At 37.2% G+C, this 71,809-nt stretch overlaps 5 protein-coding genes and 3 non-coding genes across 8 annotated transcripts; 1 reads left to right on the top strand and 7 right to left on the bottom strand.

Moving 5' to 3' along the window:
• Positions 1-25,102: 25,102 nt before the first annotated feature.
• LOC145580240 (uncharacterized) lies at positions 25,103-30,135 on the top strand. Its single transcript, XM_081637664.1, has 4 exons — positions 25,103-25,506; positions 25,864-26,615; positions 26,705-26,806; positions 29,638-30,135. Exons 1-3 carry the CDS (start codon positions 25,422-25,424, stop codon positions 26,798-26,800), a joined length of 933 nt encoding a protein of 310 aa, XP_081493790.1. The 5' UTR covers positions 25,103-25,421; the 3' UTR covers positions 26,801-26,806; positions 29,638-30,135.
• Positions 30,136-30,870: 735 nt separating this feature from the next.
• Positions 30,871-31,963, bottom strand: LOC145579238 (membrane protein PM19L-like). The gene is made up of 3 exons (XM_081636485.1): positions 31,692-31,963; positions 31,247-31,466; positions 30,871-31,139 (listed from the first exon to the last, which is right to left on the bottom strand). Exons 1-3 carry the CDS (start codon positions 31,816-31,818, stop codon positions 31,013-31,015), a joined length of 474 nt encoding a protein of 157 aa, XP_081492611.1. The 5' UTR covers positions 31,819-31,963; the 3' UTR covers positions 30,871-31,012.
• Positions 31,964-34,151: 2,188 nt separating this feature from the next.
• LOC145579237 (membrane protein PM19L-like) lies at positions 34,152-36,584 on the bottom strand. The gene is made up of 5 exons (XM_081636484.1): positions 36,441-36,584; positions 36,118-36,256; positions 35,670-35,847; positions 34,587-34,632; positions 34,152-34,461 (listed from the first exon to the last, which is right to left on the bottom strand). The coding sequence occupies exons 2-5, from the start codon at positions 36,236-36,238 to the stop codon at positions 34,372-34,374; spliced, it is 435 nt and encodes a 144-aa protein (XP_081492610.1). The 5' UTR covers positions 36,239-36,256; positions 36,441-36,584; the 3' UTR covers positions 34,152-34,371.
• A 3,026-nt stretch (positions 36,585-39,610) lies between these two features.
• Positions 39,611-39,758, bottom strand: LOC145580527 (small nucleolar RNA F1/F2/snoR5a). The gene has a single exon (XR_014099549.1). It is a non-coding gene; the product is annotated as a small nucleolar RNA F1/F2/snoR5a (small nucleolar RNA).
• A 218-nt stretch (positions 39,759-39,976) lies between these two features.
• Positions 39,977-40,062, bottom strand: LOC145580518 (small nucleolar RNA Z196/R39/R59 family). The gene has a single exon (XR_014099540.1). It is a non-coding gene; the product is annotated as a small nucleolar RNA Z196/R39/R59 family (small nucleolar RNA).
• A 68-nt stretch (positions 40,063-40,130) lies between these two features.
• Positions 40,131-40,208, bottom strand: LOC145580517 (small nucleolar RNA Z195/SNORD33/SNORD32 family). Its single transcript, XR_014099539.1, has one exon. It is a non-coding gene; the product is annotated as a small nucleolar RNA Z195/SNORD33/SNORD32 family (small nucleolar RNA).
• Positions 40,209-58,923: 18,715 nt separating this feature from the next.
• Positions 58,924-59,391, bottom strand: LOC145578047 (uncharacterized). The gene has a single exon (XM_081635450.1). It carries the CDS (start codon positions 59,389-59,391, stop codon positions 58,924-58,926), a length of 468 nt encoding a protein of 155 aa, XP_081491576.1.
• A 4,335-nt stretch (positions 59,392-63,726) lies between these two features.
• On the bottom strand, positions 63,727-65,031 carry LOC145578046 (uncharacterized). Its single transcript, XM_081635448.1, has one exon. It carries the CDS (start codon positions 65,029-65,031, stop codon positions 63,727-63,729), a length of 1,305 nt encoding a protein of 434 aa, XP_081491574.1.
• Between the last annotated feature and the right edge of the window lie 6,778 nt (positions 65,032-71,809).

The following is a 71,809-nucleotide window of genomic DNA, read 5'->3' as shown; positions in this document are numbered from 1 at the left end:
AAAATTTCCATCATTTTTTGTGGAGGGTACCGACTTTCTCCCGAAAAAGAAAGACGCGAAAAAGAAAGAAGCGAAGTTTTTAATGGTGCATGTTGAATGAGCTTAATCCGTTAACGTTGTCTCTCACAGTACAAGGATTGTAACATCTTAGACTATCCTAGTTGACTTAAAGATGAAATTATTTAGGTAACTTAGGCACGGAGGCTAAGTACTTTATACTTTGTGATGCAATTATGAGTGATGAGTGATTTTGTTATGACAAGGCGTGCTTCAACGTTGTGTTAAGATTTCATGACAAAGGGTTCCTAAGGGAAGTATACTTGGTCATGTATCTGTGTAGTGTGTGAAAGTGACACTAAAGTTAGGCCGCAAGAGCTAAGTGTGTGGAAAAATATATTGAAAAGAGTCATATGATGGTGACTCTTAGGCTAGGTAGGCTAATAATGTAGGGATCAAGCCCCCAATTCTAGCTCTAAATGGAAAAGGATGAGCATTGGAGATCCCTTGATATGATCAATTATGAACGTAAATATGAATGCATTTTATTACGGCCGCACCTCGAGGTGAGGTTGCCTATGTATCCGTTAGGAATCAGGCCGAACGTAGCTCTAGCCGAACCTCGCACAAGTGTGTATACCTCAAAAAGGTCTTTTAAGGGTTGTAACGTGGTTAGGCTAAAGGTTGAAGAAGAAAGGGATAAAGGCTCAAGACCCTAGATAAGCCCCCAAGGTGTGCAACCTTGCTTTTGAATATTTGTATTATTATGCTTGAGGTTTCCTCACCTTTGAACTCTTTCTTTTTATATTTTTGCTCTCTCTTTTTTTTTCGCTTTGTCATTTTTTATTTGGATAAGTGTGGGCAATCCCGATCATGCGGTCTATCACTCACTTGGCATTCATGTTTCTCAGGCACGGTACCGAGCACTCGATAAGAAACGCAATCTGAGACGTGTTCATATCAAAGACATGTTCATGTCAAAGACATTGGAACACTTGCCCTTTTGTACACTTTTATCATTTTTGCTTTTTGAATTTTTGAGTTTTATGTAAAATCACTCAAGCTTTCGTTCTTTGAAAATTGCATAAATTACACACCATCCCATCCCAAGGTTAGGTAGATATGAGTTGAAAAATGAAAGGTCTATCGTTAGACGAGGCTCAAAGTGGTTTATCAAAAAAGGATTGCATATTTGGAGGGTGAAAGGTGATATGATGTGGCTACAAGGGGTGCCTCAAATCATTGGTATACCTTATGCGTAGTTTGACATGGATTTTTTTTTTTAATGAATGCAATGCAATGATCATATGCAAGAAAATAAATGCTTATTTTATTAAAGGGAGAAAAAATAATGATCCTACAAAATAAATCTAAGGAGAATAAAACGGTGCCTATGCTAGACTTATTGGGGAAAGGAAAAAATGAAAAAGAAATAGAAAAAGAGGTCATGAAATCTTGTCGTTGATGTTCGCCTTTTGTCTTGTGCCTTATCATCGCTCGGACTTCTTGTCGACTGGAGGTATAGGAAGCTTGTTATTGTTGATCAAATATTGGATTGCTTCCTTTAGCTTCCAACAGCTCTCGGTAGTATGACCCCTACCTTGATGGTACTTGCAGCGTACATTTGGGTTCCAACTAGGCAATCTCTTCTCAAGTGGGGGATCTTGAATGGGTCCAATAGGAATAATGAGTTTCTCTGCATGGAGTCGATCGAAAGCATCATCGTAGCTAATTCCAATAGGGGTGAAGTCCTTTCTTAGTTGCTTTCTAAATCCTCGATTATCCATGGCTAAGATTTCATTAAGGTCGGAAGTATCAACACTGTTGCTAGCGTAGGGGCTTTCGGAAGAAGAAGGATAGTCATTCTTCTTTCCTTTGCAGCCACTGTTGTTATTGTTACTAATCCGGGCCTTCTTGTTGTGTGGAGGAACATGAAGGAGACTTGAATCAATGAGGCCTTGAACGCGATCTTTGAGGATGAGGCATACTTCGGTGGTGTGATCATGGCCTCTATGGTGTTGATAATGAGAACGTTGTTCGATAACCATTATCCGATCTCTTAGTCCTTCTATTGCACCCATAAGCGTGACAACGGTATTTCGTAATTCCTGATTATCCTCTTCCAGGCTTGACGAGCTTTTACTAATATTACTTAAGAAAATTTCTTTTTCGCCGGCCATTACTACAACCCTTTTGTTTTATAAAAAAAGTGATGCTTTATCAAAAGTGTTGTTTGGTTAAGTGCTCTTCTCTCCTTGACCAAGTGCTGAGGAAGAGGAAATTAAGGGATATTTGTTGTTAATTATTTGAATCAACTCTATTCAACATGCAATAGATGGAAGAAGGTAGGAAGAATGAAGGTTGTGATATGGAGAAAGCATGTAGAGAATGGAAAGATGATGTAGATGGAGAGATATGAAAAAAATTAGAAATAGAATGTACCCCCAACTCAAATGACGGAAAAAACCGACTCATGCATGAACCTAAGACATGGTCATGGTGACTATATAAAGTGTGTGCTACGACTAGTGAGTGTAGGTGACATGTTAAGACTCGTGTCATGACCATGTGGCTAGACTATGTGACTAGACTCAAGCAAAGACTAAGTTAAGACCTCACATATATGCATTAAACTGGACAGGCTGTGGTATTTTAGTCATAACTTTTTATCTGTGACTCTGAATTGGACGAAACCAATTCCAAATGAAAGATAAAACTCGGGGCTACAGATCCATAGGTTTTACGACTCATAACTCTTCCTATAACTCTAGCTATGACCAAAACAAGTTGACATTTATGCAGTATACGGGAATAAAAAATCCGGGTTGACTCAAAGGAACTATGACTCGATTTTAGACATATTTATTTGCTCAAATTAATTAATCAATTAATTAAGCAAAGTCTTTTAGTCATTGGTTAGTTTATTTAAGCATATTCATAATTACAAGTCAAACCAAACGGTTAGTTTAATCACATGTAAGTATGCACAAGCAAATAATGCACAAGTAGTCAAGTAGTCACAACATGATGCAATGAGTTTGCAACCTAACCATGGCTCTAGTTCTCTAAAGTTCAAGATATGGGTTAGTCAAAGAGGGTCCATGGTTATGAGTCCAGATGCACCGCGCGGAAGCCTTACCTTTGGAAGGGTTGGCGCGAGTGGATGGGACCCCGCAAGTTAAAAACTTGCTTCCACGGTTTGGTGGATTCACAAACTCGGATGTACCCGTCGTTGCCAGGAGCGTTCGATTGGGTAGATGGAGCGTGAACCACTAGAGGGTTATGTCCATATGTAGAACACATATGGGTTTCAGAAAAGTGAGAAAAACTCAATCAGGAAGTAGAATCGAGCCAACAGTGCTAGAAATGGTCAAAACAAGAAGGCAGAGTTCTGGCTCGGAATTGGAAGAACTTGGCGCCAGACTACAGGGACTGTCACCGCAAAAGTACCCCTGTCGCCAAGCGACAGAACTTTCGCCAAGCGACAGAAGCACTTTACAGGCGATAAGCCCTGTTTTCTAGACGCTAGTTCCTACATGCCTCAGTAGGTATCTACGTTCTTAGAATTTTCCAGATTTCGCAGTATTATTTCAATTCTAGTTGTGAAAGATATTTCTCAAATTTCCTACGTGTAAAAATCCTATGTTTTTTACTTATTTCGGATGGTCTATCCAATGAGGACCTTTTTTATGCATATGACAATAATGCTAATCAAAATTACGCACATGAAATACTTAGAACTTTTCGAGTCTCATCCACTCATTCTAAATCATTGCCAAAATAAATTTTAGGAATTAAAATAGAAATCCTCCCCAGCGGAGTCGCCAAAAACTGTAGGGAATATTTCAAGCCATTAACCCCAAGCTTGAACCCCACTGTGATCATACACTTAAGTATGGTGGCGTCCAAAGGGAAGGAAGCTAGAGCAAAAGAGTCGCCAACAAGTTTTAGGAAGTTGTAAACCGTTCACAAGGTGAAGATTACACCCCTTAACGATCCATGAGATCGTCAACTCCAAAAGGTCTTGAACCAAATAGGATTCGGGGATGAAGGTACAAATCCAACCTAAAAGAGATTGAACCTGCCCTAATAACGGGCCTCTACTTCATTCTTCTCGTATTCATGTGCGCTTTCTGACTAACATGCAATCAATAGGTTAACCCTAAACCTGTTTATCTATGTTGGTTGAACTTTAATGCACAGATAAACTATTATTGGCGATCACTTGAATTATAATCATATTAGCCTAAACAAGATTATTAATTATCTTATTAAGCGTGATTACAAGAAAAAATTCCCTTTAAACATGCATAAAAGGCGTGATCAAGCAATAACAATAAATAATCAATATCAAGCAACATAATAACAATCATCATAATAATAACCATAATAATAATCATAATCATGTTAATAATAAAGCTTAAATATAATAGCAAGATCCTAGGCATGACACTAACAAGATTAATAACAAATCCTAGCATGTCACTAAGCATTAAAGATCATAGCTTTAAACCTAACATGGTACTAACATGATATTAGAAAAGAGTAAAAGGCACCCTAAACATAATATTAGAAAGCAATAATAACATCCTAACATGACACTAGGAATTAAACAAATTTAAACATGCTTTCTGCAAGAATAGAGCAACAAGATTACATACTTTGATGCCTCGTACCTCTTTCTAATAACAAAATACACACGTTAGTAACTTCAAGGAAAATATTAAATCAAAGAATTGAATTAAATAATTGAAATAGAGATTAGGGACCAAACCCTCAAAAATTATAACCTTTCACGTCTAGGGCGAAGGAAACTTCGAACTCGGCTAGGTGTTTCTAGATCTCGTGTATGCGGAATTTTGTAAGAGGGGAGGTTTAGAATAGAGAGAGAAAGCTTCTAACTTTAGAGAGAGAAAGAGAGAGATGATTGTTGATTGAGAATTGATGATTGTTGATTGTTGATGAATAAAAACGGAGGTTTAGGACCCTATTTATAAGAAAACAGTCCGAAAATAGGTAGAATTTGATAAGGAATAAAACTCCACACTGTCGCTGCAAAACCGAACTTGTCGCTTGGTGACAAGTCTTGTCGCGTAGCGACAATCCTGTCATTTGGCGACAAGCTCTGTCGCGTGGTGACAAGGCTTGTCGTATAGCGACAGGCTGGATTCCTACACGCTTTCAAACACGAAGTCCACTTATGAATCAAAATTGATTCGTAAAGTCCGTATGGAAATCGAAATCGTATTTTTCATAAAATAATATTTTATTCCAAATAAAACTTATCAAAATATAATTATTAATTCTAATTCTATTAGGACTAAAGAGAACCCTCTAGAGAATTATAGAAGACTACCATTAATTCTAATAACATTAGGAATAATAATTAACATTGGGCCCTCCCCTAGATCATTGGGTCGTATGTAAAGATTAAACCGGGCCTAGTTTAGTATTTTGGCCATCACTTCCTCATTATTCATCGAAATTGGGCTTATAATATATCGTTGGAAAGGTCTTTGCAAGCCCCATCCAACTACACTATTATTGGACCCTTGTCGTGGACCAAACTAAACTGGATTGGCTGTTTTAATAAAATAGAGTTGTTTTCGAAAACAGAAAGAAAGAATTTTAATAAAAACCAACCGCAACACTTGACCTTTCACACTTTCACCTCATTCGATAATCATTCGACGCAAAAGGTATTCATCACTGGGTTTGGTTTTGGGGAGACACATTTGGGTGTTTACACCTGCCATACGTTGTTGGTAGATTTGGACATGATGCAAAGTTGCCAACCGTTTTTTGTCAAGTAAGACTAGTTCATCATATCTCGCTCTAACCCAATCGACTTCATCTAGTTGACTTTCCAACGCGATTCGAGAAGAAGGTATTTCGAGCTCTATTGGTTGTACAGCTTCAACTCCATAGACCAAAGAGAATGGGGTAGCCCCTATTGATGTACGAATAGAAGTTCGATAACCCCAAAGAGCGAAATGTAGCTTGTTTGGCCAATCTTTGTAATTTTCCGTCATCTTTTCGATGATAGTTTTTACATTCTTATTGGCCGATTCAACCACACCATTTGTTTGTGGTCTATAGGGTGACGATCTGTGATGTTTGATATGATATTTTTGTAACAATTCTGCGCACTCGGCTTGGAAATGCATCCCATTATCACTGATCATTTCGTGCGGTACACCATAGCGGCATATGATATTTTTTCTCAATGAATTGAGTTACATGATTTGACGTGAGTTTAGCATATGAAGCAGCCTCGACCCATTTGGTGAAGTAGTCGATTGCTACAAGGATAAACTCGTGTCCCCCTTGTCCTGGTGGTGTTATCTTCCCAATGATGTCGATTCCCCAAGTAGAGAAAGGCCTTGGAGAAGTGTATGTGTAGAGAAGCAAAGGTGGAACGTGTTGCAAATTTGCGTAGACTTGACACTTCATACATTTCTTTACATATTCGTGACAGTCTCTCTCCATGGTAGTCCAATAATAACCTTGTCGTTGAATCTTTTGGACTAACATTTTAGCATTCATATGCGTTTCACATATTCTGGCGTGAAGGTTTTCCATGGTTCTGTATGCTTCTTTCTTAGCTATGCATAAGAGATTTCTCCCTTGAGCGGTTCTTTTGTGGAGTTCTCCCCTGATGAGTACGTACTGTGAGGCCAGGAGCCTCAAAGCACGGCGTGCTCTTTTATAAGTGTTAGGAGGGTATTCTCCCTTCGTTACATAGTTAAGGATATCTGTATACCATGGCTCTTCATCTTCTTCTTGTGATTCTTGTTCATCATCAAGCGCATAAACATAAGCCGGTTCATATCTTCGTTCTATAGTCAATGGCATTCGAACCGTATCTCTTAGAATTCGCACCATTGATGCCAACTTAGCTAGTGCGTCGGCAAACTGATTCTCTTCTTTAGGCAAATATGTGTATTCCACTTCATCTAGTTGCTCCGTGAGAGTTTCCAGATGAGCTTGATACGTAGCGAGACTTTCACTTCTCACTTTCCATCTCTTGGAGATCTGGTTGATGATTAGTGATGAATCACCGTAATTCTGAGCTTCTTAATTCCAAGGGCTATAGCTGTTTCTAATCCTAAGATGCATGCTTCATATTCTGCAGCATTGTTGCTGAAATCAAAGTCGAGCTTCATGGAAATTGGGATGTGTTCTTCATTGGGAGATACGAGCAAGACTCCTACACCACAACCTCTTAGGTTCGAAGCTCCATTGAAATAGAGCGTCTAGCTATCATCCTTAGTCATTAGTAGATCCTCATCAAGGAAATCATACTCTTCTTCTTCTTTCTCAGCTTCTTCCAATGGGAAATCTGCTAAGAAGTCAGAAACTGCAGAACCTTTGATGGCTTTCTGTGGTATGAATTTTAAGTCAAATTGAGCAAGGTTGACTATCCATCTTGATAATCTTCCATTGAGTGTTGCCTTTTCGAACAGGTACTTGAGAGGATCCATCTTTGACACAACATGAACTGTATGAGTGAGCATGTAATGCCTTAATTTTTGTGCGGCCCACACGAGTGCGAGACACAACTTTTCACGTGGTGTGTACCTGGTCTCATAACCTTGAAGCTTTTTACTCAAATAATAGATTGTGTTCTCTTTGCTCTCGATTTCTTGTGCTAACATTGCCCCCATCGTTTCTCTTGTGACCGTAAGGTAGAGTCGAAGAGGAAAGTCAGGTATTCCTAGTGCTAACACTGGTGGATTTACTAGGTATTTTTTGATCTTGTCGAAAGCTTTTTGGCAATCGTCATCCCATGTAACTGGAACGTTCTTCTTTAGCTTCATGAATATAGGTTCACTTATCACAGTGAGTTTGGATATAAACCTACTTATATATTGCAACCTTCCGATAAAACTTCTAATCTCCTTCTCAGTCTTGGGTGGTGGCATGGCCATGATTGCCTTCACTTTTGTGGGATCTATTTCAATCCCTCGAGAACTGATCACATAGCCAAGTAGTTTGCCTCATGTAACTCCAAATGCACATTTTTCTGGATTCAATCTCATGTTATACTTGCGGAGTGTTTCAAAGAATTTGCGAAGTGCAATGATGTGGCCTGGACGATCTTTTGACTTGACGATCATATCATCAACATAGACCTCCACCTCTTTATGCATCATATCATGTAATAATGTTGTGGCTGCTCTTTGATAGGTGGCACTCGTGTTTTTCAACCCGAATGGCATTACTGTATAGCAATATGTACCCCATTGTGTGATGAATGTGGTTTTCTCCATGTCTTCCTCGGCCATCAGTATTTGATTATATCCAGCGTAGCCGTCCATGAATTATAGGAGTGCATGGTTTGCTGTGTTGTCGACCAGAATGTCAATGTGAGGTAGAGGGAACCCATCCTTTGGGCTTGCCTTGTTGAGATCCCTATAATCAACACACATTCTGACCCTTCCATCTTTCTTGGGAACCGGAACCACATTAGCTATCCACTCTGGATACTTGGACACTCTGATGAAACCTGCAGCCAGTTGTATTCTGATTTCTTCCTTGATTTTGAGCGCCACATCCGGTTTCATACGACGTAGCTTTTGTTTGACAGGCTTCATACCTGGAATGAGTGGTATTGTATGCTGAGCTATATCCCTGTAAATCCCTGGCATATCTTGGTATGACCAAGCAAATACATCAACAAATTCACTAAGAAAGTTAATTAGCTCTTTGCGTTCGTCTTGACTTAGTGTTAATCCAATTTTAACTTCTTTGATAGTCGTATCATTGGAAATATTAATTGTTTCTGTATCTTCAATAATCGTCGTTTTATTTTCATGTTCTTCCATTGCTTTTATTATTTCCTTGTCATTTTTATCATTAGCAAAGAAATATTGATCAGGGTTAGGGGAATGACACGCATCATAAGCAAGGTACTCATTTTATTGAATTCATTGGTCATTACATCAAAGAGAGCAAGGTCAGCTGCGACCTCGCCGGAACTATTTGGGATAAACGGAGGAGACTCGATAAGAGGCTCGACACTAGGAGGAACTACAGAAGAAGACTCAATAGCAAAAAGGGGGTCGGCCTTAAATCCTTAAGACTTATCAACAGACTCAGACTCGGACTCGAACCCAGACGATTCAGATTCATCAAACATAGGACCTTCGCCAGTGGTCACTTCCAGCTTTCCTCCACTCGGCGTAGTGATCTTCACCGTCTTACGCCATCCCTTTAGAACACCGTCAGCCGGGACAAGTAACTCAGAAGGGTCAAAATCTTTGCTCGATATAGCAGCTTGAATGAGCTCAGAATTGTCATTCTTAACAGGCTTGGGTTCATTCTTTTCCAGTCCAAAAAGAAGATTAATATTCATATCATCAGAGCTCGGACTAACTGGTTTCTCAGCTGTTGAGAACTCGCCTTCGTCGATGAAATCACAATCCAGGAACATCTCAAAACCTGGCTTATGCTTCCCGTTGTGGACGAAGGGCTTGGGGAACTCGTAGCATGGGAAGTTTTCCCCCCTCTTTAATGTACTAGCCATTGAGAGTGAAGGGATAAGGATCCATGGCCAATTCCGTCTTCATGGTTCGAGCATTATTGCGAGCTTTCATCTTCGAGAGAGCTTGTTTCACATCTTCCTTTGTTGGTTTTAACCCTAAACCAAAGGTGTCTTTTTTAGGTGCACCAGGGTGACCCCAGAGTTCAGCCATCTTTTTCTTAAGTCCAAGGGTCATTCCAAGGAAATTCCCTTACTTCTTCATGATTACATTGGTGTTGGTATTTTAATATGGATCAATGTCGAGGTGACACTTTTCCTCTTCTTCAATCATAAGAACATCGTCTAGCGAAAACCCCCAGAGATCCTCGTCTTCTTCATCATGTTCGACATGGACGATGGGAGTGTCAATAACTTGAATACGCATAGGAGAGGCATCAATGGTGATTGGAACCCCTCCAACTATGGCTTTTACTTTTTGGTGCAGCGATGACGGGATCGCCTTTAGCTCATGAAGCCAAGGACGACCTAATAACAGATTAAAAGAAGCCTTAATGTCCACCACCTGAAACTTGGTGCGACGTTCAATGGCTCCAGTAGTTATGTTTAACATAATAGTACCCACGGCTTGGTGGCGTGTATTATCATAAGCACGAATCCCTTGAGTGGAAGGGATTAATTCTTCATTTTTATGCCCAACTTCTTTGCAGTACGCAATGGGCATACATTGATTGCTGAGCCATTATCAAATAGGCTCATGGGAACATTCATCTGACTACACACCACAGTGAGGTGTAAGGCCTTGTTATGTTGATCCCCTTCCAGGGGCAGATCCTTATCAGAAAAGGAAATCAAATTATTGGTACTTGGCAATTCAGTAGTGAGAAAGCTGACTAGTCCTTGAGGAGTCATGTCACTATCAACTCCTATCTTCACCAGAGCATTCATCACAACCTTTCGATGCTCGTGGGAAGTAGCCAAAAGCTTACATACATTCATTTCCACCTTAGTCTATTGTAGTTGCTTGATCACATCGTTGCTTACAGGATCGATAGGATCCACTATTGGTTGTGCTTGCGGTGGAGGTGGAGGTGGACTAGGTTGTTGCAACCTTCCATTCCTGGTGAGAACTTTAACCTCAAGGTCCCCCCAAACATCTTCGCTAGTGCCAAGAGATGAACAGGATATATCTTTGAGATAAACGTCTTCATCGTCATTATCCCAAATTCCATTCACTTCTTCGTAGCTTGAAACAAAAACAACTTCTGGTAGAGGTTCATTCATAGATTGAATGAGTAGCGACGGATCAAAGGAGACTTCATCTCCCGTGATAGCCAAAGTATCAGAAAGAGGACCTTTTTAATATTAGGCTTCTTACCCCCTGGAGGGATAAGAAGCTGATTAGCATCAATCAGGTCTTGGATCGCATCTTTCAGCCTCCAACATTTCTCAATAGTATGACCTTTGCCTTGATGAAACTTGCAATGAGCATTGGGGTCATAGCTAGCAGTTCTGTTCTCTAGTCAAGGTTCTGGAAAGGGCCCAATAGGCATGATCAATCCTTGAATATGCAAGCGATCAAAAGTAGCATCATAGCTCTTTCTCAAAGGCGTGTAAACCCTCTTTTGCCTTTGGATTCTCTGAGTAGAAGCATTAAGAGCTAACACATCATTGAGGTTAACGTTGTTGGTAGCATTGTTAGGCTTGGAAGACGAAAAAGAAGGATTGTCGTTCTTCTTGTTTTTCCAAGTGTTGTTGTTGTTGTTATTGTTGCTACCAGCAGTCTTCATCAACTCATCCTCAATATTGATCCCAATATCATACACAGCTTCAAAGGTATTCAAAGGTAGAAACTTCAAATGTTGCTTGTACTTGTGAGTCAGATTTGAAATAAAGAGGCGAACCATCTCCTTCTCTTTAGGAGGATCCACCAAGAATGCAGTTGTTTCTCTCCACCTGCTTAGATAAGTAGTGAAGCCTTCATTCTCCTTCTGTTTGAGAATGGAGAGTTCACGTTTAGAGGTCTTAGCCTGGATGTTACATTTGTAACGGCTCATGAAACTTTTAGTAACATCCTCCCAAGTCGCAGTATGCTTGGAATCCAAAGAGTAAAACCACTGTTGACAAGCGTGCTCCAAGGAGAGTGAGAACACAATAGGGAAGAGTGCTACATCTACTCCCTTGAGAGCCATAGTTGCAGAAAAAGCCTTTAAATGAAACATAGGGTTATCAGTAGGCTTAAATTTTGGGATGTCAGCAGTGGAAAATTTCTCAGGAAGCTTGTCCTTGACAACCAAAGAAGTGGCAGGTTGCTCCACATAGATGAAGTCCTCAGAAATTTTGCTCACTTGTTCCTTGATCTTTTCCATCGCAGCTGTAGTGACAATATTTTGCTCCATGGTGTGGACCTCAGTGGTGAGTGTTTGCACCATAGCAACAAGTGTCTCAATGGTCTTGTTGAGACTCTCAACTTTTTCCTTAGTGGCCATTGGAACGAATTCAAAATGAACTGGGGATGAAGGCGGATTTTGTGGAGATGGTTGCGATTATTTTCTTATACCCCTCTTAGGTTTAAGAGGTTGTTGAGGTAATGACTCGAACCGTAACAATCTACCCCTGCTTCTTGACCAAGTGCTGTGACATTAAAACAAACGCACCTTTAATGACCAGATTTTAACCTTGACCCATTCGGAAAAGAAAAGGCAAGAAATATTTTCGAAATTTTTTTTTAGAAGAATAAAAGTATGTATGGGAAGATACCATCCGACTTACTCCTAAAAAAAACAAAAAAACGACACAAGATCACCCTAAAGTACGGTTATAAACAAAATAGTGCACGACTTAAGGAAAAGTGTGTGAACTCGACATGACTTGTGAGTGATTAACTAAGGTTATGGACGCGTGTTATGACCGTACAGCTAGACATAACATCAAACTGGACATATGAACCACATAAGTACGCACAAAAACCAAAAATAAACTGACAGGGTACTTTTCCTGGGCACCGTGTCGCGGTGCTGAATGTCATGACACGGTGCAATGCACCGTCAGACGGTACAAAGTGTCATGTCACGACACTGCACACCGTGGCGCGGCAGAGCCGCCGTGACACGGTGCACAGTTCCAGGTCCGGTTTTGTGAATTTTTCAGGTTTTATTCAATTTTAAATCCGTACTAATTACTATGTGGAAATAAAAACCCTCGGTCATAGGTTAGAACAAAATGAGCAAACACATGTGGGGTTAGCACCAAATAAACCACGTAGCACTTAGTCACGATGATACAAAAAAAGTTCGCAACCTAAGGTAAAGATCTATGTTCAACTATGGTCAAGCTTTTTGGTGTCAAAGGGTACCATGGTTAAGAGTTTGGACGCGTTAGCAAGGCAGCCTCCCTTGAGGGTGTATGCCAACGGGCGGCTCCGCGAGTTTGTAATGAAATCGAACTCGACTCCATGGTTTGGGTGGATTTAATAGCTCGGATGAACCCTTATTGCCATGAGCGTTTTTGGGTTGATAGAGCTTAAATCCCCCGAAGCTAAGACGTATGTAGAACACACACGTTTTTTCAGAAAAACCGAAGGAAGCTGACTGTGAGAAGAGAAATAAAGCCACTGGAAAGATTTCAGGACTGCCATGACACGGCAGAATGTACCGTGTCATGGTGCTGAGCACCGCATAAGGCAGTCAGAAAATCTGACTGGTGCCTTTTTTCCTTCGTTCGCAATCAAGTTATTCAATTTTTCCTACGGGACATACCTGAAAGCGACGTTAAAACGTCTATGCATATGCAAAAATGCCAATTTAATCACAAGAATATTTTCAAGAATCTTTCAAGTCTCATCCACTCATCTTAATTAAATACCGATCACTCAAATCGATAAATAACCAAGAATCCTCCCTAGTGGAGTCACCAAATCGTAGGCATTGTTTGAAGTGAGCCTACGTTAAAGCATGTTGTGAATATGCTTGGCACTCATAGGAAGTGGGAATTGACATATACGATAAGGGACAAGGAAAGTAGGGAGTCGCCAACAAGTTTTTAAGGAACTTGTAAACTGTTCACGGATCATAAAAGGCAACCACGATTAAGGGACAACCAAAGGCAACAACGATTTACCCGCGAAGGTTACACCCCATTCATAATCCATGAGATTACTAACTCCATATGGTTTTGAACCACGAAAGGAGGATCGGGGATGATGGTACGAAGTGAGTCATGGAGTCACATTCGCCCGTATTGGCCTCTACTCGATTCTTATAGTGAAAAGTGCTTCCTGCGATCTCAAAGTCATGCAAACAAAATATTCAATTTGCTCCAAACTATTATTAGGCTAAATTGGTTGAATATTAATGCAATATATAATTCTAAAATATCGTGATCACTTGATTAAACAACAAGATTAAAAAGGAACCTAAACCGGTTGTCCAAATTATCTTATTAGGCGTGATTTTCAATTACATATTCCCTTTAAACATGCAATATGGTGATCAATCAAAAATATAAGAGAATTAACATTAATATTGGAAGCAATTTAACAATAATCTAATGATATAAAATCGTTAGAAAAATAATAGAAATAAAAGGAACATGATTCCTTACTTTGATTTTGCTTGCTTGCAACTATAAAACAATAAACGAGTTAGTAACTTCAAGGAAATAATAAAACAATAATTGAAATTAAATAAAATAGAGTTGATTTGGGGACAAACCTTCAAACAGTTCTACCTTTCACGCCTTGGTTTAAGGATAGAACCTCGGGTAAAGTACGGACTCCTTGGAGTGCTTAAGGAATGTATTTTGGAAGAATAAGGTAGGCTAGTGTTTAGGCTAGAGCATAGAAGAGAGAAGAGTGAATTAATTCATGCCCCGAACAACAGAAATGAGGAGGTATTTATAGGGAAAATGAGCAGAGGGAACACGCGGAACCCTAAAAAGAATAAAAACCCTAAAAACACTACCGTGACACGGCACAAAATCCCGTGACACGGGGGTACATTGTGTGACGCGGGACATTTTGGAGTGACGCTGGAAATAATTAACCTACATGAGGTAAAACGCGTGAAGGGTTTACGCGGATAAAACACGGATCAGCCCCCGTGTCACGGGATGGGCACCGTGTCACGGGAGAACATGCCGTGGCGCGGCAATAGTTCCCGTGACGCGGCAAAGTTTGCCGTGACGTGGCAGACTCTGCTTCCTTTTTTCCGTCCAAATACATTTTTACCCTAATTACATTCAGCCTTTTTAAGTGCCGCTTCATAATTTCAGGCTATTTAGGTTATTATTTATTAATTGGTCTAAAATAATAAATAATGTGAAATGAATAAAAAGATTTGGGCCAAAATAAAAATTGAACTATGCTTTGTCTAAACATTAGGACTGATCCGTTGACTATTTTATAAACTGAATTTGATTAAATACGAATTTTAAGCACTCCCGAGATTAAATACTGAACCCGACCAATAATGGCGGTGAAAGATTGTTCATCATCGGATTTGGTTTCGGGGAGACATTTTTAAGTGTCTACACCTCTCTTTCCAAACATACCAGCTCAACCAGGACCAAAAGGAGTCAAGCTCTCCGTACTCCAACCCCTATTCCAGTTGTTCAACCGTTTCAATGTCAGACCCCCCAGAATTTCAATGCAATTCTACTGCCTAACCTCCCTGTCTTCGGACAGAACGGGCAATTTGGCCAGCCATTTGACCAGGGTATGTACCTGGCTAGACTAACCGCACAACCTCAGCCCATTGATTGGCAAATGCGTCTGTTAAATCTTAGTGACAAGCCGCCTCCATTTTCTCAAGAAATTCTCAACACTCCTCAACCAGCAAAGGTGAAGAGTGTACTTGTGGGTGCCTATGATGGTACAGACAATCCAAAAGAGCATGTCACCTCGTATAAAAACTTAATGTATCTTCAAAGTGTGGATGATGCTACTTGGTGTCGATGCTTCCTGGCCACCTTGAAGGGCATGGCGCAAGATTGGTTTAACATGTATCTTGCAATTTCAGATCACCCTTTAAGCACCGTCCTCCTCGCTGAGAAGGACGACCATCAGATCCCCGTGTATTTCATAAGCCACGTGCTACACAATGCCGAGCTGAGGTACCCACCCATTGAAAAATTTAGGCTGGCATTGTTCATAGCATCAAAAAAGCTAAGGCCATACTTCCTTGCTTATTTAATAGTGGTCTACACGGACCGACAGCTGAAGAAGCCGTTTAAAACATTGGAGGCTAGTGGCCGAATGCTTAAATGGCCCTTGGAGTTAAGAGGTTTTGATATAACGTTCGAGCCCAAGAAAGCAATCAAGGGGCAGACCTTTGCTGATTTTCTAACTAAAATGACACGGCCGGACTTACAGCCGACAAGGGATCAAATTTGGAAGGTTTTTGTGGATGGAAGTGCTACAGCGACTGGATGTGGTGCTGGTATAATTTGTCAGTCTCCTGAGGGAGATAAGTTTGAATATGCGATGAGATTTCAGTTCCAAGCCTCTAACAACGTGGCCGAGTATGAAGCCCTTCTAGCCGGCCTCAGAATGTGCAAGGCGGCCGGGGCAACAAAAGTTGATGCTAGTTCAGACTCCCAACTGATAGTCAGCCAGGTTAGTGACGACTATGAGGCTAGGGAGCTGGCCATGATGGAATATCTTCAGATGGTGAAAGATAAGGCCGATGGTATAGAGCATTTCACCCTACAACAAGTTCCTCGTTCGGAAAATCATCAAGTGGACGCGCTCTCCAAGTTAGCATCCTCGACATCATGTCATACTCCCAGATCAGTGTTTTGGAAAGTAAAAGAAAAGAGGAGTATTGATGCCGAGCCTATGCAGATCATAGACAGAAGCTCCACTAGGATGGATGGAGTGGTCTCCTATCTAAGGGATGGAACACTCCCGGACGATCCCAAAGAGAGCTGGCTGATGAAGAGAAGGGCAGTCTGGTTCGAAATGAAGAATGGGGAATTATTCAAAAGAGCGTTTGTTAAGCCATATTTGAAGTACATCACCCCAAAGAGGGGGCATGATGTGTTGGACGACCTTTATCAAGGGCAATGCGGATCGCACATAGGCGGGCGAGCCTTAGCAGAAAAGGCTACCCACCTGAGGTACTACTGGCCGAGCATGAATTCGGACACCATGAAAATGGTGAAAAAATGTGACAAATGCAAAAGGTTTGCCACCCTTATTCACCGACCTACAAATAGCTTGTCGGCCATAATTAGTCCGCTCCCCCTTGCAAAATGAGGCATGGACATCTTGGGGCCATATACTTCTGCATCCGACCAGAGGCGGTATGTGTTAGTAGCAGTAGACTACTTCACCAAATGAGTTGAAGCTGAGGCCATCCGAGGAATCAAGTGGACGGATGTGTCCGCCTTTATCTGGAAAAATATTATCACTCGCTATGGTGTGCCACAATCAATGGTGTTCAACAATGGACCCCAATTTGAAACACGCCAATTGAAAAATTGGCTAAGTGACCAGGGCATCACTCATTGTTTTGCCTCGGTCGGACGCCCGTAAGCCAACAGCCAAGTTGAGGCTTACAACAAGCTAATCTCCAACAGTATCACGCGCAAGCTTGAGAAAGCAGGCGGCCTTTGGGCAGATGAGTTGGTCAATGTGTTATGGTCCATTCGAACCACAGCCAAGAGTTCAATAGGAGATACCCCATTCTTTCTACTCTACGACGCTGAAGCTGTACTCCCAATTGAGATGTACGTGCCTACCCTTCGGGTAATGCTATATGATGAATCGGCCAATTGGGAGGCCATGAAGACTTCCCTGGACTTTCTTCCAGAAGCCAGGGGCAATGCGGCACTTAGACATGAAATCTATCGTCTCAAAATGACGAGGGTACACAATCGCAAGGTGTCTAAGCGGCCGCTAAAGATGGGGGATCTTGTTCTGAGAAAAATGGAAGCGGTTGGCCAAGCTAATGAAGATGGAAAGTTAACTCCAAACTGGGAAGGGCCACACCGAATCTCGAAGCCTTAAATGGCCGTCCTATTCCTCGTACTTGGAATACGGACAATCTAAGAAAGTATTATGTTTAAATCTAGTACTCAGCCAAAAAAAGTTGTATATACAACTAGGTCTAAATGACCGAGCCCTGTAATTAAAGTCGTACGGCCCCCAACAATGTAATTTTGACAAAGTTAATGAAAAGTCAAAAATTGTTCTCTTTTTTTTTTTTGCCATTTATTTATGATTAGCCGAATAAAAGTAATAATAATGTTGTTTGCAACATAGTAGCTCGGCACTTAAGAAGATGCTACAGAGCGACCGAGTAGGTGTATAGCAAGGGCATCCCTTAGCTACACAACTCGGCCACAAAGACTGTAAAGTCAACCAGACTGTCCGACCTCAACATGGTCGGACGATTGAGCATTAGGAAGCCATAAAAATTTCCCAAGGTACTTTTACCTAAATAGGGGAAAGGGCATGCCTAGGCGTACAAGCCCAGCCAATAGTTAGAAATTTCTAAGTTGAGATTTACTTGAAATTTCTTGAGTTGCGTCCGTGCGATAATGTCATAGAACAACTCAAACAAAGCCAATAAAGCAGCCATATATGATGTTGATTCGACATTCACCTAGTCCAAGGGAAATCATTGTTATGATTTGATTAACTTATTAGTCGTCATACCCTTTAATGTATAAAACCTACTAAGTTAATCAAACTACCTGGAATATGGACTACGCGAACGCCGAACAAAGGGGCATACCCCCAGTTCTCGCACCTACAGGCATATTTAAAGCATGAAAAAATTGTTAAAAATGCTAAGTATAGAAAAATAAAAGTTGCATCAATTAAAACCAAGTCGCTTAAAACAAGGTGGCGGAAATTCAAATTTATATAAGACCGCCCAAACAGGCGGCCGAATGTGAAATTGTTCAAAGAAGCGAAATAAAAGCAAGAAAAATCTAAGTACTAAAAGCTTTAAAATTGCTGCTGGAGGACTTGAGGTCTTTACTCAGTTGGCTTATCACCTTTGGAAGCCTCCTCCAAGGACTCTTTCTCGGCCGCAGCATCGGTAGGCTTACCCTCAGCCGAAGCATCCGTCGGCTCCCCCTTGGCCGCCTCCCCTTCGCTAGTTGGCTCGGCCTCATCCTCCTCATCATCATCGTCTTCCTCGTCTTCAGAGTCGGACGAAGTGACTTCGAGTTAGACAGCCGGCCTTCTCGGCTTCCTCCTTGAGGCAGACGTACTCCAAGCGCTTAGTGAAGCGCTCCTGATGATAGACAGCCGTCCCTTCTGGGCTCATCAGCTGGTAGGCCTCAAAGAAATGACTCTTGAGTCTCTCCTCGACCTTGTGCTCGATCTAGACGATCTCCATTGCAGTGGGCAGCCAGCTCCTCCCTCTCAAGGTCTTACCCTATCATGACGATCTCCTCAATTTGCCGAGCAGCCTTGTCGGACAAGGCCTTGAGGGTCGTCTCCTAATGAATCTTCAGGAGGGCGACGTTGCCTGTGTTCGCATCCTCTGCCCTCCTGATTTGGACCCAAGCCTTCTTGATCTTCTCGTTCTCCTTGTCCTTCCACTCTTGAAAGGCGCAGAGACGAAGGAAGAGCTACATTCGGACGAAGAAAAGTTAGCAAGCATGAAAAGTGAAAAATGTTTTAAGTAAAAATCAAAGGCGGCCGCAAAAGCTGAAAATTAAACTACCTCGGCACTGCAGTTGATCATGGGGCCGAGGAAGCCATCGTTAATCTTACGAAACATGTCCCACTGCTCCTGAGGGACGGCCCAATGCATGGCCTCCCTCATAGCCTTCCGATCTGCGCCTGTAAGCGACTGGCCGGGTAGCTTCTTGTTCATCTACTCGGCAATATCTAGACACGGCCAAGAAAAGTGTTAGAGTGAACAAAATAAGTTCGCAAAACAAAAAAAAAAACAAAACAAAAAAAAAAACAAGTAAAGACTATGTCAAGAACCCAACTTACCATCCGAGAAATATGGTGGGGTGGGAAGGTTGAAAGAAGGAGGAGGTAAAGGTTCATCCCCTTTTCTGTCTTGGAGACTGAGTTAATCTTCGGCCGACTGAGAGGCAGCCGTCTGCCAATCAGATTTTTTCACTAACCCGACATGCGGAGTCAAGATTGGGCCGGTCGATTTGCCGAGGTCGACTTACCCCCATCGTCCGCACGGACATACTTCTCATGGATCGACTCAGTAGTCTGATCCATGGACTTGGAGACCCCACTAGATGACACCTGTGGTGGCTCTCCGAACTGCTTTGGAGTAGTCCGCGACATGGTCTTAGCCGCCTGAGTGGAAGACGTCACTTTAGTAGCAGTACTCTACCGGGATTTGGACGTTTTTCCTTCCTTTGAAGTAGAGGCCGGCTGCTTCCTCTTCGACCTTGGAGTAGGAGTGGCTAACGGAAAGGAAGCAATTTTTAAGATTAATAAAACCAAAATAAAGCGTCCGAGAATGAGTAGGAAGGAAGCCCCTTCCAGAGTCCTAAGTCGGACGAAGGGCCAAATAGGGGTCATCCGTGTTAAATCAGGAAGGACTCCTCTCCCAACCTACCAGCTCGGCACACACACACAAAAAAAAAGGAAAAGAAAATAAGCGGACGACCAGTACCTCTTTGGTCTGCTTGTACAACTGCTGACGGGCCTTATAACGAGCTAAGTCAAGCTCGGACATGTCCATCTCCCCCTTCTGCACTGGGTCCAGCATGACTAATGCGTCGTCTGCATAAGAAAGAAGAAAAGGTTAGAAAAATTTCAACACAATTTACTTGCAAGTGGCAAAGGTACGAATCTCCACCTTGGGGAAGGTTTCTATAAAGGCCGCATGCCGATATAAATACCGGGTCCCTGTGCCAGCAGGACAAAGGAATCCAGTTCTTAGGCACGACCACCGACTTGCCGTCCCTAGTCACCCTCTTGACTCCAAACTAGTCAAGTTGGTATGCATAGTCAGGGTAGACGGGTGGCTTGTATGGTCGCAGTTATCCCCGGCCGAACTAGATGGGAGTAGCATTAAACCTATTCATCCCCAAGTTGAACTCCACGTTCTTCGTCTTAATGCGATAGAAACGGTTCTTCCAGTCACGCCACTTGGACGGCCTGCCCATCACCACCAAGTAGTCCTTAGTGGTGCTAAGAATGAACCAGCCATCAGTCCCTGAGTCTAGACGGACCATAGAGTGCATCTCGCAAAAAACTGGGACGTCCGACTTGAAGCCCTGCCGAATGCACGTCACCAGATACCCAAAGATGTCTAACCAACTGTTCGACATCAGCTGGAAGAGAGTAATGTTGTACTCGTCCAGGAGCTCCTGGACGAACGGGTGAAGAGGGAAGCGAAGTCCCACTTCCAAGGCAGCGCGGTACACGCTGAATGATTGCCGACGCGACCGCTCATCCTCCCAAGCAGCGACAGAATGAAAGCGCTTCGGGGCCTTAAGCTCATACTCCTCTCCCAACATGAAGAAACTCTTGAACTCCTCGATCTTGTCATTAAGGAAGCCTAGGGTCGTGTCTCAAACCGGACAGGCATACAGATCTTTAAAATTATCCGCATCGGCCTCTTCACCCGCCTCCTCGCCCTCTTGATTTTCTGCCTCCCCTTCATCAGGGTGGGGGGCAGCCCTAAATTTCGAGGACAACACAGTGTCCAATTCAGCAGCCTCGGCCGAGCTCCTAGTCTTGGAACCCCGGCTGCCTTCGGAGATAGAAACTCCCTCCGGTACTAAGGGTCCTTTGCCCTTATCCTTCCTTCTGGCGTCCGCCAGATTTCCAGGAGGAGGAGCGTTACGAGAAGGCAGGTCGGCCGGTTCAGCATTTACTATGCCTATCCTAGGCCTGGCCGACCTGGTAGTTTGTGATGGGGGTAGTTCAAAAACTCGGACGGACACCCCAACGTCCGCCTAAGAAGAGAATTGAGGTTCTTTCAAAGACTACAACTCGGCTGGATCTATGACCGAGTTGGCAAATTGGGGAAAGCGAAGACCCGGGGTCTGCCCGGACGCTTCCCTAGCAGAAGAAACGCCTTGCCTCCTCTGGAGCTCTTCGAATGAGACAGTCACTTCGACCGTCGAGAATTCGATGCACTGACCGTGGCGGTGTTTATGTTGGTGTTTGTGGTGGTTGCGGTTTACTCGTCTGTGTTACTCGGATCATAGTGAACTCTTGGGTTTACCAGACTGCCGTCTGGATTTCTGGCGACGTACTTGTCATACATCTGCGTGGTTTGTGCCATTTGTTACTGCTAGGACAGAGAAGAATAGGTGGATGTGAGTTGTTACGCACTAGAAATGGACCCACTCCATGAGGGAGACGACTCATCCCCGTCCACTCTACACTCCTCAGTCCTAGGCTAACGACTGGCCTCATGAGGAGAAACGGACGAAATCGAGTGTTGAGCCAGATTTAAAAATAAAAATGAAATACAAAACAAAGTAAAAGAGGAAGAAAAAGGGGCAGGTGGTTACCTTCGTCCGTGCAAAAAACTTGGGAAAGTCTTGAAGGTTGACCGGAAAACTCAAAAACTTTGACCGGAAACCTCAAACGTACAGCGGAGCTCTTGAAGATTTAGGGAAGAATCACTTTCTCTCTCTAAAAAGCTCCGACTTCTCTTTAAAATTCTCAAAGTTCCAAAATAACAAAATTAAATTAAACATCCTATATTTATAGGCAGAATTTATGAGGGCAAAACGGTAAATTCGTCTTTCCCGCCCAAGAATTCGAACGGTTACTTTTTGAAAAAACCTAGAATTCAAATGGTTAAAAACCAATTTCGTCATTTTAAACAGAAGGGAATGCGAATGGGCTGACGGCACGTCAAAATAGACGGCCAGGTCAGTAGAATCCAAACCGCCGTCCTGAAATCTCGGACAACAAGTGTCCTCCCTAAAAAGACAGTCGGCCTGCTCCGCCTGACTGACCTCAAGACCCAGAAGTGTCCAATAGCGGAATTACAAGCGAACTAGACAAAGCGACCGGCCCAAGGGAGAAATCCCCTGTTAAGACGGACGGTACTGTCCGCATACCAAAGAAATGCTCAAAACTTCTACGAATACTCGGACATATCCGGACGAGTAGAAAATCAAAGGAGACGACCCGTAGAATACGAGCCACCCCCTCTGAGGGGCAAATGTTAAGGGTAAAAATTACCCCCAAAACGTGGACCAATCCCATAGTGACACATGGCCCAATCAAAGGGCGACGCGTGTCCTTATAGGAAGATGACACGTATGAAAGCCCTACAAAGAGCACTTGAAAAAGAGAGAAAAAGGCCCCTTGCATCAGGAGGCCCAAATCCCGAGAAAGCCGCAAAACGGCGCCCCCCAAGGACACGTGTGCCGCTAATCAGAAAACGTCATTTCACGGTAATAACCCTAAAAGGCACAAATCCCCACCCCTATAAATACCCCAATCATTTATGATGGAGGGGTAGATTGGAACATCACATTCAATATAGTATTAAAACAGCTCCAACTTCTCTCTACTTTCTCTCTCTAGCTTTTCCGATTTCCAATTACTAACTTAACCGTTGGAGGCGAATATTTCGGCAACGAAATATTCGTGTTTTGTAGGTGTCCGGATCGTCTATCCGAAGAGCGTAACCAGTGTCTCAGGAGAAATTACAAAAATACCCAAAACATTACGTATATTGTATTATAGTGTCTCGCAAAGAATGACTTAAATTTGATACTAGGTCTTACATCGATCATAAATTCATAATTATTCTATTGAATCTTTGTTAACCAAGTTCAAAGATAAGCATTTAATCACCTCAAACCTCAAATTGACCACCTCATGAAAGCTAATTGAAAGGTACTTTTGTTGCGTTTGAATGCCGTTACTAACTTTTCTTTTTTATTATTATTTTTTTTTTTTTTTTTTTTTTTGTTTTTTTTGAATTTCCAATCTCAAATATTGCAAAGATAAATTATTAAAAGAAAAGAAAAGAAAAACAGAAAATACAGCAAATCACAAGGGAAGGTTTGACATGCAACCACCACTCACTCTACTCCACTAAACCCCACCTCTTCTAATAATTCTATCTTCACTCATTCATATATGGTCTTCCTAAACTTTCCCAAATTATCCCGCCCTATCCAAATCAAAAATCAAATCATCAACCCCTTTCTTTTTTCTATAATTAACAGAAAATAATACTTTGTTCTCATTTTTTAGAAAATTTTATTACTCCGTATAGTTTTGACACGTAACACTAAGAGTTAAATGTGAAATAGAATACATTTTTAAATATTTTTGACACATAACATTAAGAGTTAAATGTGAAATGGAATACATTTTTAAAAATATGGTACCCATATTGATGTCGATTTGTATGACAAAATTTCGTTTTCATTAGTTTCGATCGCTAAATAATTTAATTGGTGTGTAATAAGTATGCTCACATTATTGTTCAAAAAAAAAAGTACCAAAAAAAACGTATGCTCGTACTCCTTTTTTTTTTAATGGAATAGAAAGGGATGATTTTATTAAATAATAATAATCATTCGACACTTACAATTATCTCTAATAAATCTAAATTTTTAATACAAGAATTAAACACCCCTAAACTAATGGCATCGCTTCTAAATTGTTCTGGATAATTTTAGATGTCTTTGCATCGTTCATAACGAAGCTCCATTGATGTATAGTCGCGAAAGTGATAAAATTTGATTGGTCATCAAAATCAGCAAATTTGCAAGACAACTCTTCTAAATTTGTATCCCTGCACACATTAAAATAAACAAACAAATACTACTAAACCCTACATGGAGGGACTGACTATAATCACCATACTGATTGCGATCTTTAATGATTAAAAACATTAAATTAAAGAAGAATTTGGGGCTTACCATCGATAAACATCAATGGCAACCCCTAAGGTTTAATATGGTGGCTAGGTTTGAAGAGAGAGGACAGAGAAAATTTTAGGGTTTTTAAAAGAGAGAAAAGAAGTGATTTAGGAAGTATGCTCGTACTTCGTATTAGACTATAATTTATTCTTTGTGAAAAAAAAAGACTATAATTTATTCACTTATCTAAACTTTTTTTTTTTTTTTATAGTTGTAAATAAAATTTTGAAACCCTTATTAACTTTGATATGAATATATTTAAAATCATCTTATTAACTTTTTTCTTAAGGAAATCATCTTATTAACTTTCATTTAATTTATTCTTGAAATAAGCAAAAATAAAATGAACATAAGTTTACATAACTCCCTCTCTTCTATAATAATTGACACAATTCTTTCGCTGATTTACAAAAATATTACTCCGTACTATTTGTAACAAATGTTTCTTTTTAAGGATTAAACATATTTTGCCTAAGAATTCGTGCACACTCGAATAAATTTTGTCTAACAGTTCGTGCACCCTCCAAAATTGTAAATATTCTAAAATGGTGGTACAAAGTTTGATAAATAAATTTGAACACAATTAAAGTCTTTTTAAGGACTAAACATATTGTTTTCATAGTTTAAAATTTTGAGTACATAAAAGTACATGTAGACATAAAGCTGGGGGGTTTAAGGAGTGACAGGTTTTACCCATAATACACATATCTTCTGTTTCTTGAAATTTCCAAGATTTGCAAAACCTCAGATTAACAAAACCTACCCACCATTCCCATAAATGCCAAATATTCACCCAATTTTACAACCATTTTACAGAGAGAAATTTCTAGAGAGAGAACTAAAAAGACAGAGAGACTGCTAAAGTTGAGGTGTGAAATTTTGGAAGCATATACAGAGCGTTTATAATTAAATAATTCAGTGTGAAACTCATAAATTCAGAAAATTAAAAATAACAAAGATTCAATTTTTTTCACAAAATTGTAGATTCAAAGCTGAAATTATTTACCAGAGGGACAATCTACGATCTGGGTTGTCCCTAATTTTTGCTGTTTTTAATATTCTCTCTCTAAAAGTTTAATTTTCTCTCTCTACCAAAATCATGCCATCGGGTGCTAAGAAGAGAAAAGCTGCCAAGAAAAAGGCGCAAAAGCAAGCCCATAACACTGATGGGTCTGACCTTCAAGGTATTTTTATGTGCTGGATTTTAAATTTTGCTTAAACCCTTTATTCACATGGCTTATCTGTATGTGAGTAATCAATCAATGATTAATTTCTGCTTTTTTTTGCTATTTAACTGTTGTTGTTTATTGAATTTGGGTATTTGGGTTTGTGTTTGTTTTTAAATTTGGGGGTTTATTTGATGGGAATTTGATTTTATGGGGTATTTGATAAAATGATTTGAATTTTGTATAATTTTGATTGATTTGATTGATTTTTGCTCTTGATTTTGGGAATTGGGTTGTTGGGTATTTGTTTGAATTGATTGAATTGTTTGATTTTGTATTGAATTGTGTTTTGTGAAATGGATGAAACTATGTTAGGGATTGATGAGACGAAATCCCATGATGAGAGGGAGAGTGATAATGAGAGAGAGTCATCTGAGGAACGTGGTGTGAGTAGGAAGAATGAGGAGGGTGAGCAAAATGTTGCGGAATTTTCGAAGGAGGCGAAGTTGAAGGAGAATTATGATGATGATGAGGTGAGGGTTAATGTTGAGGATGATGTTAGAGGGAGTAAGAATGGGAAACATAAAAGTTCGAGCTCGAGTTCCAGTGGTAGCAGTTCTGATGATGATGAGATTGCAGTTGAAAAGGAGAAATCAGTGGTTTCTGAGGTCCAAGGCTCACTTCCGGAAGCATCCAGGGAGAATCCAGTGATTTCTGAGGCGGCCTATGGTTCGGTTGAGGAGAGTATCCCTGTTGAAGAGTCAGTTAAGCAAGTGGTTTCCTCGCCGCAAGAGGTGAAGGCTGGGAGTGAGAGTGCGGATGTTGAGGATCAGGTGATCACTCATGTTATTGAGTCAGAAAAAAAGCAAAACCTGGATGAAGTCTTATCATCAGCAGGTGAAAAACAGACAGTTTCTCCTGGGGTGACAGAATTTCTGCAGGAGAAGATTGAGAAAAAAATTATTCAAGCTCAGGAAGAGGGTCCTAGGAACCAATCTGAATCCGCAGATATCACAGCAAGAAATGGTGAAGGTTTGCCTCAGTCTTCTGATGTAACGTCTGCGGATGCTTGTTTTGAGGATAATCATGTGAAAGAATCAGAGACGCAGAAATATGTCGAGGATCAGGTATAGTGAGCTTTCTTATTTGCCTGCTTAGCAATGATGAAATATCGTTCTTTAACATGTCCACCTTTACTAAAACCTTGATTTTGCAGCCTTTGGCACCTTCTGCTCCACTGCCAGTGCGACGAACCTCCTTGATGAATTGCTGTGGGCTTCTTGAAGTTTTCTCAGGTGGTGCCAGTAGATAAATTTAGGTGAGAATCCAGTTTTCTTGATTCCCTTTTTGGCAAATCTTTTTTTGAATTAGGCATGGCTACAGAAGTCTCATTACTGACATTCTGATGTTGATGCATAGAATCCTTTTTGTCTCTTTCACTGTACTTTTATGTCATTTAAATTACTTAAAATTGGAGTTAATAGGTGTTATGTGCTCATGTCAGCAGTTTTTTTTGGCAGTACTCATTTCAGCAGTTGATGCCTTGTTTATCTTTCAAAAGAAACCTTATGGTGAACTCTGCTTTCTTATTCAATTTTTAGTGTGAAAGTTGTTTGTTGGATTTCATTTCCTGTTGGTTAAGGTAGCATTAAAAAGTAAAGCCAGAGTGTATCCAAAATATAATTTAAAAAAAAAAAGGAGTCAAGCCTGAGGGACTGGGGTAGTGGGGTAGCCATGTCTCATTCACTACCTTGCTGCCTGAAATTATAAGGATTTGGGCAGACATAAATATATAGTGTACGCATGATAAAATTTTAGCCAAATTACCTGGCTAAGGACATTAAGCATTGCTCTATTTTATTGCATACATAAAAAGGGCCTACAAAAAGTCTCTAGGCTACACATATTCACCTTTATATTAGTTGCTATGAGAGGCTTTTTGGTCCTTTTTGAACATTTCTGCTTTTAGATGCATAATCTTTGCTGTTCATGACATGCATCAAGATGGTTGGTCCTTTTGTACATTTGTGCTTTGAGATGCATAATCTTTGCGGTTCATGATATGCATCATGTATTTCTGCGTGAACCATAATTCATATGCTGTGATGTTATTGATTAAATCATTGATCATTGGCTATCATAAACCAAAGTTGCATGTGAAGGCTATTCAGTTGTAATTTGTGAAGAGCTATACAGAAAAATTGCCAGTCAAAAGCTGCTGCTATTTTAATTCAAATGTTGTGACTTGTGATACTATGATATACTCCTTCATTTTCCTTTTGTTTTCTCCGTTGGGGATACAATCACTTTTTTTAAATTGATGAGAGAGAAGTGGTGAGACCAAATATAGTTGGTGTGAGATTAAAGTTTTAGTCACTTGTTACCAAAAGTATTATGGGGCAAACTTAGAGAGACCGACTAATAAGGGATTCGGGGCAAACATTCAGGATGGAGGGAGTGTTTGATATTTCAAGTTATTGCCTAGTTCAATAGCCAGATGTTTATAGTAGCACCAGTATGCACGTTCCAAAATCCTACCTCTTTTGTGTGTGTAGCTTGCTGACTGTTTTAATAATTTAATGCCAGGATAGAAGTCGACTCATATTACTAGATAACAGAACTTGTGAGGTTTCACTCTTGGTTACAAAGGCAGCCTTACCTATATAACGCAACTTATAGAGATGATTTTTATGATGCTGCTAACTAAATGGGTCAAGTAGTTATTGTTATGAAGGCATGTGTCCTATATACATATTTCACAAATAATTATTCTTGAAAATTGTTCGATAAAGTCTTGTTCAGCTTCTTGATGCAGCCCACTTGGAAAATCTAGAATCTTGAGTCAGATAGATTTGGTAAGGACTGTGTAATCATGGGACAAGTGAGTATATTATCTTTCTGTCACTGAAGTACTTTGATTCTTAACAAACCCTAAAACTGGCCTTCCTACCCATACATCCTGTTTCAGATCCTGAAAACTAATACTAAGATTTAAGACTGCTCTCCAACTGGTTCTTCCTGTAAGCTCAGTATAAAAATCGGGCAGTTAAGTTTTTTTTTTTTTTTGTTTCTTCACGGGACCTTTTCAGAGTTATTCCCACTCATAGGCCCATTGTATAGTGTCAGGGAGTTGTTTAATTGTGAGATCTCGATTGATTTGTATATAAAATTTTCATTCGCCCCTAGATCTTTAATATCTTCATTTGAATCGAGCTTTGTCACTTAGATGACTTGGGAAGAAATTTAGCATCTGATTAAGTTATGCCTCGGATGGCATTTACTACTTTTTCAACCTGTAAAGATACTGAAGGTATATAAAAAAATAACTAAAATCTATAAACATCTTGCTTGAGACCTGATGTTTCAGTGTGCTTTTCGAGATAGATCATATTGCCTTGCCAGTTAGTTCCTTGCTTGATTAATTTCTTTAATTTTTCAACTGTTGACCTTTGGGCTTGAACACTCCTTTAAATGTCCAAGTGGCATGCTTGGATTTATCTGAAAATTCATCATTTATCTAAGCCGATGTAAAGTATGTTAAGTGTCGATACCCATGTTGGTGTGTCAACCTGTCAAGGATCTACCACAGATATTTGAAGTTAAATGAAGAGTCCAAGCAAGGTAGTTGTTGTGCACTTTACTCTTAGGTCCACCTTTATCTAAAATCTATATAATCTAGTACAAATAATGTTAAATGTTGATATATGTAGACCCCAGTAAATGTACCCAAGTGTTAATTATTTCGTGGTGTGAAGTCATAGTGGTCTAATTGGAAAGATAGTAGTTTCAGACTTGAAGAAATTCTAGGGTTGTGTTGCTCTATACTATATTATCTGAATCATTACTTTTCAATCTGATAGAATCACAATTTATGAGCATTGTCATGCTTTCTCCTGACCAGGATGAAGTATTTACTAGTCTGCAGCTATCCTGTGTTGAACTAAAGATTTGCGTCTCGTTTTTTTTTTTTTTTTTTTTTTATTTATTTTTTTTTTATTTTTTTATTATTAGCCCTTTATTATCTGAAAGGCAGTCTCTTTCAAAAAAAAAATATTCTGCAAAGTCAAGTAATTTTTGTTTCATAGATACTTGGTATGATTCTTATGAGCTGACTATGAATGGCATTTCTTTGGGTTTTATTTGATGCAGAGGCAAAGTATCAACTTTCAAGTTTCAAATTTCAAGCAATGTCAAGAGTAGAAGTGTCGCTATGAGAAGTAGAGAACATGGTTATATAGGAAATTATTGATACATAGACTTTTTTTTAAGGATCTTCAAGCTTTCGCTGATAGAATATTTTTAAATTCAATGTACTACATAAACTGTTTGGTCTCGCACTATTATAGTGCTTTTGTTGATAGTCTGGTGAATATCCTGGCGTTGTTCCAATGCTCTGTTTTTGGTCCTGCACTCAGAAGTGCATTTTGTATGTTCTGTTTTTGGGCATTTGATGTATGGTTTAAAGAAAAGAGTCTGCTTTTGATATTCAAGATTACCTGCTCTAGGTTGATCGGCAGATTCAGCACTCTAGCTATCTCTGTAATTTTAGTCATGCTGTTAAACTTTGCTGTAAATGCATATTCTGTTCAATAATCAAAACTATGGCAATACATCCCTCAATTGCTGCCATTTGAAGCATTTTATATATTTGTGGAAGCAGGCTTTTAATGTAGCCAAATGAACTCAGTTTTGGGGAAGAAGAGCGATTAAGAATTTGACTTCTCTCTTCCCCTTTCTCTCTGCCCCCTCTTATCATCCCTCTCTTATACTGCTATTGCCGTCAAGATTCATCCTTCGGTGTTACTTTTTCTACTCCTAGGTAGATTGATTGCCTTTATCAGCTGGCTTATGTTTTTCAACCTAGTGTCACATTCAACAAGGAACCTGTGAGGATGATGATCTTTTTTAGATTGACATTTGCAAACCATTCTTAGTTTCAAAAAGCCGATAACTTTTTCTGGAAATTTTAAACCAATTTGTGAAATCATTATTTCCCAAGGAGGATGTATCTATTTGTTTTGCACTGTTAATGTGACTATGAATTTTCAGATTGGTAGATGCCTATTGCTTAGATGGTGGTGTGGTATTTTTCGTGAGATCGTGATCAGGTATTGAGGTTAGGGGACTGAGTTGTCTACTTTGCGAGCTGTTTGGGACTGTAGGATACAGCCATACAGGTGACTTCAGTGCTATGTGGTACCTTTCATATTTTGATTTCGTGCTTCCTTTCTCGTCATCAAGTTCTTTTGTTTGATACTCGTACCAAGTATATAAAAGCATACAGTTGTAGATTATGTATAACTTTAGGTTCAGCCGGTATCATAAAATTGAATTTTTGCTCTTGAACAAAGGATTCAATGCACTAAACTTGATAAAATATGCATTTGCACAGAATGATATTTTTTATTCAATGTTAAAAATCAATTGGAGTAATCACAAATCATAAACATAAACGAAACTTTACAAGGCAGCAAAATCAAACGACTTCAGAATCTCTCTTTCCCGCTCTTCATGGACAAATTTTTCAGAGAGCTGGTCCGTGAACTGCTGCAATGTATAAGAGCTGTGTGACGGAGAGGATTATGCTGAATGCTTCCATTGCAACCAGTCGGGCGTTCCTGTACTGAAGCTCGATCTCCTTGCATCCGAAGCTGCGAAATTAATAAATAAAGATATCAGTAAAAAGAATTATTTGAACCCCTTTTTATGGATGCTGTGGTTTCTACACAAAAGGTTATAAGAAAGAAAATAGCTTTACCCCATAGCCAAGAGAGTTAGAGTCCATGCAATGGTAGCAACTGTAACAGTAGCTGGTGTGCTCTCACGGCTCAATGACCGTAGGTTAAGGAAGCCTGAGATGCATGAGGCTGCACCTACAACTCCAGCTAGTAAAGCAAATGTCACGAAAAATCCAGTAGCCGCATTTCCCATGGGGAAGTAAATGGGTGAAAAATGTGCAGGGAGCTCCAATCCTGGACCTGTTATTTTGGTAATCACATTATTAATATAGTGCTACAAATATAAGCTCTTCTCTCTCTCTTTTTTTTTTTTTTTTTTTTTTGTGGCATGTAGTTTACTGACAAATAAGTTCTTTTAAAAACTGTTAAATCTTCTGAAGATATGCTCTGTGTGAGAGCATAAAACAGGTGGTGTTCTGAACAAGTATTACAGAACATTTTAAAGAGGAGTAACAGAAATAATACCGATAATAAAACCATGATCAATTGCACGATTCATAGCCCAACCACCAATACCCAAGAGCACGACATACATGCAGAAGTTGAGAGCCAAAAGCAAAGAGGCAGCAGGTTTCATGGAGTCGTTGGCCATTTCTTCAACAAGTTATTGATGATAAAGAACTAACAGATTTTGGTAGCCGAAAAAAGCTGTTAGCAGAAGAAAGTTTATTACAGGAAGAGCTGTAAAAGGCGGTATCAGAGATTAAGGCTGGCTGATGAGTGTTGCAGGTTGTGGCAGAGGCATAAACCTCTTATATATGGTCTTAGAATTGGTATGGTTTGGTTCCTTGCTTGCTAGGAGGCTTCTTTGTGGGGTTGTAAAGGGTATGCCTTAAACTCTAGGCAAAGCAGAAGACGTGATTCTTAGTTTCATACTTGGCCAAAAGAGTTAGAAAATTAGTTTTTTTTTTTTTTTTTTTGGATTGCATATTCAAAGAACTTTGTGTAGTTTGTTCTTCTGATGAGGAAAAGTAATATTCTTTGCCATCTAAAAGGATGTTGATAATCTTGATACCTCAAGGGTATTGGAAACCATAACATGAAGTAACACCTTAAAGATCATGGAACTCCAAGTTCCTCATGAATTGATTTGGGTTGTCCTCTGTATTCAATTATACCCACTAATCTATATTATAATTGGAGAGTCTCTTTTAACCACGTTGTCGACATAATAAAAATATTACATTAATTACACTGATTTGCGCGTGATTTTGTTATGCGTTCCTAAACTAGTACTCCGTATATCTTACAAATACATTGGAGAAATATTAAATAATTTAATGTTAAATTGATAAAAATGAATTATATATGTGCTACTCAGGCATTACTCGTAGTCTTGTACTTTCATAATGATGTTTTATCAACTGTTGTACTGCACTAAACACTTTTAACAACCGTTGTTAAAAGTGTTTAGTGCAGTATACGATCATTGATAATTCTTTTGTTCTATTATCATAAACTTGGCTCGTTGTGGACTTGTGGAGGTAAGTGTTGAACTTGTCGATGTTCTAATTTGAATCACGATAAGCTTCAAGGCATATATCTTGCTCTAGTATATTTGAGACATCTCTAGGAACTAGGATGCAATAAAGCATATAATCAAAAGATGTTTAACGAGTTTCTCTAAATATATAATTTTTTTTTTTTTTTTTTTTTTTATTTTTTTTTTTTTTTACGGTGAGAACTTCATAAATAAAAGCAAAATTACAACCTAAAAAAACTAAACAACACACCTAAACAAACCCACATATGGGGCTTGCTACCTACCATTAGAGGAAGAACGAAAAGTACAAAATACTGAAACAGTCGTGCAACATACCAATAACTGCGGAGCCTAGACAACCAAGAGAATCGAACCGCATCCATACTATGGACCAAGAAATACCGAACTACCTTAAAAAGTTGAGATGGACCAAGAGCACACGACATAAGCATCAAAGGAGACCGAAACTAGCACTGACACCTACCTAAGAGAAAACAAGATGGAAGATATTGGGAAACGGAAGAACCGGAAATTGAAAGCACCCTGGAACCTTTGACACCATTCCACTCCTAGGGGTTGAAAACCGTAGCTGCATCCTAGGAGTCTGGGAACAAAACCAATAGCGTCATGCTGCAACGACTCAACCATGAGAAACCATGCATCCAAATGCAGGTTCTCTGTTCTCTTCTTGCACCTCTACCAACAGATAATGTAAGATAATGGAGGACTTTGCTTAACCCAAATATTAAAGATGGGTAGCCTCCTACAAGATATTGATTAACAATGATGGCTGACTTTGCCATCACCAAAACCAACAAAGGGATGATTGCAATTGCATGAATGCCCTTATCATCCCATACCCAAGCAACAAGATCAACAAACAAACCTCTTCCCTCAAAACCACTCTCCTCCTGCAAACTCCATATGTAGGGAAAACCATCATCATCAACCTGCGCAAATAACTCCATCCCCTGGAGAATTGTGTTATCTTCCAGGGGAACATAATCACACCCCGACAAGGCTATTAGAAGGATCACCAATCCAACTAACAAGGGATTGCTTAAACTAACAACCTTTAAAACCGACCCACAAGGCTGCAAAGACAACAGCAACACTTCGTTAACTTCTAAAACTAGAACTAAACCATGGAACTCTAACTCATATACTTCATATTACATATTTGATACAAATTACACTACCTGTATAAGTGTCTATGTAACCTAAAGTAATATGGTCAACTGATTCCAGTCTACGTTATATCTTTGTGGTTTTTTTTTCGTGAATGTCAATGTCATAAAATAGACCTTTGTGCATATTTTCATAAATGCCTTGTCATAAAATAGATTTACATTAGGTTGATAAATGCATTTACAATATATTAACAATATACAATCAATAATACAAGATGAAACTATGAAACAATCTTCTCTATTTCTTCCATTCCTCTTACCTATTTATGCAAACGTATATGTGATCAATAGAAGCTAATGCTGCACACCACAAATTACACTCGCAAATTTGAATCTTTTCAGAAATTACAACAAACAAATCAAAGCTACATACACATCCACAAACGTAACCATATTATATGAACAAATTTAATTATATGAACAAACGAATATTAATATAAACATGTGTTGCTAAAATTGATTTGAACATCTTCTAGTTTCCTCTCTTGATTGCTCCATGAATGGCTCCGATGTACATAAGCATTGTCCCGCTTAGGATGATGATGAACGCCTCCAATGTTTTCTGCATTACGGGTACCAAACTTTAATGAGGAACTCACGGTTAAATTGTATAAATACGAGGAGTTGTTTAAGGTAAAAGAAGGGTGTAGAGAAAGAAAAGAAAGTATTGTAAGATCAAAGAGTTACCAGGCGATGACTATCGGTGTGTAGCCTAATATGTTTGGAAGCAAAGCTGCACAACAAAGAATGTCACGTTCATGTTAGTTTATTTGCAAACTCTAATAGACTTTCTGACCTATAGTATGCATAATAATTAACCAGAAAATAATAAAATGAAGATTTAGTTTAAGTGGTGTACTCTGTATTTAGGTCACTTCCAAGTCGATTAGAAATTGACTTGGTTGTGATTAAAAATTAGTGTTAGCAAATACATTCGGAGTATAACTTAATATTAATTTTACTTTCTTAAAAGGATGGTTTTAGTTAATAAAGATGACACAGCCAATATAGGCACATGATATGCACAACACAACATGCTACTCTGCTTGTGAATCTTTTTAAACACAACATGGTCTAACATGACAACACACGCTAAAATAAGTTTAATTTCACTCCCTTAAGTATAACATAACACAACGGTGGCATGTGAACTTAAACTCTGACTAGGCCGTCCTCTAGAAATACGTAGTGAGCTTCGAGCCTAGTCAGGCCCAAGACATGTCCTATCAGGCTATGACCATCTTTAGTAACATACTAACATATGACAAAATACTTGTTAATCAACAACAATTAGCTTTGACTAGTAACTAAATTTAGTAGTTTTGGATTACAAAAATCAATTTTACTCTGAAATACTTCCTCCGTATTTAAATACTTGCTCCATTTCTCTTGGACATGTTGATGCTAATATTTTATTAATAATATCTTTAATTATTAATAAGTATAAATTTTAACAATTGAAAAATAATAAAATAATAATCTACTCATTAAGACGATTCCAACAAGTATCCACAAGACTATATTTTTTCTCATGTATAAATCACAATCATTAGTCAAAGTAGGACAAATGAATAGTGCAAAAAATAGAAAAAGAGTAAGTATTTATAAACGGATGGAATAATCAATTATAGTCTGAAATGATCAATTTATTAAATTAAAAGTAGTCTACTCTCAATAGTCAATACTTAGCCAATGAACCAAAGAAACAAAAATCATCATACGTCTCTTAAGCAGAGTTGTGAACAAAAGAAGTAAAAACAGAGCATTTACCCCAACGCAAGCACGGTAAGGCTCCAAGCGACGGAGGCGGCGGCAGCAGCGGCTGGCAAGCTATCATGACCCCAATATGTAACATGGTTTAGTCCATACAAGCATGAGACTGCCCCTACTGCTCCCGCTATTAGCGAGTATGTTATGAAAAAAAATGTTGCCCCATTTTGTCCTTTAACTGCCAATAACACAATGTATTACCCCATGTTAGCAAATAAAGTTCATTGTTGCACCACAATTTTAAAAATTCTATACCCCTTTTGCCTATAATTAATAGCCGCGATGTCTCAACTCATTGCTTTACCTTACTCTACTCATTGCTTTACCTTACTCTAGATGAGTAAAAGAAATTAAATTACTCGGACTTTTCCCGGACATCTTAAAAGAGAACTCTTTAATTTGAATATACTATACATAATAGTTTATACAGTATAGCATGGTAACTTACCACCTCCATGATCTATTATGCGGTTCATAGACCAACCACTTATGCCCAAAACAACTACATACATGCAGAAGTTAAGGAACAACAAGAAGGATGCTGCTGGTCTCATCTGCTTGTATGCCATTTTGTAACTATTTCAACCCTACGAAAAAAAAAAATAAATAAATAAATAAAAATAAACATAAACTCTTTAGCAAAATATATAGTACGACTGCTCCCGTCTCTAAAAATTCTTTGAACAATATTTGTCTCTCAAAAAATAAAAAAGTTAGAGACAGGACAGAGTAACTAATGATACAAATTAATTGTAATTATCCATCAATTACCTGAAAGTATCTGTTATGGGTTGCAACAAGCTTTGGTTATATGGGACTAAGTAAGATTATGTTGTCTTGGCTATTTGTCACATGTGGGAGTCTAACTATATATAAAGGGAAATACTTAGATTAAAGAAAAAGATATACAAGTATAGTATATGCTTTATAAAAATGCTTATTATTATCTTTTAATGATCATATAGATCATCTTAGAAGCAATTAGGTGATTGGTAGCTGAAGAAACTATGGCCAATTTGTAATTTGCTAATGTTTTTTATTTTTATTTTATTTCAACTTTCTAGAACTGTTTTTTGACCAAAGTATGATAAACATTGCCAACGTGGATGTAGAGGTAATTAGGTGTCAAGTTTTCTGCTAAATTGCCAAATATTTGTCCTTATTAAACTTCAATCAAAGCATAAATCATGAGTACCATTTTGTGTGAATTGACTAATTGGGTTATTGGGTATAGTGTAAGAATGGATGCCTCTTTATTGGATACTCCTTTTGTTCGGATATAATAAGCTAAATTATTTCAACTTATTAGGTAATACAAGTACTATAATAATAATAATAATAATAATAATAATAGGATTAAAAGATAGTTAAAGTTAAAAGAAAAAAGTCAAGTGTGTCACTTATTTTGAACAAAGAACCGGTTGCATAAGTTATGAGTCTTAAACTCTAAATATACACTTATGTCTTATAAGAATTTTTTGCCAATTTAAGAAGCTATTGTTTATTTTTAATTTTATAACTACTTTACTAAATCTTTGGCCTCAAAAAGTCAAAATATACCAATAACTTATGCAAAGGAATAACTAATAATCGATAAAATTCTTTTCGATTCTAAAATTTCAACTAGTACGGAGTATAAGGGCATGAGCAGTGTCTAAGTCAAATTGAGCAAAGTAATATTATATTATTTATCATATGATATCGAAAGTTAAAAACGTCTGACAATCTCTAAAAGGTTGGTTTGAGTACTTGTATCTTTGGTTAGGGCCGACATTATTCGATACGATGAAAATTACCGATTAATTGGGCAAAATAAGTAGGCACATCGATGTATTACACTAATCAAGTTCTACAGTTTAATCGAATGCATAATAGACATACCCAGCGTAGTTATTTTTGTTGTATTTCTTTTTCCTCCATTCCTTATCCGCCATAGAAATATAGAATTGATGTAGCTTTTTGTGGCAATGATTTCTTAAAGATTGCCCTTCTTGATGAGAAATCAATCAACTTAGAAATAACACGTTATAGATTAGGTTTATTGGTCTAATCACATACGACAACAAGCTAAGGACTTTTTTGGGTTGGGTTAAATGACGAAAAGGCCCATAGAATTGTGTACATATTACTCCTACATGAGCTAAGTTACATTAAATATTGTAGTTGTTGTTGGCTACTTAGAGGTCAAGTTATAAAATCATAGTTTTATTTTGTTTCTTCTTATCTGGTCTCTTACCAATGGAAACAACTGTCCAAAGTTGTTTAAATCAACAAGTAATCAATTTAAGCAATATTAGATGGGTTTAGAACTTTAAATTATAATATTCATGACCAATATTTATGTAGCATGTGGCAAAAACTAAGATTGGGGTTGTATGATGAAAAGGATTGACATTGGACAAGAAGAGCACTTAGCTTTCGTAAGTACATAGTAACGGATATGCCGTTTAAGCAATTGAACAAACCAAACGAGCATTTCTCAGGTTCTAGGAACTTTGGTCGTCATTGTCCATTTAATTGAAGAGAAAGAGAAAAGTGTAGGACCCAACTCTTGAATATTATCGGTTGTAATTTCTTTTTTTCTTTTTTTGTTTTTTTGAAAAAAAAAAATCACTAACTAACAAGTGTTTAGTCACACAGAGAGAAGGTTTGAAGAGAATTTCTGAAGAAACTGCGAGAGGAGTGAGAAAAAGAAGAGTTTAAAGAGGGTTGCGATTTGGATCTTGGTAGTTGAAGGTTTGCAATTTGAAGCTTGTGATTTGTGAATCATTTGACTAAATAGCAAGAGAAGAGAGAGAAAGCGAGAAGACAGCCATAAATCTTTCAAGATCAATAGTTGAAGGTGAAGTAACGGAGTTATAAGTCTGCATTCATAATTTGGCCCTCAATTTCAAGAAAGTCCACATTAATAATTACTCTTGTCGTGAATGACACTAGCAAGTGTTTGGGATGATGTTAGATTTATTTCTCATTTTAACATGGGACTCGGTTTAGCTCTCAACCTATCTCAATATTTGAGATATCATTCTATTCATTTCTCATTTTAACATGAGATTCGGTTAGCTCCCAACCAATCTCATTGTTTGGAAACACCAAAGGAAAGTACTGAATACTAGTTTTCTCCAAAATACTCTTTACACTCTTTTGGAGGATTTCTATTCTAAAAACAATTGCCAAATTTTACATTTTGGCCTTTTGGGTCTTGAATTTTAGTCAGGGTGTCTCATACTGTCACATAGAGAGCCCAAAATGTCAAAATATGCATCAAATATCAAATCAATTTTATACTTTCTTAAGTTCGTATGTTGGGCAATGGTTCTCAAATATCAAAATTAACGTTTCAGATTTTGGGTTTTGGGTAGGTTTGAATTTTATTTGATTCACCTGAACACAAAGTCTCAAATATCAGGCAATAAGTTCTAGACTTTGGACAACAAGTCTCGTATACTTCATAATTCATATAAAACACAAAACGGTAGTTAGTATAGATAATTTTAAACGACAATTAGTATGGATAATTTTAAGCGATAATTAGGTTCTATTACTTCAAGTGATAATTAGGTTCTATTACTTCAAGTGATGAGAATCGATCACAGCACGAAATCTAACCACTTGAGCTCACTCTCATAAGGTTCTATAACTTTCAGAAATCTAATGGAGTTATAAAGTCAAGTTGTTTTTGAAAATAAAACCAAATATCATCAATTAACATTAACGTTTTTGAAAGTCCGTTATGCTCGACATGCCTTCAACCCTCGACAAGCAAGCTATCGGTAATCGGTGCCACCCTCTAGGTCCATCCCTTAACAGGGCCAACCACTCGGCTCGCGACAGGCCCTCGGCCAGCAAGGCCACCCTCTCGGCTGGCAGAGGGGCTTGAATAAGCAATAGCCATTGATCGCTCTTGGCATACCGTTGGTGTTTTTTCAGAAGAATAAATGAAATGTGAACAGCTTTAAAGTAACAGAAAGCTCATAAAAGAAGAGCAAACTGTGTCGCAAGATCTGTTCTAAGGATTAATATGTGCCCGTAAAACGAGATGTCCAGCCACTATATACAAGTCTGGACATTAGATACCATCGGGCAACCATAACCACTCGCAACCGAGTTTAATCGTCGTATTACTAATTTAAATTACACTATCAACACGGACTGTTTACAGTTTGGATCTATTTAGTCGTCACATGATCACATTACTAGTTTAAAAATTAAAATTCGAATTAGACCATCAATGCTACTACTAATTCTAGTCTCTAACTAAGAGAGCATTCATTATTCAACAATCAAAAATTGAAAAAAAAAATACCAGCAATCTCAGCCGAAAGATGGTGATAAATTTATAATCTTCACTGATAAATCAGGAAAAAACATAAAATCATCATCATAGATTGCATAAATGCAAAGCATTGATTTAAATCAAATTAACAAAATAAAAATATAATTTGAGAAAATAGATAATTTAAGAGATCAGATGGTAGTGCATGTAAGATATTCATCATCAAAATGCTGAAAAGGTGGATACAAATCCTCATTTCTCCTTCAAAATTTCACTCGAAACTATACTTTTTCATTATTTAAAAAAAAATAAAAACTTATTCAAATTCGAAAATTTTCCCGGAAATGAAACAAAAATTTGCAAAACAAATGACCGAAATTGAAAATTAAAGAAAGAATTTCACTCCAAAAAGCAGCTGATGTTGATGCTTACTGAAGCCCAAATTTGAGTTTATAAATTGATGAGAATAAACCCTAGAATTATTAACTTGAAATCGTAACCGCACGATTAGAAAGAAGCTCTCACCGGCTGATGTAGAGATGCCGCCTATGAAGCAGAACAATTGCTGTATATCTTGATTGGGCTTTGATTGTGCTTCTATGTTTTTTTTTTTTTTTTTTTTTTTTTTTTTTTTTTTTTTTTTTTTTTTTTTTTTTGGAAAAAGGACCTTAGTTGTATTATCTCGTGGTGCCTGAGTTTTGTGGTGATTTCATGTAATCAAGCCCATTTCTAAATTATTTTAGAAAATTAAAAACAAAAAATTTGTGTGGAACTATCCTAAAGATAGGTTTATTTTGTGAATAATTACCCTGATTTTAAAAAATTTTGTTTATAACTATTCTAAAAATTTGCAAATTACAGCCATTTAAAGTTCGTATTTTGCAAATTGTATCCATTTAAAAAAAAATTACAAATTGCAACCCAAAAGTTCGTATAAATTGTAAATTGCAGCCCGATTCAACTTTTTCATCGGTTTACAAGTCGAAAAATTTTCGATTAAGGTTTTAGGGGTCATTTTAGTTCTTAGGGGTTCGAATTGAGCTCGAAATTAGCAAAAAAATAACGCAAGTGCCTCGTTTTGCGTAACAAAAATGTATCGATTTGTGGGAAACTGTAAAAATGAGACACTTACATTATTTTTTTTGATAATTCCGAGCTCAATTCGGATCTCTAAAGGCTAAAATGACCCCTAAAACCTTAACCGAAGATTTTTCGACATGTAAACCGATGAAAAAGTTGAATCGGACTGCAATTTACAATTTATACGAACTTTTGGGCTGCAATTTGCAATTTTTTTAAATGGCTGCAATTTGCAAAATACGAACTTTAAATGGCTGCAATTTGCAAATTTTCCTAACTATCCGTAAGATCGTAAATGTTTGTCTAGCACTACCCATAAACAGTTTTTCGTCCAATTGAGTCATTTGTAGAGCCCACTCCTACAATTTCTTACTCAATTAACTCCCCTCCTCAACTACCTCTCTCTTTCTTCATTTACTTTCCTTCCATTTTCACTCATTTTCTTTGATCTTCAACTTTAACCATCTTAATCTAACCTAAACAAATCATCAAATTCATCCTCTTTTTAAGAAATTGATAACGCCTAAAACCCCTTTCTTTGGCGTCTTTGACAAATTATGGTGAAAGAGAGAATTGAATGGCTTGATTATTATTCATCAATAGGTAGATTATTTATATACAAAACCTACGCTCATAAGATAGAAAACAATCTTCCTAAAAGATATACTAGCATAATCATAAACCTAAAGATATATTCTCTAACTAATATCTTTAACATAAATAAACCTAATTATATTATTTTCTTAACGATATATGATATATTTTCCGATATCTCATATATCTAACACCCTCCCGCAATCGTAACGGCAGTAACATGAACGTTGCAATTCGAAATTCTTCTCTTTGTTGAAGTCGATCGAGTTGCACTACTCTGTTGATGTCGCCTTCAATTTTTTTTGTCTTGAATAATGAGAACGTTCAGCTTTTCGAACTCATCCATCATCAACCAAGTAAAAACGTCATTCTTTTCGAACTTGCAAAAATAACATTACAACAAGAACGTCTTTTTTTTTTTCCTCAAACTCGTCATATTTCATTTGGTTTTTCATAAGCTAAACTGAGTCCCAATCAAATATTGATTTTTCAGATTAAACCACTCTCAAATTTCTTATTGGTTTTATTTTAGAGCAAAACCAAACTCAAATTCAAAAGAACAAAATCATACTCAACCAATCAAATATTGGTTTTTCAATTACACAAAAATTTAATAGTTATCTTCAATCTCTCTCACTTTTTACTCTTTCTCCATCTTCCCTCACTCTATTATCCCTCACTTTTACCCTAAATCTATAATTTATCTCAAGTAATTAAAAAAGTTATAAATTTTCTGTCAAGAAACAATAATGGTAAAAATTTTAAGGGAGCAGTCAAAGGTATGTGAAGAAATAACATGACTACGTATGTTATTTCGAAAAAAAAAATTACGAAGAATACTAATTTCCTTTTATATTTTGCAATTATTTTATTTTTACCAAAATTTATGTTATGTTCGATTGGCGTGAGTTTATCCTTAGACCCAGACTCCAGACTCTACCATATTAGCTTTCCAGTTTCCACTAACTTTTAAATACTTTTTTATTATACAAATTTATACAAGACTTTCTCCAAATTCACATATTGTCCAAAGACTCACTTCAGACTCACTTTTCCTCAAATAATTTAAATCCTAAATCACTATTCGTTGGTTTGTTTAAAAACAATCATTATTTGTTGTCTTTTACATTTTAAATTAAATTCTCTAATTTCATTCGTTAATTTTGCTAATGTGGCAATTAAATTTTTTACGATTTAAAAGGATTATTTCTTAATTATATCCTATAATATTTAATTAACTAGCTATTGTGGGTTTGAAAAGGATAAAAAATTAGGAAATTTTGAAATTTGGTACCTCAAAAATGGGGTTGTTGAATTTTGATACCCATTTAAAACTTTATTTTATTTAAGTACCCATCAAAGCTTAAAATTATAGGTTTTGGTACCTCAGTCCATGTTCCGTTAAGTTTTCCGTTAGTGGGGCCCAGCCATGGTCCTGCCACCTCCCAGCCACCCCTTCCTCCTCCTTAGCCACTACACTGCCAACCTCTCTCCCCGTACTGCCTGGCGACCCCGAAAACCACCCCTTCACCTCCAAAATGAACCACCGACTCCAACCAACACCACCTTTCACCACAAAATCCACCAGCCAACACCAAAAACTCCACCAGCCAACATCGCCTTTCACACAAATAGCACCCACAGAGCCCCATCGCATCGCCTCAAACACCGCCCCTAACAAACAACACCCAGGCAGCCCATAGTCAGCCACCATCAAGCAGCCCACGCACCAGCAATCAACCACAACGGCACCAATAGGCAACATCCCATAATGTACACCAAAACCACCACCGCAAACGTCGAAGCCACCACAACCACCGTATTCGCCTCGAACACCGCCTCCACGAACACCCTTAAAGCTACCGCCTTTGTTGTTGTTGTATGATTTGAGGAGAGAGAAAAGAAATTGAACCCAAAAACCCTAAAAAATTGATTTGGGGTAAAGTGGGAAGGGGTGGTGTCGGGGGCAGCCAAGAGTGGGAAAGGGGAGGGAGATCGACGGGGGAAAGGGAGGGGGTGAACTCGCCAGCGCCGGGGGAACATTTGGCCACAGGCATCCGACACGAGGAGGGGGAAAGGTGGCTGACGGGGAGGGGGGAGGGTGGTAGTGGCTGGGTTTTAGGTTTTTTTATTTTTATTTTTTTTTAAGTTTTTCATTTTTTTCTTTTTTTTCAAAATAAATAAATTATTAATTAATTAGAAATTGGGCCCCACTAGTGAAAAGTTTAACGGAAGTTGGACGGAAGTACCAAAACCTATATTTTGTAACTTTGATAAGTACTAAAATAAAATAAAATTTTAGATGGGTACCAAAAATCAACAAGGGTCATTTTCGAGGTACCGAAATTAAAAATTTCTTAATTATTATTTTAATGTAATTTAAAATCCAATCAAATGTGATAATTTTAGTTTATATACTAAAAATCTCACAATTTATGATCGTTCACCAAATGTGCCGGATAATTTTTTTTTTATTTTCTAAATAATTTAAATCATATATACTGTTTTATTCTAAAATAAAATATGGCTGCTAAAATAAAAATATAATTTTTTTCATTATTTATATTATCTCATTCGTCAGATATTTTGGAGAATTTTTTTAAGGTTGGTTTTTAAAAATAATTTAAATCCTAAATCACTATTTAATGGGTTTTTTTTTGTTAACTTAAGCGGCACATAAAATTAAAATAAAATCATCTCAAATCGTATTCGTTAATTTTCCTTATGTGACGATTGACTTTTCTAATTCCGAAATAAAATATGAATATTTTTTTCTCGTTGGTTGATAACTGGCTTTGTTCATGTACCCGAGTCAAGCACTTTTTTTTATATATATTTATTTTGATTTATTGATCTAGGCTATAAAGATTTTTTGTAATTAAAAATATTAGTTCTACATTATATTTATTGAATATCTAGATAAATTAAAGTCTCTAATATCAAAAGATAATTGTTTTAATAATTTGAATTCTCAATCACTATACTACGTTTTTTTAACTACCTGACAATTGAATATAAATTCTTAAATCTCATACGTAACACCCCAATAATTCTCCCTTTTCCAAGCCACTTACTTTAAATAAAATAGAGGAGAACTATTGACATGTTAACGCCACGTGTTAAAACGCTAACACTTTATCAAAATATCACAGCGGAAAATCCAACTTAAATCTTAAAATAATATAATTTAGAAAACTAATAAGTTAAAGCTTACAAACTGGATCCATAAAAGGCCCTTTTTTAAAACCAAACCAATATTCAAAATCCCAAAACATAAATAAGTTCAACACAAAGAATGAATACTCTCAATCACACTAATCCCTTGACAATGTGTATGTCAAATCCCTGAACTTCACATCATCAAGCTAACCTGTGCAATAATGCTCCCCAATAATACAAGTGTAATAATTGGATCATTACAGGATCATTGAAGGCAAAGGCCATGACCAATGGAAAACACACACAAAAGCACGCAATAAGCAAAGTTGAGTACATACAAGTTACAACACACCAACCTAGCATGCTCAACTAATTAAAGTAAATAAACATTCCACATGAATTCATTAACCAAGACTCCACACTAAAATAGTTCAATCAACTCAACATACTCACTAACCAATTCCAACCACTTGACCCTTTATTTTAATTTAATTAATTTAATTTGGATTAAGCAATAGATGAGGTTATCCAATCCACCAAATCATTTTGGTCCCAAATTACCATTTAAAATAAAATATAGCGAGATGCAAGAATGGGCGCGACTCCATTCTCACAAAGTTAGTCTAGGATCCCATCTAACTTTCATTATAAAATAAAAATGTAAATACCAAAGAAAAGAGGACATGTCGATTAAACAAGCCTCAGAAAGCCACGAGCTACCACCGTGTACCCCAACCCATAATTGTCAATACTCTAAAAGTGCACCCTTTCTAGAGTGTTATTGCTCATCCATGTTTCACTTTACGTGATCACAAGTTTAATTTATAATAGCGGACTCATTCAAGTAACCATACACAACAATCATACATAGAATTCACTTTTATTCTTATTTAGGACAATGATGATCACATCACAAATTGACCTATAATTCCTTTTAAGTTCCAAAGTATCCGAAATTGTTGAACATACTCAACCCACCTAGCCATTTCAGCTTAATCCACCTTTACTCAACATACTAACAAGTCATACTTGAGTAATAAATAAAATAATAATAATAACCTCATGGAACAATTAATAAATTCATTCCACTTAAACCATTCCATTCCAATCCTTCAATAATCCAAATGTGATCATCAAACCAATCCAATAAAATATGCTTGTATCAATAATCCATACAAACAATTAATCCAATATAATTCAACATGCTTGCATTCATAATTCCATACAAACATAATCAGTTCACCAAAACATGTCTCATAACACATAAGCACATGAATTAATTCAATTTTTAACCAAAAAATTTTCATCCAAGAGTTCCCTAAACATGAAACTAACACTTTGTTTGGATGGAAGGAAATTGAGGGAAAAGAAGGGAAGGGAATTGGAGGGGTAGATAACCTTTCATTTGGATGACAAATGAGGGGGGGAGAGAATTGGAGGGGAGAGAAATAAAGAGTTTAAATTGTAAGAAATTGATCTCTCCAAATGTAACACCCCCAAGTCTTCCTCTACAAAAATACTAGTATAATACGTTTAATTATACCGTAGAGATAGACTTAGGCGTATTACCGCCGCGTGATTACGCAAGACTACTCAAACTTACTAAACAAAACCAATACTTTGCAGCGAATACTTCAATACTCTTCTTTTATTAATAATAGACTATAAATAGTAACCATTGTCATGAGTACTCAAAAATAAACACAAGACCAACACTTCCTAATCTAGGTGAAACCATTCCCGGGACTCCATATGCTCAATTATTGAATCCACCTGAAATTAGTCAACACTGCTTACCATTAAGGTAAACAGGTCGAACTAAAACAAAATAAGAAATACGGATTAGCAAAATATGCTAAGTACGATAAGTGCAAGATAATTAAACTCAATTTATTAGCAAACATGCTTTTGAAATCAATTCCATCCTTTCCAATGATTTAACCAATAATTCCAACTCAAAATTCCAAAACCAATTTCAATAATCAATATCAATAGTCAATTCAATAAACCAATTTCTTTTAATCCAATTCCTTTAAAACCAATTCCTCACCCAAGTGTGCACACCCCCAAGCTAGTCTCCTTATATTACAAGGCTATTCTTGAGGAAAGACCCGGTCATACAAAGTCCAAGGCCTTATCAATAAACCAAATCCGCATAGTGGGATTACCAACATGCTTGTAAAGCATTAATAATAATAATTCAATAAATCCTCTTTAAATCCAATAATTCCAACTTTTAATAATAATAATTCAAACTCCTTTTTATTTAATTCCACATGCTTTCAAAATCAAACCTTTTAAACATGAATAATAATTTTAATTATTTAAAACATGATATAAAATCAATACTCCAATTTATTTATCAAAACCAATTTATTTAAACATGCTTTTATTTCATAAATCATAATTCAATTCAATTTATTTCAATTTAATTCAATCATCATAAAATCATTCAAACATGCTTATTCAAACCAATTACTTTCAAGGTATCTAGCCACCTAACGTACCTTGATCCTTGCTTATCAAAATCACACAAAAAGAACTCAAGTATCTTGATCGAGCACACCCTACAAATAAATATAACCTTAATCAATATAAGGTTAACAAATAATCACAATAATTAAATTAAAAACCCCCAACTATATGTACATGAACCTTTTAAATTAATTTTCATAAACATCATTAAAAATCTGATTTTATATGATTAAAACTACACATAATAATTTTTATAAATCCCCTATAATAATAATAATAATAATAATAATAATAATAATAATAATAATAATTGAATAAGAGAAGAGAAGAAGAAAAGATAAGGAACCAAGGAAAATAGAAGAATTGGATTTGCGTTGGAAAGAATAGGCAGAAATTGCAGAGGCTATAACTCCTTCGATATAACTCTGAATTGGGTGATTTCTGAGCCTAACCTCAAGGATTTTTCAAGAGGAACAATCTTTTGTGAAACGTCAATACCCAAAAACTGACTAGAAGTACCCGAAAATTGGCTTCAAAGATAAATGGGATGATTTGTGTAAAAAGAGGAGAAGAAAAGAAGAGAATTGGTGTGAAGAATGTGAGAGGTATGGAGGGGTATTTATAGGCTAGCTCATCCAATAATTATAGAAAGAGAATGTGGGAAGAATTATGGTAAGTAGGGTTTAAGGGATTACTTGGAGAAGTGAGTAAAAGAATTAAGGAAGGTTTTGATATTAAGGTGATTGTGTATAATTAAATATGGAAGGTATGTTTGTCATGGAAAATAATAAGGAAATTGGAATTACTTGGGGAATAATTAAGAAGAATAAAAGGCAAGAGAATTTGATGATCAAATATTAAAAAGATGGAGAAATAGAATTAAGGAAAATAAGAGATTTTGGGAGATAATTAAAAATACAATTTTACCAAAATAAATTCCCCTAAAATAATTAGAGAGGGCCGAAAATCTGAGCTATATCTTGAGCTTCCCATAGCTCATATTTTTGGATTTCTCTTGGATTATTTAGAAAGATTTTGCTCGGCTTTAAGGAATAAAATAATTGTATAAATAATATAGAATAAATAATTAAATACCAAATATTCACCAATAAATAACCAAGAAAAATCAGATGTTCCATACATGGAAAATCTGAAATCCCTAGCTAAATATTGGGAATTTTTGGCCATCTAAAATAATTAATAAAATACTATCTTGCTTTAATTAAAATATCCGAAATATGTAAATAATCTGATTTTTAAAATAAGATAAGTGGATGATAAATCTTATCCAAAATAATGATTAGTTTTCAGAATACTTTTGGCGCCAAAATTCAAACATTATTTTGGCTCCAAATAATAAATTTACTAAAATACCCTTTTTATAAAATAATTCCTAACTAATTAATTAGAAAATACGTATGAAAATACGGGGTATTACACCAACAATGGAGATATTTGGAAGGAATTAAAATTCATCCTTCTTCCCTCCCTTCCCCTTCCCTTCCCACCCCTTCCCCTTCTTTTTCTTTTCAATCATCTATCCAAACACATTGTAAGTTCTTTCCTTTTGGAACCTAAACATGATACTACTTACAACGAAGTAGACATGTACGTACCTCGTATAAACAATTCTTTGTTCCACTTTAAATGACTTAAAAGTCTCCTAGGGAATAATCACCTCCTAGAAAACAACCAATAATAAAAAATTAATACCCAAACTAATTTTCAGCAATATAATTTGATTTAAAACTCATTAAAACTTCCTTAAGAAACATATTTTTATGCTTAATTAATGAATAGAAATACAATAGGAACAATAGCCTCAAATTAATTGATCACTAGAACCCTAAAATCCAATTTAAATAAATTAAACCCTAGGTTTTATGATTACAAAATCAGAAAATTAAAACTTTTATATAATCTGAAAATATGAATTAAACAACCAAAATATAATTTTCATACTAATAAAACAAATTTCAAACAACTAAAACTAAAATCCAAAATTAATTACATAAACAATAAGCTAAATAAAAAGAAAACAAGGTGAAGGAGCAACAACAGCCACGGTGGGCTGCTGGTGGTGCGCCGGCGATTATGGATGGCGGCGCCGGAGTCCGACGGACGACAAGTAGCTGGCGGCATAACGGGTTTTTCATGCAAGAAGCAGGAAGAAAAGAAAGAAAGGAAAAAGAATGAAAAAGGAAAAAGAAAAGAAAATAAAGAAATAAAATAAAGACTAGCTTTTTTGTGTGGGGAAAAAAATTTGGGGATTTATGGAGTATTTATAGGAGAGATAGTTGTAAGGTAAGTAGAAAGATTGAGCTTCATGAAAATAATGGGCCAATTAAATAAATGTAATGGAATAGGCTTTGTTTGAATGAGCATAAATTATAGAAGGAAGGTTCATAAAATAATTTGTGCAAAAATAATTTTGGAAAAATGAAAATTAAAAATCCAACCTTTGTATTTTCTTCTCTAAAAAATCCAACCTTAAGTTTATCCCACAAAAATCCAACCTTTATACCCCATCTTCATCTAAATTTTAATATGATAATTTTGTTAATGTATTTAATCTTTTAATGGGATAAATGATAAATGATAAGCGGCCAATTTTATTTTTTATATATTTTTTTGGGCAAGATAAAAAGAATGACTATTTGTTAGTTTTATATTTTTATATTATTTTTTTTATATAATCCAAATTGAGTTTTTCTAAATGAATGTGGTTCTAGTTGAAAACAAAATAATTTAAATATATATTTTTTGTCTAACCCAATTGAACATCTTTATTAATTTAAATTGAATGTAATTTTAATATTTAAAGTTAATCCTTTTTCCTATGTTATTAAATTAAAAATTATGAAAAACTCGTTCAATTAAAATTTAAAAATGTTCAATTTAATTTTTTTTCAAATAATTAAAATAAATAGTGACATGGAAATCTACGTGGTGTGGTACCTGGTTTTTAATGGACAAAGATTAGTCTATAAAAGGTTCCACTTAAGTATCTAATAAGCCTTATAATTAAAGACTTAGAGTCTCCACCTTATTTTTATCCGAATAAGGATGGATTTTAAAATAGTCAATAAAAAAAATCAACTGTTAACTCCATAAAAAGAAATAAGGCATAGGGTTCGGGGTTTAGGTTAAGAGAATCGAACGTCTGGAATTCGTCTTCCCTTCCGTTCTAAGGAACGGGCCCTTACTATTGCGTTGTTAAGAATCAAGTTTTAAGACATGTAAACCACATTAAAAAAAATTAATATAAGGTAGGTTTGAGCACCAAAGTTGCACTACGTACCGATCATAGCGAGATTTTGAATTCACTCACGGATCAAAACCTTCGTAGTTCGGACATATGCCATGTTTTAAATAACCAATTCCATTGGGTTTTTAATTTGGGTTATTGACATAAATGTCATTTTTGTAAGTGGGATTTTAGTGATCTTTGACAGATTCATTCATAAAAGTAAAATGAACCACCTTGGTTGAGGAAAATCACCCCGATTGGTAATCACCAAAAATGTCTTTTGAATAAGACAATTCAACAAATGCATCCCGATTGACGACTTTTAAGTGGATCAAGGTATTTTTTGGAGTGAAAATGTAAGGGTTCACTATATAATCTCACTTTGGGTTTAAAATCACTCAAGGGTAATTTTGTAAGGTTTTAAGGGTTATGTGTTTAGGCTTAATGGAATTGACCAAGTAAAACACGTCACCTGTCAAGGCCTTACTTTCAAATAAAATGGAACAATAAACTATATATTTAATTATATTCGATTGTCAATTAATCCATCAGGCAATTATAATGGGATATAAGCTTATTTTTATGGAGATGGATAATTGTTACAACCTTATACAACTAAATAATTAATCTTAACCTCATGTTTGGAAATGAGGCCATAACCTTATATTAACTATCATCAATTATTAGAAATAAACAAGCAAAGTTATGATTCATTCTTGTGTCACAAAAGGGTTTGAACTAAAAAGGTTCACGAAATTATAAAAGAAAATAATGTTTGTTAAAACTTATTTCTAAAGTCATCTTAAAATAAAATAAAAGATTCTTAAAATAACACTTAGAATTAAGGCTGGTTAAAACTCTTATTTCTAAAGTCATTTTTAAAATAAGATTAAAGACATTTTAATTAAAACTCCATGAGTTAAGAAGTATATATATAATATAGTGTAATATAGGTTTCATACCACCATTAGTTCTTTAAAAATAAATTAATACACTTTTTAAAAAGCAATTAAGAGAAAAACGTGCATATTTCATCTCTTTGATAGGTTGAACTAAAAAAATCATTAAAAATAATAGAAAAATCGAAAAATTATTGTGAGATATGGTTGGAAAGATCTTGAAAAGTTCTAGCACTTGAGCTAAAGAAATGGAACTGATTCTGGTCGTAAGGGTTGTTTCACAGGCCATCTTTGGGTCGTGGTAAGTAATTCTTTACTCTTGAACAACCTTTGCTTAAACTCTTAATTCCTTAACTCTTTAAGCTCACTTTAAGAAATAAATCATTCTTTAAAATATATATTAGGAAGTCACATGAATGTATTAACCTTTCATATTTAAAATGCATTATAAAGAGATGCAATGCAAAATGCAATTAACCCCCCTCTTTGTAACCTATCACCTCACCAATAGGCTTGGCTTTCTAATGTGGAGTAATGAGAGATTTAGGGCTAATTTAGCACCTAATATCGTCATTACCCCTATTGGTAACATCACATGAAAACAAACACATTAGTTAGCATAATAATAATACTTAAGGAAATTAAGAAAGGAATAAAGATAATACCTCGAACTAGATGTAGCAATTTTTTGGATAACCCTTCTTACTTATCAAGGATGAAAAGATGATCACTCCTTAATTAAAGTGCAATAAAAGAGACTAAGTGATTTTTTTTTTTTGGAGTTTTGAGATATTAAAGGACATTAATGAAAGAATAAAGCTAAAGAACTTTTTTTTTTGATTTTTGATTAGAGAAAATAAACTTGAAAAATAAAGCTAAATCTTGAGACACAAACCCCCTTTTTTTTTTTTGGTTTTTAATATAGACTTACTAATATTTTTTAATAAGGATAATAAAAAAAAATAATGCTTGAACTTGAAATAGTTTTGTGTTTTTTTTATACGAATTAAAGATGATAACAACTCTTAAATAAAAATAACAATATCAACTTAATTATAAGATGCTTTTAATAAGCTAATAATTTAAGAATAAAGCTAAATTAGAGAGATTTTAACTAAAGCAAAGATTAGAGGAGAAAATTTTTAGAGAGAGAATTTGTAGGAATTTTTGGTGTGTCTCAAACTTGAAAATTAGGGGGGGGGGGTATTTATAGGAAAATAAAGGGGTTAATTTGTAAATAAAAAAAGTAAATAAATTAAAAACCAAGGATTATTTTTGTAAATATCAAGATTTTGGTAATAATGAGAATCTTGATATTAAATTCTTTCGTTTTATATGTAACAAACTTACTTAATCTGTTTTGCAACACCTAAACTGATAAAATAAAGAAAACCGTAATAAAATCAACTCTAATATTCACATAAAAAGGTTCTAAATTCCATGGTATACCCACATGGTATACGATAGCAGAGAGCCTAAATTTATTCAGTGACTATTATGCTTACCAAGGTATTAAAACAACACTTATAAAATAAATATCAGCTCTGAGATGTCAGCTCTAAAAGTTACACAAATACATTAGGTTACAATACTGATAGGATTGGACAAAATATTTCAGAGCTTATATAAAAAGTAAAAACAATAACCCCTGCCCTTATTAGACAGTATATATAAATTTACCCAAGAACATTTAAACATACGGCAAGACCTTAAAAGTACGAGCATTACAAATAATAACCCTTACTAAAAGTATAAAGTAAGGTAAATCATATAAAATCATAAGATTGACATGGTCAAAGTGAAAATACACCATGTAAAATCATACAATATTAAGTTATACGACATAAATTTCAGGTAGTCAAGAGTAAACTATATTCCTTTGACCGAATGACCTTAAAAAAAAGGTGAACCCTTATCTTGCTTTACTCTACTAAAACACAAATTTATATGTATCATAGTCGTAAAAAAAAAAGATAAAAGATACAAAACTAGATCAAAACAACAGGAAAACAAATAAAACAGAAGACCAAATTCACGTCGGCAACATAAATTAACGTAACGGAAATTACTATTTGGAATAGTGTCAAATATTGTTTGAATAGTGTCAAATAGTGTTTGAATAGTGTCAAATAGTGTTTTGAATAGTGAAATGCAATACATGACACGTCTGGAATCCAGCTGTCCCAATTAGCGTCAGATAAATATTGATACAATTGATCCAAATTGAAATTTATTGGATACAATATTAACCGCGGGGGATAAAAAAAAGGTAACGTTAATTCACTATTGACGATTGTACGTCAAAAATTGACAGAAGAATACACTAACTAGATTGAATAAGCAAAACAGAATGATTGAAAAACCAAAAAAAAAAAAAAACCAGGAATGGCAGAGCCATTATGTTGCTATGACGAAACAAGGGGAAACTAACAAGACTAAAGTATGGATAAGACAAACATCATTGCACAATAACAGAAACTTAAGTTAAAGGCACACGATCCGAATTCTACGCCGACTTTACTATTCACACATACTTATTATTACTCGTTGTATTCACAAGTATTTCCCTTTTACTCTCGTCCATACAATACTCAATTATCCTTAGATAAATATCAATGGGTTTGGTCCGAACTTATATTTATCGGATCAAGTATTAACTGCGGGACAAAAAGACAAAGACATTATAACAAGCGTACATAAAAGGAGATCCCTTTAGCACTACAACATATAGTACCCATTTAGGTGTGGGGATGTTTGTCATTTCCCTATATTGGTTGGGCATGAGTCTTTAGAGTAGTGGACTTTATAGCTTAGGTAAACTGGTCATATAATAAAGTATTGCACAAATCGCAAAAATCACTAGATGAAATAAAAAGAATAAAACTTACTCTAGCAGTCTAAGTAAACATACGAATATACTTATTATACTCCAAAGGAGTAAACAACGCTTGTTTATAAAGAAAATGACATATTCCCCTGGCGAGATAAAAAATATTGTACTTTATACTATACGATTATTATACATATACATATAAAAATATGGTCTAAAATACTTACTTTTTACTATAAAAAGAAATTAGCCTTATCCAAAATCTCCACTCACCACTTAATTCTTATCTTCTTCCATCTTCCTCCTTACCCGAAAAAACCAAACAAAAAAAAAACACCATTAAAACTCGGCCACCATGTTTCGAGAAAACCAGGAAGATCAGCCTGTCTTCACCTTTGAGGAAGACATGAGGATGATAAGGGTGTACTTCATGTACATTGTGGGGCTAGTGGTCCTCCTAATGGCTGTATTAATTTATTTGTTAATCCACAAGTAAAACCCGAAAATTACTTCGGTGGAGTAGGGTAAAAATACATGTAGTGTTACCTGTACTTCTATATTTTGTAATTTAGTAGTTTAGAAGTACAAATTATAACATGTATTTTGGAAATTATAAATAAAAATCATTATTATTACTTGTTTTCTTCGTTTTAAATAATAAAACAAATGTCGTTAAGTTTATAAAATATTTTTAGCAAAATAATAATAATTATTTGCAAAAAACGATAACTATAATAATAAAAGATAATTAATAGTGATAATTACAAAAGTAATATCAAAATTTGGTGTCTACAGATTGCCCCACATTGATTGAGTTTAAATAAAACGATAATCAATGTTTGAGAAAAGACACGAAATTTTGATGTATGTTTCTGAAAAAAGGAAGGAAAATCCCAATTGATTTTCATTTAAACATTGGCTTTGGTGCAGCTGAAAAATAGAGTGAAATTCTCACTCAATTACAACACAAGTGTTGGCTTGGGTGCAGCTGGAAAACTGGCTGGAAAATAGAGAGAAATTCTCACTCAATTGCAACACAAACGATGTCTTAGGTGCAGTTGAAAAACTGGCTGAAAAATAGAGTGAAATTCTCACTCAATTGCAACACAAATGTTGGCTTGGGTGCAGTTGAAAATCTGGCTGAAAAATAGAGTGAAATTCTCACTCAATTGCAACACAAATGTTGGCTTGGGTGCAGTTGAAAAATTGGCTGAAAAATAGAGTGAAATTCTCACTCAATTGCAACACAAATGTTGGCTTGGATGCAGTTGAAAAACTGGCTGAACCTTGCACTAGTTTAATTTAGATAGATGTTTTAAAGATCAAAATTCCAATTTGCACGAGCTTTAGGGAAGATAATAATCATTCTTGAAGGAACATAGTTTATGGATTTCGGATGCAAAAACATCAGGTGGTTTGTACCGAGTATTCGGAAAAGTAAACTCCTTCGGCCTTTTCTTCCTGGCACCATTATCACCACCACCCCTATAAAAAGGGAGGTGATACTCATTATGTCTACACCAAATCAATTCCCTCCTTCTCCTTTCAAGCTTCTTAAGTCTTATTTCTTCACTCCTTAATTTTTCTAAGAAAAAATGAATGCAATGTTTCAAGAAATCAATGAAATCAGTGGAGCTAGAAAGCTCCAACTAAAAGGAGTGGTAGAAAACATTTCTCCACCTCGTCTTTCCCCTTATACAAGTGTCTTTACTAGAACCATCACCCCTCTCCTATCTATTCATCCTCGGTATGATATGATTCATGCTGCTGTTGAATTTTGGGATGAAGAACGCCATGTTTTTCGCTTTGGAGAGATGGAAATGACCCCCCTTCTGGAAGAAGTGGAGGGTTTACTAGGTCTTCATAAACGAGGCCGTGTGATTACACCTGCTGACCCAAGGGAAACTGATGCGGTCATGAGGGATTTGATAGATATACCATTAAATATGGAAAGCAATTATCGCCTGCTCGACATTTTAATGTTAGAGAATTTCCTTGAAACTTTCTCTTTACCTCATTGGGGATTTGGCAACAATGAAATTTTCCAAAAGTGTCAAGAAAGAGCTTCCATCCTTTTATTGCTCGGCCTTGTTTTACTCAAGGAATCATTATTTTCCTGTCATGTTCGCTGCCTTTCTTTGTTGTCACAGATTGAGTCAGGGAACTGTTTAGGGCCTCTTATCCTAGGGGAACTTATGATGGGGCTTGACCATCTGAAACAAAATCCAGGGGGTTTTGTCAAAGGATGTCCAATCGTGCTTTAACTCTGGTTATGTGAGAAATTCAAGCTATCTAGACCACCTATTCGAATTCCTTACCAAACCCGGCATATTCGGGAGTGAGGTTTTTTTCCTATATTCCGTCAATGTTGTAACCATGGTGCATGGACAGACCTTTTCGCCGCAGCTGATGTGGAATGGATCATTTCATTTCTCAACATAGATTCCATAACAATTAGCACTAGCAGGCGCAGAGGTGTCCAACTTCCAAGATTGTGTCGCGTCACCTTCTATCTTCCTTGGAGATGCTTGAGACAAGCGGGCCAACTCCAACGACTCCTAGAGTTCCATGAGTTCCCAGTGGTACCTTGTACCACCTATGAAATTGGGAATGTGGAAGCTCTTAGGGCATCATCTCGTGTATGGCAATTTGCACGAATGCTCCCAGCATTTTCAGTTCTTGAGGATAATGTTCCAACTGTGTCCTACGCAACATGGTTGTTGGAAGACCTCGAGGGTGATGCTTAAATAAATCCTTAGAAGGATTTCCTTATTGTATTCCGATACTTGTACTTGTGTTTCCCTTGTTTGTGCATTTTCAATTCCAAAAGAAGAAATTATATCCGAAGGCATTGGTTTTTCGGGAATGGTGTATGTGGTTGTTGTTTTAGTGGTTTTTTTTTTTTTTTTTTTTTAAAAAAGCTGTAACCTCGCCCAAAAGCAAGAGAGTTTGTGTTATATAAAAAAACTGTTTGTTTGTTGTAATCATATTTTGATAAGTATTGACTTGATCATGATCTTTTAACAATAATGAATATTTCTACATGACCCTCAAGCATGCAATGCAAACATGAATGAAATCTAAACTTTAACATGATACACATATACCTATCTAAAGCTAGTAGGAGATTCACGTTTTTTTTTTTTTTTTTTTTTTTTTTTTTTTTTTTTTTGCGAATCTCACAAATACAACACTGTACCAATCAAGCATAATACTTTTTCAACTGATCAAGGTTGGTGAAATGAACAAACTCATTTCCAAAAATTTTACTGCTCCTGCTGGTGTAAGATATTTGACCAGGAAAGGACCAGACCAGTTCGGCTTGAACTTTCCACGTGGATCATGAATCGGTGCTCGATTTTCCTTAAGTACCAATCTCCTTCTTGTATATTCCTTTCCCTGACCTTTTTATTAAAAGCCTGAGCTATGCGTCTTTGATAAATTTGAATGTTGTGAAGGGCCTGTAACCTTCGTTCACTTGCCAAAGAAAGTTCATCGTATCGTTCTTTAAACCATTGTTCTTCAGATATCTCGCTTTCATTCATTACACGAAGCGATTGAATCTCTGTTTCAATGGGAAGAAGTGGATCCATTCCATATACGAAAGAATATGGAGTAGTCCTAGCTGGTGTTCGAATGGAAATTCTATATCCCCAAAGTGCATAGGGAAGTTTATCAGGCCATTCTCGAGCCCTATCTGTCATCTTGGCGATTATCGTCTTGATAGTTTTGTTAGCTGCTTCAACAGCTCCATTGGTTTGAGGACGATATGGCGAAGATTGGTGATGCCTGATTTTGTACTTCTCAAGGGTTTCTTTAAGATGGCCTTCAAATTGTGAACCATTGTCAGAGATAATTTCAAAAGGTACCCCATACCGACATATAATGTTATTGATTACAAATTTTGAAACTTGTTTTTCCCCTAGTTTTGAATATGATGATGCCTCCACCCATTTCAAAAAATAATCAACAGCAACCAATATATATTGATGCCCATTTGAAGCTTTCGGATGTATTTTCCCAATGATGTCTATGCCCCAGCTGGAAAATGGCCATGGAGAAGTAAAATTATTCAAGCTAACTAGCGGCATATGATTAAGGTTTGCAAATAGCTGACATTTTTTGCATGTTCGTACAAAATGGATGCAATCACTTTCCAAGGTGGTCCAATAATACCCTTCTCGAAGAATCTTCCGAGCAAGCATTCGTCCATTCATATGAGGCCCAAATTCTCCCCCATGTACTTCTTCCATGATCCTTTGTGTCTGTTCCCCATCGATGCATAATTGCAAGTTTCCATCGAAACTTTTATGATACAACAAACCTTTTAATATTGTGAAATGAGAAGCTAGCCTTCGAATAGCCAACTGATCCTTCTTGTGACTTCCTTCAGGATATTCTCCATCGATCAGATATTTCTTAACATCAGTATACCAAGCATCCTCATTGTCTTCTTGGGTTAATAGAGCAATTGTTGGTTCAAAATTAACCACTGGAATTTCTTTTTCTACAATCGTTATTGATTGTACCTTCACATCATCGTCCCAAGTCAAATTTACCGCAAGATTTGCCAAAGCATCGGTGAAGCTATTTTGCTCACGAGGGAGATGTTTGAACTCTATTTCTTCAAAGAATGGGATAAATTGTTGAAGATACTCCGTGTACATTTGCAACCTTTCATCCCGAACTTTTCAAGCTCCAATAGTCTGGGAAATTATGAGATAAGAATCACCGTATACTGTGAGATTTTTTGCACCAGCTGCTAATGCTGCTTTGATTCCATAGATGCAAGCTTCATATTCAGCCGTGTTATTCGTCGTTGGGAAACTAAGCTTCACAACGAAGGGAATATGTACTCCATAAGGATCAATCAATAATACTCCTGCACCATTTCCCCTCCTGTTAGAGGCTCCGTCGAAATACATCTTCCATTGTGACGTACTAAGACAGAAAATATGTTCATCTGGAAAATCATCATCAAATTCATCACCCGATATAGGTCCATCAGCCAAAGCTTCAGATATAGCCCTCCCTTTGACAGACTTTTGATTCACACACTGAATGTCAAATTCTGACAATATCGCATGCCATCTTGCTATTCTTTCACTCAAGATTGGCTTCTCAAAAATGTACTTGATTGGATCTAACCTCGAAACCATATAAGTAGTATGTGCTTGCAAATAATGTCAAAGCTTCTTCGTTGCGTAAATAAGGGCAATGCAAGCTCTTTCCAAAGGAGTGTATCTAGTTTCATACTCAAGGAACTTTTTACTGAGGTAGTAGATAGCTATTTCCTTCCTTGTACCCTCTTGGTATTGTGCCAAAAGAGCTCCCATGGCCGTTTCCGTGATAGTAAGATATAATATCAAGGGCTTCCCTGGCTTTGGTGGCATTAAAACTGGAGGATTAGAGAGGTATTCTTTCATTGAATCGAATGAAGCCTGACATTCGTCATTCCATTTTGTAGGAACATTTTTCTTAAGTAACTTGAATATAGGTTCACACCGGGTTGTCAATTGTGATATGAACCTACTAAAACTCTTTTATGGCCTTTACCTTGTCAGAGTCGGCTTTAATTCCGTCTTGACTTACAACGAAGCCCAGAAGCTTTCCCGAAGTTAATCCAAATACACATTTTTGAGGATTCAATCTCAGATTGTATTTCCTAATTCTGTCGAAGAATGATTTAAAAGAATCAACGTGTCTCACGATCATGACTTTTGACAATCATGTCATCAACATAGACCTCCACAATATCATGGATGAGATTATGCAAAATCGTCGTTGCAGCCCGTTGATAGGTTGCCCCATCATTCTTTAATCCGAAGGGCATTGCTCTATAACAAAAGGTTCCCCATGGGGTAATAAAAGAAGTTTTTGACATGTCCTCTTCTGACATGAGTATCTGATTGTACCCCGAGAATCCGTCCATGAATGAGAACATGGCGTGTCCAGCAGTGTTATCAACCAGAACATCAATATGGGGCAATGGAAAATAGTCTTTTGGTGATGCTGAATTTAAATCCCTAAAATCAATGCATACTCTAACCCTTCCATCTTTTTTGGGCACTACCACCACATTCGCCAGCCATTCCAGATGCTTGATTAGTTTGATGAAGTTGGCATCAAGCTGCTTTTGAATTTCTTCTTTAACTTTGAGACTAACTTCTGGTTTCATTCTACGAAGCTTTTGTTGCTTCGGCTTGCTATCGGGGTAGAGTGGTATACGATGTTCAGTAATATTACGATCGACACCAGGCATATCAGCATAAGACCATGCAAACACATCCACACATTCTTTAAGTAAAATAATGAACGCATTTTGTTCATCGAGGGAAAGGGAAGACCCTATCTTGACTTCTTTTACATCATTATCCGTACCTATATTTACAGTTATAGACTCTTCCATGGGGGTCACACATGATTTAGGTTCATTGAAAAGTCCATTATTAGAAAATGCATCATGATCAAGATCAATTTCTTGTACGCAAATATGTTTACAAGCAACTTCATCGATGTCTTTATGATATGAGATATCAGGTAGTGTATGGATAGATGATTGGCTAGATGATGAGTTATCGGTTTCATAACCGTTTGAGGTAAAGGATTGAAAAGGATATATTTCGGGGAAAGGAAGGAATTGTTCTTGAGCTTTGAGTCGGATATTGTTTTCAACTTCTGTTTTTATAGGAGTGATAAGAGTAACGGGGTCGAATCGAACTTCATAATCATAAATTGGTGAAAACAAGCCTCTTAGAACTCCTTGCTTTAGATGGTCAGCCCAATCAATATCTTTCTTAAATACCGGTTTCTTATCAAACCATTTCTTAATAAAGTCTTCATTCCTTGCCTCTGCAAAGAAAATTTCTAACCCAGGGTGAATTTTCTCTTCATCCAAGTCACACCATGGTTCAGGAAACTCATAAAATAGTTCAGTGTAGTTTTGCAACACAAATTGCCCATTCAAGGTGAGAGACTTCCTTTTCATAACTTTAGAACCCATTTTCTCATCAAAACCCAACCCATGACGATTTCGCTTATCAATTATTGGGATTGGGTACCTCATGCCTTCACCATTTCGTCCTAGACCAGCTCCTGGAACGTAACCCATTTTCAACATCAATTGAAGTCCTCTAGTAAGTGTTTGTGGTATTGGATCTTGGATTTCTTGAATGAAATCCGAGGGTAGAGTAGATTTTCGAGTTTGGTTGGTCATCGGTTGGCAAGGTATACCTAAACATTACATACTCGAAGTTAGGATTTCCTCCTTTTTTTTTGAAAATACTAAAAAAAATTAGATGACGAACGTAAAAATGCATGCGGGAAGAAGATTTTGGTAAACATTTAAAAGACGTCTGTTAAGTTAGATAAGTTAGCGGGGTGTTCATTCCAAAAAATCTTTTAATAATTTCGGGTCGCGTCATAAGGCTGCCTACGTATCTCCAGACAGATTTTTTGTTTTTTTTTGTTTTTTTTTTCTTAGAGAATCAGACCCGTCGTAGTTCAAAATGGAAGAAGAATATATTTTTTTAAAACAGCTGCACTCAATCAGAGCTGCCTACGTACCCCAATAACAATGTGCCTGCAAGTACAATTTTTGTGTATGATCATGAAATAGTGCTTTGGGGGATCAAGCTGTACGTAGTTCTTTGTACCAAAAGAAAATATAAAGAGAAAGAAAAAAATGCTTGGTTTACAAAGTGCATACTACCCCTCTAATTCATCCTTCTTGATAGAGGGTAAGATAGAGATCACCATGTTGTTGCAGATGATTCCTTCCCCGTGCAGAGATTCCTTAGGCTTCAGGATTTTCAACAGTCTTTCTCGTAGTCTTGTTGAGATATCTTTTCCGAATAGTGACGAGGAATCAAAAGAGTGGGATCGTCTTCGCGTGTCAAAATGGAAAGGGCATTTATGGACACTTTCTGATTCGGGCCGGAAATTCTAGTTGTGCGCTTTATACACCAATGGAGGGCATGACATTCGTTAGTATCATGGCCATGTAACTGATGATAGTGACAATATTTGTTGAGATTTGGCCCAACAGGATAAGCTCCTGCTCGACGAGGTAGTGGCTTGATACGACCTTCTTCGAGTAGTTGAAGGAACAAATCAGCTTGAGAGGCCTGTGGCTGTGCCGGGCTTGTCTCTGGTGCGCTAGACTTAGGATGGGCCGGAGTGATGACCCCACGATCAATGAGATCCTGGATTGCACACTTAAGGTCGTAACAAGTATCTGTTCTATGCCCATATTGATGACAATAAATGCAATATTGTCTCATATCGGTTCCATGTGGTGGTAATGAATACACATAGCTTTTTGCCCAAAGAATACCTTTTTTGCTCAAACAATCGTACACCACACTCAATGGTTCGTCGATTCGATTGAATATCCTCCTGTTAGCTCTTTCACCTTGAGGGTGCACCTTAGGCCTTCTTTCCTGTAGTCGATAGGCATCAATTTCGTAACCATGTCCCTCCATGTGCGAGAGATCGGCGTATTTGATGGAGACCATATGTCGATAATAGAAATCATTTAACTTCCTTAGTAACATCAACATAAACTCCCGATCAGTAATGGGGAAACGAAGTTGAGCCCGAATGTAAGAACATCTTGAAAAAAGATGTGAAAATGATTCCCTGTCACGTTGCTCAATATTCACTAGCTTCAGTTTTTCGGTGTCAGTCTGTCGAAATTCAAACGCCCAATCACTGAATGCTTGAGCTATTTCTCCCCAAGAACCTTTACTTATTACCCCTGAGGTATAATACCAGGATAACGCGGGTCCATCCAGACTTCTGTTGAACAACATAGGAAAATGTTCTTCTGAAACATTTAAAGGATATAAGGTGTTCAAAAAGTTGTATAAATGGAGGATGGGATCTCCCAACCCATTGAACTTCTCGAACTGGGGGAGATTAAGATAACGATCTTCATGCCTGTAGTTAGGGAAAAGAATCAACTCCTCCGGGTATACTAACCTTTTATAACACAGGACATCGAAATCCAAATCAAAATCCTCGGCCCTAGATCTCTTCCGAGATCCCTCATCATTACCCTGTCTAAAAGAATTACTTGTCCAAGATTCTCCTCTAAAACATGGGTCGTTGTCTTTTGGAGTTTTAAGCTCTCTTTCTGCCTCATCTTCATTGGACCAATTTGTTCCACCCCTAACTTTTTGAGGTTTAACCTCAGAGTTATCGTCATCTTCTTGAAGCCCTTCTTCTGGATCTTCCTCGGTTCCTACTTCTTCCGGATCTTCCTCAGTTTCTTCATCTTCCTCTAAGTCGTCTTCCAGATCTTCCTCGGTTTCTTCTTCTTCCTTCCATGAGCCAATTGAATTAGATCCAATATTATGAATAGTGAATCCGTCTAATTGACTACCCTCTTCTTCATCTAAGTGGAGCACCGATTTTCCAACACTAGAAACATTCATAATATCTGGATTACCCACAAGTGTTACCGCACCATGATCCGTGAGCATCTTCACCTTTTAGTGTAAGGTAGAGGCTACCGCCCTGTTCTCATGAAGCCAAGGTATTTCGAGCAAAAGGTTAAAGCACGCTTTAATGTCAATTACCACAAATTCAACATGTCTAGCCACTGGCCCATATTCCAAAAGTAACTCGATTGACCCCAAAACATCTCTTTTGGCATTGTCATAAGCCTTAACAACCTGGCTTGAAGGTGTCAAGGCTTCTTTTTGATAACCCAGCTTTGTCATAACTCGATACGGGCATACATTGATGGCAAAACCATTGTCAATAAGTACCCGAGGTATTGTCCACCCATGAAATTTCACAGTTATGTGCAAAGAGTTATTATGGCTGACACTTTCTGGAAGATCATTGTCGGTAAACATTAAAGTGCGGTCGGCTCCATGAGTAAGTCCTACCATTTGATCCGATGTTATGGATGGATCGATTGAAACTTCATTGAAATGTCTCAGAACAGCAGCCCGATGGGGTTGTGAATGAGTCAACAACTTCCATATGGAAACATTTGCATTAACCTCCTTCATGCGCTTAATAACATCATCTTCTTCCTTATTCTCCTCTGTCAATTCCTTGTCTTTTTCTTTCCTTCTCAAGGCTTCCACGGGGTTCTCATCTTCAAGATATGAAGGTTTAAAATGACGACCTGCGCGAGTCAAATGAGCCACATGTAGATCTTCATCATCACTAAGATCATCAAGGTAGATTGGACATTGAATATTACTAGGGGTATTAAGGTGTGCCCCAGCATTTTCCTCAGCAATTGACAACAATGAGAAAGCCTCCTCTTCATTATCTATTAGGCAAAATGCCCCATTATAACCCATAGTGGCGCAAACATCAGAGAACGGATCCTTATTAAGGGTAACACCGGAACCCTTGCACGGCACAAGCTTGACCTTTTGCACAACACACACATAATTCTCGGATAATTGCATCTCATACATTCGAGGGGAATTTCGAACCATTAATAATGTTGGATCAATCTGGTTACCAAAAGTGGAGATGGTGTTTATAGAGATAGGAGGCTTATGATTGGGAAGAGGATTATTAGTGATGCTTGGTTGTGTATTTTTAAATTTATCAGAGGATGCCCCAACTGAAAGCCTTCCTCCATCTACTAGATCTTGAATACGGTGCTTGAATGTTGTGCAATTTTCAATGTCATGCCCAGGCCCTTGATGGAATTCACAGTGTTGGTTTGGTTTGTAACTGGGAGGAGGGTTTCTTGGTGGTGGCCTTGGGTTTAAAGGTTGAACAAGGTTAGCCTTTTTTAGTTTGGAGAAAGCTTGAGCATAGGTCATGTTCAAGGGAGAAAAATCCCTCTGTGGCCTGAGTTGGAATGCTGGTGCGACGCCAATATTGTGTATCAAGTTTGTTGGTTTTGAGGGTATTGAGTCATTGTTATTGGTTTTCCTGTTGCCCCCAAATTTAGGATTGTAAGAGGTGTTACTGCTGCTCCCTTCATCCTTCTTGATATCTCCCTTTTTTATAGCATCCTCCACCAAGGTTCCTGTTGATATGAGAGCCTTGAATGACGGAAAATACTGGAAAGCCATTCGTCCTATAATGAAGATTCTGCACTATCATCTGTAATTGTTCTTCCTCGTTTGGCCTATTCACCATCTTTGCAGCCTTGTTTCTCCATCTAGTAATGAAGGTGGAAAACGTCTCATTAGGATTTTGTGCAGTTGTCTCCAAATCCCTCCTTGTTACATCGATCTCTTCATTATATCTGTATTGGCTAGAAAATTCTCGCACAATATCAGCCCACGAAGTTTTCTTTGAATTTTCCAGATTAAGAAACCAATGTGCGGCAGCCCCATCTAAATATTGTTGAAACAGTTGTGGCATTAAAGGTTCATCAACACCCCAAGGACTCATAGCCCCTACGTACAGTTTTAAGAAATTGGTGGGACTTCCTGTACCATCAAATCTCGTGAGTTTCGGCATCTTAAACCCAGGTGGCAGTCGTGCTTTCGGAAATAAGGTGAGACCATGAATATCCAACCAAGGTTCCACTTTGGTCATACCCTTCAGTACTTCCTTAAGCTTGAGAATATCTTCCTCAATTTTGGTAGGAGCTTCTCTATCACCATTTCCATCATCTAAATGCAATGGTGAAGCTACCTCTGAATCATGGTGAGGAGGAGGAGCACTTGCACTCTGTCTTAACAAACTCTGTATTGTTTGTTCCATAGTATCTTGACGATCAAGGATAGCTCGCATCATTCCTCGAAGATCATTAGCTGGATCAAGGTTTAGCGAACTTTCATGGCCAGGAATCTCAGACATTTTGCTTGGTGGTGGAGAATGAATTTCCCTTGGCGTCGAGTGACCCGGTGAGAAAGCTACTGAATCAGATTGTAAACTATGAGAAGAGGTTTGCCGGACAAGCCTAGATCCTGTGTGGGTCCAGGTAGATTTCCTGGGGTAAAAAGGGAACATTACAAAAAAAAAAAACTTCTTCGACAAGCTAAAAAAATAAAAGATTTTTTTAAAAACGAACACCCCATTTTTTTTAAAAAAAAAAAAACTTGGACCCTATTACGAAGATTCCTTGCGTGTTGAACACACCATTGGTTCTCAGCTTATAAAAAACTAAAACTTGAACAAGGATTATTCACCCAAACTTCTTCTCTCTCTAAAATCTCAAGTGTTTTCTTTTGAGATTTTACTCACTTTGCTTAAATTTGAGTTATGGATCCTAATGCCTCACGCGTTAGAGATTTAATTCACTTCTTCTCTGACACTTCGCGCTCCTCCCTCCAAGAATTACGAGAGAGAGAACGCAACGAGATTCTTAGTCCAATACGGCCAGAAGATCATCCATCTCAATTTTCTAGGGAAAACCTCTCTCTCCCTTATGATCAAAATTCTACAGCTATCCCACCTTCATTTCCTCTAGTGAAACTTGCACTAGTGACTGGTCCACCCCAGGTATTCGAGATAAATAGCTCTCCAGAGTCACTCTCCTTATTTGTGGCAAATACAATGGTGCTAGCTATGTCTCTATTCCTACGTTTCTCTAGAGACTCGTTTTACCCTATCATAGCTACTATAAGTCAACAAAACCTCCCTTTTGCTAGCCAACTCGTAGAGAGTCCGAACCTGCCACCACATTTCCCTTTTAACCTTCCTATGTACTCGTCTCTCAGGTTATTATTTTGGGATGCTCGCGGGTACTGTACAAGTCAAATATTACATAATATCTCCATATTACACAAAACCTATATTCCTACTTGTTTGGTCCTACTCATCTCTAATTTGTCAATCGGCAAGGAGGTCTCTGAAAATATAGACGTAACAAAGTCTTGTATTCTTGCAAGGCATAATTCTCTCCCATCAACTCTATTCCTATGGAGTGACACATGTTTCTTTTCACTCACTCGATTGTCTGAAGGATCAATAGCCATATCGGCTTACAATACCCCTCGCATTATTTACTCTGGGACTTCCTCACGCCAAGGGAGAGGCCCGCCCCAAAGCTCAGTTAATCATCCTTGGTTGGGTATATCAGATTTCATAACTTATAATCACTTAACAATGATGATGGGTGGTCCTTCAAACTATCGAGAATCTAAGGATAATTTTCTTCAAAAACTACCTCCGCGTCATAGGCGTTATATATCTCGTCTCCCTGAGACTTTATGGTCAATAGGTCAAAGGAGTCTCTTCATAATAATAGATAGATTAACTAGGGCATTGTCGACTACTCCTTGGTCACAAGAGGATCCTCATACTCTATCTCTAGCAGCCTTATCGGATGGCTCAGATGGATGTAGAGGTGGGTATATATTACGAGAACCCGGGCATGTTTGGAAGTTTGGTTTTGGTTCAAGGCTTAGAGGACCTAGCTTTTCCTTTTTCTCGCTTTGTTTACTGCAAAATGGGTTGCAAAAGGCTCGCTCTCTAGAGGTGAAACAATTAGAAGTAGTGATGGACGTTAACCGCTTCATCTCATCTCTTACTAGGCTTGATGTCTACCCAGCAAATACCGAGCAAAAGTTATGTGACATACTACTCCTAATGCGCTCTCGTGGTTGGGAAGTTAGTATTCGACATTCCCCTCAAGACATGCTTCGAGGAGTCTGCCTTATGGTTGATCATTGCCAAGGGTTTACTTGGGGTCAAACAGAGGTGTTCGAAGCTCCACCGTCTCCTGAGATTCAGTTAGGGCCTTTTTGACTTTTGCATTATGTATTTTTTTTTATTCACTGTCATGGTTGTATTACTATGTAAATATGAATTAATGTTCTTTTCCGTCTATTTTCCACCTCATGATAAATAAATAAATAAATAAATAAGTGAAACCTGCAACAATAGCAAACTGTTAGTGGCCAGGCCCGAAGGCTGCCTACGTATTCCTGAGTGCGGAAATGTGCTGAGTGTAATGTGATTCAGAAAATCAGGCCTATCGTAGTTCGACACAATAAGGAAACCAACTTTTTAATTTTTGCGACTGCACTCAAAGCGAGCTACCTACGTACCCTGTTACAAGATTTTTATTCATTTTTTTTTAATTTCATTTTTTTAGGGATCAAGTCGCTCGTAGTTCACAAAGAAAAAAAACTTTTACAGAGATAACTTTAACTACCATGCATCTATTTCCCCGGTCAAAAGTCGCTTCTCCCAAACAGCGTTCCGTTTAGCAACATAGAAAGGGTTATCTTCTTTGTCCAAGATCCATGATGCCCATGCTTTACATACTACCGTGCACAATTCCGTTGTAAAAAGGTCGATGTTGTTGAGGAAGATATAGGGTTCCATAATTTCTCGAAGAGATGCCACTTTATTTGCAGATGTTTCAACCCCCTCACAAGGAACTGCTATAGCTTTGTCGTAAAGCCAATTAAACCTTCTTCGGATATCATCAGCCTTTGCCTTATTGGGCATCCAATTTGGCTTGTCCAGTTCATTCTCCGGAATAGGAAAATATATTGTTCTTTTTGCAAAGGGTGGGCGCCTTATTTCAACAGCTTCATTATTTTCTATGCGATGACCCGCTATGCTTACGGTGTTTATCCAGCCGCCATACTGCGACGAGCTTTCTCCTTCATAGGCTCCCCTGCTATAGTCACCACATATAGTGATGATGCCCCATGATGCTCTCAATCTCAATTTTTGATGTAAGCTAGACGAGACTGCTTTACACCCGTGCAGCCAAGGTCTTCCTAATAACAAGTTGCATGAGAGTCGAAAATCCACTACCATAAACTCTATTCTAAACAGAGCGTTCTCATGTACCAAAGGTAAGACTATAGACCCCGTCACTTCCCTGGGCAATTGGTCAAAACGAGAAGAATGGAGCGGTAAGTGATATGTAAATCATTGTACCTTAGCTCGTACAGGTATTCTCGGGAACAGAGATAAACATCAGATCCGGTGTCAACCAATATGTGATTGATATAACTTAAACCGTGTCGAAGAGTGATATGCAGTGGTTCATTATGATAGTGATTAGGGGGTAAATTGCTATCTGTAAAGGTGAGCCCTAGATCAACATCGTGATGTTCGACATTTTTCCCTTTTCGTGAGGAAGAGTGAAAAGCGTCTAAGGTTTTGAATACGTTTTGAGAATACATTGATTCATGGATAGGCACATCATATAATAATTCGGGGCTAGTTTGACGAGAATGAGGGGCAGTGTTTTCTTGGCGAGAGGCCTTGGATCGTTCTATAGTGGAAACCTTTGGATGTGGGCTTTTATCATTTGGAGATTCAGGTCGTAAAGTTAAACTCTTAGAGCCATCATGGAAGGTTAAGGATTCACGAAGTTGTGCCGGCGTCTTTTGGGATTGAACTAACATGAGGGGATGAAATTGGTAAATCCAAGGCTAACCAAGTTTGATATCATAGGGAACTAGTATATCACAAATTATGAAACTTGTGGTGAAACTTACACCTTTGTATTTAACAATTGCATCAATTTTACCACATACATTTTCATATACATCGTTGTTACAAAAATCATCTATTGTTACAAGTCTAAGTTCTTCCTCTTCGAATTCCCAATCAACAAATGTATGGTACGGGCACATATTAATGGAAGACTCTTCATCAATGTGGACGTGATGATACTTGATGTTATGACATATCATTGCATGATCCAGTGAGTCATTTATAAAACATTTTCTAATCAAATCGTCTTTGACCTGGTGTAGATCAAGTTTGAAGATTTCCCTCAAATCTCTAAAAGGGGTTAAGGCGTTTATGATTGTTCTTTTGAGATAATCACTAAAAGCCTCACAATACATTGAGGAATTTGATAGTAAGTCCCATAATGATCTTTCACAATTCTCCTTCTTTGGTCTCGAAGTCGAACCTTCCCCAAAGCTCACCATATTACACACCGTGGTTTCCATGTGCGGTAAGGCTGCATCCCCATGAATGGTTATCACACTGCCCGAGGTTGAAAATCTGAATTTCTAATGAAATGCAGAGGCAATTGCCCCAATGTGTTATAACCATGATTTTCCCAAGGTAAAGGTAAGGCTTTCCGGGTCATCGATTACTTGGAACTCAGCATTGCAAACCCAATCGTGATATCCTAACGGTAAGGTGATTTCCCCAACTGCCCGCATGAAAGTGCGCTCGCTTTTTCTAACCACCTTTTTTGAGGGTCTTAAAGGAGCGTCTTCACACCCTAATTTCTTGAGAATGGTTTTGCTACAGATGTTGAATGTGGACTCTCTGTTTACCAAAATTCCTGAGACCTTGTAACAATCTGATACCAAGGTAATGGACAAGGGTCGGTCATTACTGTAGTAATTCGGCAAATCTGCATCGGTAAATCTTAGAGTAGGTGGAGTCCACAATCGTAGAATTGGAATTTTCCCACCATCAATGAGTTGTTGGACTGCATGTCTTAGATCACTATAAACATTTGTATTGTGTCCGTAGTCATGACAATAGTTACAATACTTTCCCATATTAGCCCCAGGAAACAGCATAGTGTAGTTATTGTGTTTTGACTGAGGAAACCCTGTAACTTTAACCGATGATATATAGCAATTAGTGATTCACACCTCCTAGAGTAAATCTGGCGGATAAAACCCCAACGGCTTCCTCCACTACACATTTGTGCTCCTGTATCCATATCTCGGTCTCTAAACAACAAGTGAACTGCAATATTCAAGAACATCGTTAAGCAAACCTTCAAGGTGTTGAGGGATGTAAGACTTTTATTTGAAAAGAACATTAATTCATATATTAACTCATTGATAGTGATTAAACCATTCTTTAAGTTGAAAAGGTTTTAAAGGGAGATTTTGGCATTGGTTAAAATGCACCACATGTGGTGTTTGTTAGTCTTACTCACTTGAGATCATACGAGGGAAAGTATAAGGATAACTCTTAGTTAATTATTGGGTCCATAAATAAGCTTTCTAAAAAAAGTTTCACTTAAAACAAGTTTTTGTTGAAAAAAAAAAAAAACTTTCATGACAACACGAATGAATCATTAACACAAATGACTGTGGAGACTCCATGCATGTATTGATGTACATGTTTCTTAATCTAAAGGTCAATCCATTTTGAGGAAATTATTAACCAAGTGGCCTCGTATCACTTCCAACCGTGAACACCGAGGGTGGAAATTCCTAACAGAGCCGATTGCAATATCGCACGGATGTAGGTTTACACCCTTAATTCATTAATTTTGTTGTCTAAATCCGACCTTACCAATAGGTAGAGGTGTCGGCCTAAAAAAGAGGAAAAAAAATGCTCATGCTCATGACAGTTGATGAATGATGAATGAAAAAATGAGTACACTTACACAAATTAACAACGCAAATTCAGGTTTAAACAACTACACATTTTATATAAAAAGAAAGTCCCTAGTGGAGTCGCTAGACTGTGGTACCTGGTTTTTAGTGGACAAAGATTAGTCTATAAAAGGTTCCACTTAAGTGTCTAATAAGACTTATAATTAAAGACTTAGAGTCGGCACCTTATTTTTATCCGAATAAGGACGGATTTTAAAATAGTCAATAAAAAAAATCAACTGTTAACTCCATAAAAAGAAATAAGGCATAGGGTTCGGGGTTTAGGTTAAGAGAATCGAACGTCTGGAACTCGTCT

The sequence above is a fragment of the Chenopodium album genome, chromosome 14, assembly GCF_948465745.1.
Source record: "Chenopodium album chromosome 14, dcCheAlbu1.1, whole genome shotgun sequence".
Classification (NCBI taxonomy): Eukaryota; Viridiplantae; Streptophyta; class Magnoliopsida; order Caryophyllales; family Amaranthaceae; genus Chenopodium; species Chenopodium album.
The sequence above is the reverse complement of the archived record's forward strand: the minus strand, read 5'-3'. Positions and strand labels throughout refer to the sequence as shown.

Coding starts and splice junctions, on each gene's coding strand:
- LOC145580240 (XM_081637664.1), top strand. CDS start 25,422: ATGCCATCGGGTGCTAAGAAGAGAAAAGCTGCCAAGAAAAAGGCGCAA. Junction 25,507..25,863: donor TGATGGGTCTGACCTTCAAG/GTATTTTTATGT, acceptor AAACTATGTTAG/GGATTGATGAGACGAAATCC. Junction 26,616..26,704: donor AGAAATATGTCGAGGATCAG/GTATAGTGAGCT, acceptor TTGATTTTGCAG/CCTTTGGCACCTTCTGCTCC.
- LOC145579238 (XM_081636485.1), bottom strand. CDS start 31,818: ATGGCCAACGACTCCATGAAACCTGCTGCCTCTTTGCTTTTGGCTCTC. Junction 31,467..31,691: donor TGATCATGGTTTTATTATCG/GTATTATTTCTG, acceptor CCAAAATAACAG/GTCCAGGATTGGAGCTCCCT. Junction 31,140..31,246: donor CTAACTCTCTTGGCTATGGG/GTAAAGCTATTT, acceptor TTAATTTCGCAG/CTTCGGATGCAAGGAGATCG.
- LOC145579237 (XM_081636484.1), bottom strand. CDS start 36,238: ATGGCATACAAGCAGATGAGACCAGCAGCATCCTTCTTGTTGTTCCTT. Junction 34,633..35,669: donor CTTACCGTGCTTGCGTTGGG/GTAAATGCTCTG, acceptor TTTGTTGTGCAG/CTTTGCTTCCAAACATATTA. Junction 34,462..34,586: donor ACACCGATAGTCATCGCCTG/GTAACTCTTTGA, acceptor CCCGTAATGCAG/AAAACATTGGAGGCGTTCAT.
- LOC145578047 (XM_081635450.1), bottom strand. CDS start 59,391: ATGGTTTCGAGGTTAGATCCAATCAAGTACATTTTTGAGAAGCCAATC.
- LOC145578046 (XM_081635448.1), bottom strand. CDS start 65,031: ATGACCTATGCTCAAGCTTTCTCCAAACTAAAAAAGGCTAACCTTGTT.